General features: G+C 36.7%; 3 protein-coding genes across 4 annotated transcripts; all 3 read left to right on the forward strand.

The window, feature by feature from the left end:
- Window positions 1-22,169: 22,169 nt before the first annotated feature.
- On the forward strand, window positions 22,170-25,791 carry LOC145643216 (uncharacterized). The gene is made up of 7 exons (XM_081694371.1): window positions 22,170-22,282; window positions 22,382-22,468; window positions 22,544-22,603; window positions 22,705-22,774; window positions 22,838-22,919; window positions 23,017-23,898; window positions 24,005-25,791. Exons 1-7 carry the CDS (start codon window positions 22,170-22,172, stop codon window positions 25,789-25,791), a joined length of 3,081 nt encoding a protein of 1,026 aa, XP_081550497.1.
- Window positions 25,792-25,795: 4 nt separating this feature from the next.
- LOC145643217 (uncharacterized) lies at window positions 25,796-35,490 on the forward strand. Its single transcript, XM_081694372.1, has 2 exons — window positions 25,796-26,642; window positions 34,880-35,490. The coding sequence occupies exons 1-2, from the start codon at window positions 25,796-25,798 to the stop codon at window positions 35,488-35,490; spliced, it is 1,458 nt and encodes a 485-aa protein (XP_081550498.1).
- Window positions 35,491-50,239: 14,749 nt separating this feature from the next.
- On the forward strand, window positions 50,240-59,430 carry LOC145642008 (SUMO-activating enzyme subunit 1B-1-like). 2 transcript variants are annotated; one of them, XM_081693055.1, is made up of 11 exons: window positions 50,240-50,351; window positions 50,507-50,605; window positions 51,265-51,316; window positions 51,410-51,605; window positions 53,696-53,775; window positions 53,906-54,022; window positions 55,583-55,633; window positions 55,784-55,850; window positions 58,589-58,692; window positions 58,764-58,868; window positions 58,973-59,430. In XM_081693055.1, exons 2-11 carry the CDS (start codon window positions 50,523-50,525, stop codon window positions 59,087-59,089), a joined length of 972 nt encoding a protein of 323 aa, XP_081549181.1. In that variant the 5' UTR covers window positions 50,240-50,351; window positions 50,507-50,522; the 3' UTR covers window positions 59,090-59,430. The 2 variants fall into 2 exon arrangements, with proteins under 2 accessions (XP_081549181.1, XP_081549182.1); XM_081693056.1 differs by having other exon boundaries at window positions 50,304-50,351; window positions 50,520-50,605.
- The last annotated feature ends 12,659 nt before the right edge of the window (window positions 59,431-72,089 follow it).

Here is a 72,089-nt window from a genome sequence, read left to right on the forward strand (position 1 = left end):
TTAATGACTAATGGTGTTAACCTCCGTTGGTCATTAATGGCATGTTGTGACATTTCCATAAAACTGAAGGTTATATGGTGTATTAGAAAGTTTTTGGTGGTATACTGTGAATTAAGCTTAAACTCAGTGGTATTTGGTGAAAAATCCGTAAAAAAAATAAATAAAAAAATTAAAAATAAAAAACAAAAAATAAAAACCAACCACCCAAAAAACCCTAGCCCTCCCCGTCAGCCACCCTCCCCACTCCCCTTGCCGGCGGCCAGCGCCCAAAGATGCGGCGACCGGCGTCGGAATCGGACCCCTCCCCTTCCCCACCCAAAACCGACAACCCTAACCCTTATTTCCCTGCCCGAAACCACCCTAAACGAGTTTTAGGGTTTCGCTTAGGGTGGTTTTGGGTGGCTGGGAATTCCTTCGTCGCGGCCAGAAAAAGGGAACAGGGGACGAGGAGGGGCTGGGATGGGGTTTTCGAGGGGAGAGGGGCTGGGAACGAGGGGGTTTTCAAGGGGAAAAGGGCTGGGATCGAGGAGGTTTTCGAGGGAGGAGAGGGGGCTGGAAACGCGACGTCAGCGCCGACGGGGTGGATGGTTGGAGTCGCGGGTCGGGGCTGCGAGAACGGGGAAGGGGATGGGGGGTTCGTTGTGGTGGCTGGTCGGCAACAAGAAAGGGGTTCGATGGTGGTTGGTTTGGTCGGAGTGACGGGCAGGGAGTCACGGAGGAGTGGCTGGACAGTGAGTGGTGGTTGCGGTGGTTTGATGTTGAACAGCGACGGTGGATTGACAGCTGGTGAGTGAGAAGAAGTGGTGGGTGAGAAGGAGTGGTGGCTGGACGGTGGTTGGGTGGTGGTAACGGAAATAGTAACGGTGTCTGTCAAGTGGTAGTGATTTTTATAAAACTCTGATTTAGGTGGTAGCAATTTAAAATAAAATATTAAAGGGGTAGCAAATGTGAAATTTTCCGTAATTAAATTACCTTTATAAAACTTTTCTTGTTGTCTATTTATACAAAAATTGTATTATGTTTAAAGTTACCCAAAAAAAGAACAAAAAGTTACCCTAAAATTAGCTAACAGTTACCTTTATACTGCTTGATGTACACTAATATTAGTGTAAATCGGGTGTATACAAAAGTTTTTCAATGTCCTAAACCCGCACTTTATAAGTTGGATCCAGGTTCGGTTTCTTTGGATTCAAATGAAAATGTTTTTGTTTTTTTTTTCTGTCCAAATGAGTTATAAGGGCATTGCAAATTACTAGTAGGGTGAAGAGTCATGGGGAGATTATTTTAAAATGTGATTTATTGTAGAGAAACTCTCAATTTTTACCATTAAGTCAACAACTGGTTAGTAGATTCGAATATATATGTGGTTGTAATAGTTTGAGCATGACTTATTGAAATAAACTAGTCTTCTGGCCCGTGCAATGCACGATTTATTTATAGGTATACTATATAAATAATTATTTTTTAATATATTTATATTGGCAAATGAATAGTTTATAGAGGAGAAGAAGAGGTAAAAAATGAATGCAATTGTAGTAGAAATTAAACTGGAGGAAAGTGAACCAAACAACATTCAATAATTTATACATGTATTGAATTAAAGTTTTTATTTTCATATGAGAAAAGAGATTTTAAAAAGAAAGATTAAATGAAGTGACATGTGGCATTGGAGAAAAAAAAAATGAAATGTACATGTGGCATTATAGGGATGATGGTTTTTGTTTTTAAATACTAAAAAGTATAGAAGTATAGATATAGATATAGATGCATGGGTATATGAGAAAATTTAGTTATTAGTGTGTGAAGGTAATTTCAATACAGAAATTTATAATGTGGTCTGTAAAAAATATACTTCCTCCGTTAACTATTATTTGCAACAAAGGAGGTGTTTACGGACTCCTAGGCAAAATTTGTTTGTGAGTGTAAAATGAAGAGAGAAAAAGTTGAGTGCATGTGATGAGGAGAGAGATAGAGAGAAATGATAACCTTAAAAGGAAAGAAAACATTTGTTGCACATAATAGTTAGCATCCATTTATAGTATATGTTGCAAATAATAGTTAACGGAGGAAGTATATGCAATATATTTGAGAACAATGCTCTGATAAGAATACCTTTGTGAGAGGTTTAGACATGGAGATAAGGAATTTAAAATAAATTATGTGAAGGTTGTTGCAATTGCATGTATAATACAAAAATAACCATGAGAATTATGGTTCGAACTATCTACTTAATTGACCCGCCGTAGGTCATTCAAAACCTGCCTTGAGCATCATTAATAAAGGAGTACAAGACAAAATTCTTGAGTTTGAAAGTATGAAATTAAAAGTAAAATTGAATCAAATACATAAGAAGGTTTGCATCCACGATAGTAATAGGAACAATATTGAAAGTTGTTGGAGAAGGATAACTCACCCAGCTAGTAGATGGAGTTACAAATTTTGTAATAGATCTTTCAATTAACCAAATTACAGTCTACATCAATGAGTTTTAGGGAAGGTTATCGAGTAGACTTGATTCTTAGTCACATTTTTAAGACTTAAATTAGACGTATCTCCCTTATTCTTTACACACTTGTAGGAAATACAATTGTAAAAAACAATGGTGTCTTCATCACAATTCATTCTCAAATGCAAAGGTGTCTTACACTTTCAGCATTGATACACATTCTAACTCATGAAATCATGATTGAAATGACCCTTATTTCCAAATTTTGGCTTTTGAGTGTGCATAAATAATAAGATTATTTTTTGTGTTCGCACTTCTTCGTTAATCAAGTCGTGAAACTCTAAAAGCTATTTAAGTTGACTAATATAAAGAGAGACAATAGTAAACACTTTTAAAAAAAACATTGATTATCACGATTTGTTAGGGTAGCAAAGTGGAAGAGAAAGGGACGGAATGAAAGGAAGAGGTGGGAGTACGTAAAGCTACATTTCCCCTCAAAATCTTTTCAACATTAGACAAATATGTGTTATATAGAAAGAGAGAAAATGAATCCTTCATTCCCTTTCTATTCCATCCCTTTCATTTCTCTTCCCCTCTAAGTCCAAACATAGTGTTAAAACACAATTCATTATGTTTTGTTATCAAAGTTAGTTAGGATGAATTCAAGACCTGACTATGATTAGTCTCTTCACTTATTGTATTGAAAATATTGGCATTACTCTCTAGGGTGCAAGATAACCTATAATATCAATTATTTATCCACAAAAGTATACAACTTGGTATACTCGGAATAAACTAGTCAATCTACAAACCATATAAAAGTTCAACTCATAGCTACTGTAGCTTAGTAACAGTAGCTTCTTATGAACAGTGAAAACAGGTGGTATTATAACTTCACCCTCAACATTAATGCATTGCCGATTTTGCCCTTGCTTGCTTTGACTGTAATTGCTTGTACAGAAGGATTTCCTTTTTTGCTTGCAGTGGTGGGTTTCTGTGACACTGTAGTACTTGCTGCCAGCTAAGACGTCAGATTGGTCTGATGGGTGACAATCCATATCATAGTTGCTTATTCAGAGATAAAGAGGGGTGACATCTGTAAATTTGTGTACTTATTAGTTTTGTTGATTAGTTATTCATTCGTATGAAATTCTTCTTATTTGTGATTCTGAGTATTAATCTGGTTATGCTATTGTAATTTTGGAATTGGAGTAGGTGACTGAGGGTTGACCTGTGGTACGGCACACAGTACTTGTAACTGTTTGGTTACTTAGGTCGGTGTTTATGAGCTTCAGGAAATTTGCTTTTTTCTGAGGCAGTATATATAGAGACATACACATTCATTTACACGGAGTTTGTGCGATTTCCTCTGTGTAAGTGCATTTATGTTATTTTTTTATTATACTGTCATTGTTTTCTTTATTTCTCTTAGTTTAGTGTTGTTCCTTTTGGGGTTTTTTCCCTCGTGTGTATAGTCTGGATTTCATATGCTCTCTTTCTTACTTTGTTACATATCTTTTGGTAATTGGTTTTATTGTTCATTGAATTATTAAAGTTGCTTTCTGGGTTGTATGGTTTTAATGGATTTAATTGACGCATTTGTTTGTGTACATTTATTAACACCTACTGTTTAATTCTGTTGTAGTCAATTTTTTTCCTATTATTTGTGTTGTTCTGGGTGGTGTGCCAGTTAATAAGCTCGTGTGGGAATTTCAGGTGTTTTGCAAGCTTTGGGGTTCTTGTTACTGGTGATTGGCAGCTGTTTCGCAGGGGTTTTCCTTTTAAATGGTATGTAGTTTTATGATTCCTTCGTAAGTGTATTGCTTTGGGTTTGTACATTTAAAATATGTGTTGTTTTTTGATCGAAGGTTAAATAGTGTCGTTAGTCTACTAACCCTAATCAAATTAACAATTTATAATACCTAAACTACCCTAATACGAGTATAGGGGTAAGTAAAGGGTCGAACCCAAAAGGACTAAGTGTATCAATCTATGCTAATTAGACTACTAGGAAAGCTTGTGAGGTAAAGAGAGGTTCAATTAACACTACTAAGAGCAAATAACTAAAACTAGGGAAAGTGGAATCCAATTACATCAATGCATTCAACAACATCAAACAATTAGATGAAAATGACCTCAATTAGGACGATTTACACATTTAACTCACTCTCGCGCAATTAAACATGTTAATAATCCTACTAGACTAATTCACTCTCGTGCAACTAGCCTAGCAAAGGTATGGAAGAATTTAGGGCTCTCAACCAACTCACTCTCGCACAATTGATTGAAAACACAATTAAAAGCATAGAATCAATTAGCTAGAAAGATTCTAATCCATAAAAGCATCATCCATACACAATAATCAAGAAACAATTTCATACTAACCACAATCAATCATTAAATTAATTAACATAACCTTCATCCATTTCCCTAGAACAAAACCTAAACTAACATAATGAACAAAAATATGGAAAACAAGGTAAAATAATAATAAAAGCAAGAATCAACAACTAAACTAATTAATCTACTCAAATAAACAAATAAATAAGCAAAATCAATAATAAATGAAAGCAATAAAGGTGAGAGAAAGTTAGGAAGACTCATTGAATTTATGAGAGGGAAAATCCACAAATTTGCTTCTTCAAAATCCCAAAAACTCCATGAAAAATCCAAGCTTTCTCTCTCTAAACTACTCCTAAACTAGAGAGAGAAACTCCTAATCTAACCCTAAGAGAGAGAAGCTCTCCTAAACTAACTAAGAAAATAGCATAATAGATCCCCCTAAAATAACCCCAAAGGGGGTATATATATTACAAGCTAAAAATAATAAAGAAAATAAAAGAAAACAAAATAATTAAGTAACAAAACTAAAAAGAAAATAAAAAGGAAAAAGTTAACCAAAAATCCCCAATATTCTCCAACCCCACGAATTCCATCAGACCAATATCCCCTCTCCCTTTCATGACTTCTCAGCTCTTTGATCTTCACCATTCACGCATCATCACCGTTCATCGCAATCATCAGCATTATCATCATCGCATCTCATTGAGCATCGATCAAGGCCATTCGATTTTTTTAAACAACCACGTGAGAAGCTCGTGATTGACCCACGAATGCGCGCCCGCGAAGACATCGCGAAGAGGTCGCGCAAATGCTACTGCCTCGACTCTGTTTTGAACTCCAATTGCGTGCGCTTTCTGACAGGGTTGCGCGGCCGCGAGTTTCAGCTTTGTGAGTTTGGGTGTTGGGCGAAATGCGACTGTAATTGGTGAGTAATTGGGTTGGATATTTGGGTGGTTAATTGTGGGTGAAGGGCTGGTGGTTTAATTGGTGTTGCGGGGGTCCAATTGATGGGCGGTTGTTGATGGTGGTTTTGGCGGTGGCTGGTGCAAATTTAGGAGTGATATCGGTGCGATTGGAGGCGGTTTGGTGATGTTGGGTGGTTTCGGTGTGATGGCTGGTGTTGGTGGTTGCAGTGGATGCGGGGGAAGGTGATTGTGGTGGTTGTAATTGCGATTGGTTGCGTTGTTGGTGTTATTGGTGTTGCGTGAGTGATTGTGAGGAATTGCGGGGCTGATGGGTTGTTTGGTGGTGGTTCAGGGTGGTTTTGGTGTTGTTGACGGTTGTTGTCGCTGCTGTTGCTGTTGGTGTTGTGATGTGTGGTGGTTTGTGGTGAGCTGCGTGGTGTTGGTGGTGTTGTGTTGGTGGGTGGAGGTTGCTGTGAGGGCTGGTGGGAGCAAGGGATTGCGTGGTGTAGGTTTAGAAAGGGTGCGGTGTATGTTAAGCTGCTAGCAAGAGGGCAGCAGCTAGAACATTTGCTTCGAACCTTGACCTCCGAACACAAATTTGACTTTGAAACCCGATCGACCACGGACCCGAAAACACCTACAACCAAAAACATCACGAGGGTGAAATGGAAAATAAAATAAAATAAATAAAATAAAGTAAAATAAAATAAGATATATAAGTATAATAAAATGCTAAAACTAAAGAAATAATAAAATTAAATAAAATAAAATAAAATAAAATACGAAACTAAAATAAATAAGAAAACGAGATAAAAAGAGAAATTATTAAAAATATAAACTAACGACTTAAACTACAAACATTAAAAGAAAGAAAAATAAAATAAAACACGAAAATAAACTAAAAACTATAGAAAATTACAAAAATACTCAAAATAAAGAATAAAAGACAAGAATAATAAAATAATAGAAATAAAGGATAAAAAGGGTGAAATTATTGGAAAGTAAGCCGGAATACGACTCAATAAACACCCTAAAAATGACATAAAAGTCACTTATCAAACTCCCCCAAGCTTACCTTTTGCTCGTCCTCGAGCAAATTGACATGAAACACGGGAGAAGGAGAATGATTTATTCAAGCAAAGCTAGAACACTAAAAGAGACAAGAATGTACACTAACTCACTTTCGTAGGAATCACGGTCACTTTTAGCAACTAATGACAAGCCCTTTAAACCCCTAGATCGCCCTAGAGGACGAGTGTGCTCTCGTGAGGGTGTCCTAAGAGTTTAACCCACAACTCTAAATAAAAACCAAGGCACGGCAATAAAAAGAAAAGAAAAAGGAACATAAAACGAGAAAGAAAAACACAAGTTCATATTTGGACAAGAGATAGGAACAAACACCAATGAATGCGAACCTTTCTAAATAGACAAATGTATGCACGTTCTAAGATGTCAATGGTTGATTGAAACATAACATATGCTAAGCATAGAGAACTAATGAGGACTCAATCCACCCTAGCCCCAACCAATCGGGCCGCGTTCTCTCCACTAGCTTCAAATCAACCCTTAAGCTAGCTTCTCATGATTCCACGAAGGAATCGGAAAAAGATAAAGAAATGAAAAACTTTGAGAAGGTAATCCCGACATCTCAACTATGCATACTCTCTCCATAGGTTTGAAATCTATCTCCCTCCACCGTTCTTTGACCTAACCCCACTAAAGTCTAAGGGACTTTTATTAGGTTGTAACGTAAGGCTAAGGGTTAAGGCGGGGTAAAATTTTGAAAATTTTGGTGATATTTCCTAAGTGAAGCAAAAGAGTGGCCTACTCTCAAAAACAAACTCAAGAATTCACAAAATATCAAAAAAAAAATACCAATAATGCCATCTCCCACAAGCTTACTCAACACTAACACACAATATATACAAAAAGAATGAAGGAACGCTCCCCCCCCCCCCAAGCTTGAACGAAGCATTGTCCTCAATGCTTAAACAAGGGAAGAAAACGAAACCAAACTAAAATATATTTGTGTTTTTTGTTTCTTTTTTTTTTTTTTTTTTTTTTTTTTTTTTATATGTGTCCTTGCCTTTTTCTAACCATGGACGGCTTTTTCTTGAAACTTCATTTGATTTTCTTGAATTGCATCTTTCTTCTCGAACTTTTTGCATATTCTTTTCAAGCTCAACTTTCAAATACCGTACTTAAACCAATTCACAAAGTTTTCTTGCTCATGATCAACACTCTCAAAACTCAAACCTCACATGCCTATGCTTCACTAACTAAAATGGTTGGTACACATAGGCCATTGGGTTTGTAATGCGGTTTAAACAAGAGCGGGAAACATTAGGCTCAAATTGGTTAATAAGTAGGTTGATGCAAAATAGAAAATCAAATTTGTAACAAAATAAAAAGAAGATAAAGAAAAATGAGAAAAGGTGCCATTTTCCTCCCCTAGAGTGGCTCGGTCACGATCTTGGGAGCTAGAGGTCAAAACAAGGATTAAGACATGCATAGTCAAGGATCCTAAATAGCCGCTCAACAAGGTGATGAAGGCTAGAACAAATGAAGCTCACAAGGGATTATAACCAAACAAATACCAACCAAGGGTTTCAAATCCACTATAGAGAGCAACTCCATCTTACCACATTCCCGTGAACTAAGGCTTCATGGACCCCTAAAAGTTCTTAAACCGGCTACCTTAGCATATAGTATCCTAGAGTCAACCAATGACACTCTCAAACCGTGCATACATTTACCACTTAGGAAGAAAAACATTCAAGAATGCAATTCCAAAACAAAATGTCCAAAATAAGAACAAACAAAACACATTTTGCCAAAATTACCTTGAAAGTAAACAAAAATCTTTTTGGACTTTTCAAAATATAAGAAAAGACATGAAAATGCATATACTCAAGTGCATGGCATAAACGAATCAACATCCCACCAAACATGATAGGATACCCTCCCCCAAGCTTGAATGAGACAATATACTCAAACATAAACCATATATAACATGGGAGGGGAAAAGAAAGAAATCAACCCAACAAACCAACACAAGTCCAACGAGTCACCAACCATTAGAGAAAGATCTAGGAAAGATATTACCGGATATTGGTGAGTGTAATTACCCACAAATGAACCAATTTAACCTTTCAAAGCCGATTTCCTCTTGAATTGAATCTCGATTTCCTTATGCTAGCAAAAATAGGCGTCAAACTTCCTTGGTTCTTGATCCAAACCAATGCATAAGAGTATATCAAGCCATGTACCTAGCAAAAGGCACACAAACATTTCCATGAGAGAAAATCTAATCTAAAAAGAAAAGAAAATGAAAGCAATAAAAACCTCGGGTTACTTCCCGAGAAAGGCTTGTTTAACGTCCAAGCGAGACCGCTCTAGTAAATAATATTGCAACGAACGCAAGAGCTTATCAAATGCACTACTACACATCTCATATGATAACAAGTAGGCAAATGACGAGAGGAGGACGTGCAACAAGATTATTGCACGTAAATGAGGAGGAAGATGCCAAAAGAAAGAAGAAAAATCAAAAGAAAAATCAAAAAAAGAAGAAGAAAAATAAGGAAGAGAATAAAAAGGCAAAACCTCCTCAAAATTTTTTTGGGTGGCATAATCACCCATTTCCTCAATGATGGGAGGATGAGAAGGAAAAGTCTCATCAAACAAGAGAGGGTCCTCAATAGGCTCTTTGACAAAAGAAGGGAGGAACATGGGATAGTAGGAGATGTGGTCAAATTTCCTTGAGAAAGGGACATGAGGAAGGGGAGGAGAAACAATGGTCTCACAAAGCCTCACATCATCAACGAGGGCATGAAAATCAATCATAGAATCCTCAAAAGAACACTCATGACTCACATCTCCCTCAAACAAAAACTCTCCAATAGAAACAACCTCATCCTCCTCTCTATCACAACGATGAACAACAACTCCCTCAAGATCCTCAAAGCCTAGAGTCTCTAAACCATGCATGAAAGGATAAAGGTTTCTCTCAAATTCATCCCTTTCCCATGAAGCATTGCCAATGAACTCTTTCAAGAGGCTATAATGATTTGTTACACCTTCAATGAACATACTAGCCATAACCTCAAATAAGTCCAAAGACTCATGGATAGAAGGGTCACAAACATGCAAGGTAGACTCATCAAGATGGGGAAGGGGGTTGGAAACCTCAAAATCGATATTTTCTTCATTAAAAACTCTTCCACCATCACTCAAGGGACTTTCAATCTCTCTTGATTGCTCAAACTCATCATCATCATCCTCATGAAATCCCTCATTCAAAATTGAAGATGGCTCACTCACATCCTCACCAAGGGAAGCTCTCAAAGGGGGTGAATAAGGGGAAGGATGACATTCAAGCTCAAATGGGGAATGAAAAGGATCAAAATCCTCAAAAATCCTCTCATCACAAGAAAATCTCCCCTCACCTTCACACCCTTGGCCCACATCATTCTCAAAAACACTCTCACACTCCAAATGAGGTGCCTCACATCCATTTACATCAACCAAAGCACTCATCACTTGGGCAAGCCTCACTTCTCTCAATTTTTGTTCCTCTTGAAGCTCTTGGAGTTGTTGGGTGAGATATTGCATTTGAGAAAGAATTTGGGCTTCAATGTTATTGGGTTGAGGTTCATGATCAAATTCAAATTGCACATCATCAAAATTAGCACAAACCTCATCAAAATGAGCATAAGGGGGAAAGGTGTCAATTTGCATACTTGGATTATCACTAGGCACATAAGAAGTATCAAGAGAATTCATGCAAAAATTAAAAGAATCTTGGCATTGAGAATCAAAGTAAGAAACATGAGATTCTCTATCTAAAGAATCCTTAGCAAGCCATGTGAAGAAATCCCACGCATCATGCATAGACAAATGACAAAATCTACCATTATTCATGTCCTCAACCATTCCCCTAGTATACTCATTCATTCCCCAATAAGCTATATCACAAGCATCATTAAGAGAACACCCATGGTAACTAAGAAAACCATCTAGTCTTTCAAAGTAAGCATAGAAGGGTTCACCATCAAATTGAGGAAAAGATAAGCATGCCATTTTTATACAAAGAACAAAGAAAAGCAAACACAAATCAAATTATATACAAGAACCTAGCTAATCTAATCAACACAAACTAATGAACGCCTTAGTCCCCGGCAACGGCGCCAAAATTTGATCGAAGGTTAAATAGTGTCGTTAGTCTACTAACCCTAATCAAATTAACAATTTATAATACCTAAACTACCCTAATACGAGTATAGGGGTAAGTAAAGGGTCGAACCCAAAAGGACTAAGTGTATCAATCTATGCTAATTAGACTACTAGGAAAGCTTGTGAGGTAAAGAGAGGTTCAATTAACACTACTAAGAGCAAATAACTAAAACTAGGGAAAGTGGAATCCAATTACATCAATGCATTCAACAACATCAAACAATTAGATGAAAATGACCTCAATTAGGACGATTTACACATTTAACTCACTCTCGCGCAATTAAACATGTTAATAATCCTACTAGACTAATTCACTCTCGTGCAACTAGCCTAGCAAAGGTATGGAAGAATTTAGGGCTCTCAACCAACTCACTCTCGCACAATTGATTGAAAACACAATTAAAAGCATAGAATCAATTAGCTAGAAAGATTCTAATCCATAAAAGCATCATCCATACACAATAATCAAGAAACAATTTCATACTAACCACAATCAATCATTAAATTAATTAACATAACCTTCATCCATTTCCCTAGAACAAAACCTAAACTAACATAATGAACAAAAATATGGAAAACAAGGTAAAATAATAATAAAAGCAAGAATCAACAACTAAACTAATTAATCTACTCAAATAAACAAATAAATAAGCAAAATCAATAATAAATGAAAGCAATAAAGGTGAGAGAAAGTTAGGAAGACTCATTGAATTTATGAGAGGGAAAATCCACAAATTTGCTTCTTCAAAATCCCAAAAACTCCATGAAAAATCCAAGCTTTCTCTCTCTAAACTACTCCTAAACTAGAGAGAGAAACTCCTAATCTAACCCTAAGAGAGAGAAGCTCTCCTAAACTAACTAAGAAAATAGCATAATAGATCCCCCTAAAATAACCCCAAAGGGGGTATATATATTACAAGCTAAAAATAATAAAGAAAATAAAAGAAAACAAAATAATTAAGTAACAAAACTAAAAAGAAAATAAAAAGGAAAAAGTTAACCAAAAATCCCCAATATTCTCCAACCCCACGAATTCCATCAGACCAATATCCCCTCTCCCTTTCATGACTTCTCAGCTCTTTGATCTTCACCATTCACGCATCATCACCGTTCATCGCAATCATCAGCATTATCATCATCGCATCTCATTGAGCATCGATCAAGGCCATTCGATTTTTTTAAACAACCACGTGAGAAGCTCGTGATTGACCCACGAATGCGCGCCCGCGAAGACATCGCGAAGAGGTCGCGCAAATGCTACTGCCTCGACTCTGTTTTGAACTCCAATTGCGTGCGCTTTCTGACAGGGTTGCGCGGCCGCGAGTTTCAGCTTTGTGAGTTTGGGTGTTGGGCGAAATGCGACTGTAATTGGTGAGTAATTGGGTTGGATATTTGGGTGGTTAATTGTGGGTGAAGGGCTGGTGGTTTAATTGGTGTTGCGGGGGTCCAATTGATGGGCGGTTGTTGATGGTGGTTTTGGCGGTGGCTGGTGCAAATTTAGGAGTGATATCGGTGCGATTGGAGGCGGTTTGGTGATGTTGGGTGGTTTCGGTGTGATGGCTGGTGTTGGTGGTTGCAGTGGATGCGGGGGAAGGTGATTGTGGTGGTTGTAATTGCGATTGGTTGCGTTGTTGGTGTTATTGGTGTTGCGTGAGTGATTGTGAGGAATTGCGGGGCTGATGGGTTGTTTGGTGGTGGTTCAGGGTGGTTTTGGTGTTGTTGACGGTTGTTGTCGCTGCTGTTGCTGTTGGTGTTGTGATGTGTGGTGGTTTGTGGTGAGCTGCGTGGTGTTGGTGGTGTTGTGTTGGTGGGTGGAGGTTGCTGTGAGGGCTGGTGGGAGCAAGGGATTGCGTGGTGTAGGTTTAGAAAGGGTGCGGTGTATGTTAAGCTGCTAGCAAGAGGGCAGCAGCTAGAACATTTGCTTCGAACCTTGACCTCCGAACACAAATTTGACTTTGAAACCCGATCGACCACGGACCCGAAAACACCTACAACCAAAAACATCACGAGGGTGAAATGGAAAATAAAATAAAATAAATAAAATAAAGTAAAATAAAATAAGATATATAAGTATAATAAAATGCTAAAACTAAAGAAATAATAAAATTAAATGAAATAAAATAAAATAAAATACGAAACTAAAATAAATAAGAAAACGAGATAAAAAGAGAAATTATTAAAAATATAAACTAACGACTTAAACTACAAACATTAAAAGAAAGAAAAATAAAATAAAACACGAAAATAAACTAAAAACTATAGAAAATTACAAAAATACTCAAAATAAAGAATAAAAGACAAGAATAATAAAATAATAGAAATAAAGGATAAAAAGGGTGAAATTATTGGAAAGTAAGCCGGAATACGACTCAATAAACACCCTAAAAATGACATAAAAGTCACTTATCAAACTCCCCCAAGCTTACCTTTTGCTCGTCCTCGAGCAAATTGACATGAAACACGGGAGAAGGAGAATGATTTATTCAAGCAAAGCTAGAACACTAAAAGAGACAAGAATGTACACTAACTCACTTTCGTAGGAATCACGGTCACTTTTAGCAACTAATGACAAGCCCTTTAAACCCCTAGATCGCCCTAGAGGACGAGTGTGCTCTCGTGAGGGTGTCCTAAGAGTTTAACCCACAACTCTAAATAAAAACCAAGGCACGGCAATAAAAAGAAAAGAAAAAGGAACATAAAACGAGAAAGAAAAACACAAGTTCATATTTGGACAAGAGATAGGAACAAACACCAATGAATGCGAACCTTTCTAAATAGACAAATGTATGCACGTTCTAAGATGTCAATGGTTGATTGAAACATAACATATGCTAAGCATAGAGAACTAATGAGGACTCAATCCACCCTAGCCCCAACCAATCGGGCCGCGTTCTCTCCACTAGCTTCAAATCAACCCTTAAGCTAGCTTCTCATGATTCCACGAAGGAATCGGAAAAAGATAAAGAAATGAAAAACTTTGAGAAGGTAATCCCGACATCTCAACTATGCATACTCTCTCCATAGGTTTGAAATCTATCTCCCTCCACCGTTCTTTGACCTAACCCCACTAAAGTCTAAGGGACTTTTATTAGGTTGTAACGTAAGGCTAAGGGTTAAGGCGGGGTAAAATTTTGAAAATTTTGGTGATATTTCCTAAGTGAAGCAAAAGAGTGGCCTACTCTCAAAAACAAACTCAAGAATTCACAAAATATCAAAAAAAAAATACCAATAATGCCATCTCCCACAAGCTTACTCAACACTAACACACAATATATACAAAAAGAATGAAGGAACGCTCCCCCCCCCCCCCCAAGCTTGAACGAAGCATTGTCCTCAATGCTTAAACAAGGGAAGAAAACGAAACCAAACTAAAATATATTTGTGTTTTTTGTTTCTTTTTTTTTTTTTTTTTTTTTTTTTTTTTTTTTATATGTGTCCTTGCCTTTTTCTAACCATGGACGGCTTTTTCTTGAAACTTCATTTGATTTTCTTGAATTGCATCTTTCTTCTCGAACTTTTTGCATATTCTTTTCAAGCTCAACTTTCAAATACCGTACTTAAACCAATTCACAAAGTTTTCTTGCTCATGATCAACACTCTCAAAACTCAAACCTCACATGCCTATGCTTCACTAACTAAAATGGTTGGTACACATAGGCCATTGGGTTTGTAATGCGGTTTAAACAAGAGCGGGAAACATTAGGCTCAAATTGGTTAATAAGTAGGTTGATGCAAAATAGAAAATCAAATTTGTAACAAAATAAAAAGAAGATAAAGAAAAATGAGAAAAGGTGCCATTTTCCTCCCCTAGAGTGGCTCGGTCACGATCTTGGGAGCTAGAGGTCAAAACAAGGATTAAGACATGCATAGTCAAGGATCCTAAATAGCCGCTCAACAAGGTGATGAAGGCTAGAACAAATGAAGCTCACAAGGGATTATAACCAAACAAATACCAACCAAGGGTTTCAAATCCACTATAGAGAGCAACTCCATCTTACCACATTCCCGTGAACTAAGGCTTCATGGACCCCTAAAAGTTCTTAAACCGGCTACCTTAGCATATAGTATCCTAGAGTCAACCAATGACACTCTCAAACCGTGCATACATTTACCACTTAGGAAGAAAAACATTCAAGAATGCAATTCCAAAACAAAATGTCCAAAATAAGAACAAACAAAACACATTTTGCCAAAATTACCTTGAAAGTAAACAAAAATCTTTTTGGACTTTTCAAAATATAAGAAAAGACATGAAAATGCATATACTCAAGTGCATGGCATAAACGAATCAACATCCCACCAAACATGATAGGATACCCTCCCCCAAGCTTGAATGAGACAATATACTCAAACATAAACCATATATAACATGGGAGGGGAAAAGAAAGAAATCAACCCAACAAACCAACACAAGTCCAACGAGTCACCAACCATTAGAGAAAGATCTAGGAAAGATATTACCGGATATTGGTGAGTGTAATTACCCACAAATGAACCAATTTAACCTTTCAAAGCCGATTTCCTCTTGAATTGAATCTCGATTTCCTTATGCTAGCAAAAATAGGCGTCAAACTTCCTTGGTTCTTGATCCAAACCAATGCATAAGAGTATATCAAGCCATGTACCTAGCAAAAGGCACACAAACATTTCCATGAGAGAAAATCTAATCTAAAAAGAAAAGAAAATGAAAGCAATAAAAACCTCGGGTTACTTCCCGAGAAAGGCTTGTTTAACGTCCAAGCGAGACCGCTCTAGTAAATAATATTGCAACGAACGCAAGAGCTTATCAAATGCACTACTACACATCTCATATGATAACAAGTAGGCAAATGACGAGAGGAGGACGTGCAACAAGATTATTGCACGTAAATGAGGAGGAAGATGCCAAAAGAAAGAAGAAAAATCAAAAGAAAAATCAAAAAAAGAAGAAGAAAAATAAGGAAGAGAATAAAAAGGCAAAACCTCCTCAAAATTTTTTTGGGTGGCATAATCACCCATTTCCTCAATGATGGGAGGATGAGAAGGAAAAGTCTCATCAAACAAGAGAGGGTCCTCAATAGGCTCTTTGACAAAAGAAGGGAGGAACATGGGATAGTAGGAGATGTGGTCAAATTTCCTTGAGAAAGGGACATGAGGAAGGGGAGGAGAAACAATGGTCTCACAAAGCCTCACATCATCAACGAGGGCATGAAAATCAATCATAGAATCCTCAAAAGAACACTCATGACTCACATCTCCCTCAAACAAAAACTCTCCAATAGAAACAACCTCATCCTCCTCTCTATCACAACGATGAACAACAACTCCCTCAAGATCCTCAAAGCCTAGAGTCTCTAAACCATGCATGAAAGGATAAAGGTTTCTCTCAAATTCATCCCTTTCCCATGAAGCATTGCCAATGAACTCTTTCAAGAGGCTATAATGATTTGTTACACCTTCAATGAACATACTAGCCATAACCTCAAATAAGTCCAAAGACTCATGGATAGAAGGGTCACAAACATGCAAGGTAGACTCATCAAGATGGGGAAGGGGGTTGGAAACCTCAAAATCGATATTTTCTTCATTAAAAACTCTTCCACCATCACTCAAGGGACTTTCAATCTCTCTTGATTGCTCAAACTCATCATCATCATCCTCATGAAATCCCTCATTCAAAATTGAAGATGGCTCACTCACATCCTCACCAAGGGAAGCTCTCAAAGGGGGTGAATAAGGGGAAGGATGACATTCAAGCTCAAATGGGGAATGAAAAGGATCAAAATCCTCAAAAATCCTCTCATCACAAGAAAATCTCCCCTCACCTTCACACCCTTGGCCCACATCATTCTCAAAAACACTCTCACACTCCAAATGAGGTGCCTCACATCCATTTACATCAACCAAAGCACTCATCACTTGGGCAAGCCTCACTTCTCTCAATTTTTGTTCCTCTTGAAGCTCTTGGAGTTGTTGGGTGAGATATTGCATTTGAGAAAGAATTTGGGCTTCAATGTTATTGGGTTGAGGTTCATGATCAAATTCAAATTGCACATCATCAAAATTAGCACAAACCTCATCAAAATGAGCATAAGGGGGAAAGGTGTCAATTTGCATACTTGGATTATCACTAGGCACATAAGAAGTATCAAGAGAATTCATGCAAAAATTAAAAGAATCTTGGCATTGAGAATCAAAGTAAGAAACATGAGATTCTCTATCTAAAGAATCCTTAGCAAGCCATGTGAAGAAATCCCACGCATCATGCATAGACAAATGACAAAATCTACCATTATTCATGTCCTCAACCATTCCCCTAGTATACTCATTCATTCCCCAATAAGCTATATCACAAGCATCATTAAGAGAACACCCATGGTAACTAAGAAAACCATCTAGTCTTTCAAAGTAAGCATAGAAGGGTTCACCATCAAATTGAGGAAAAGATAAGCATGCCATTTTTATACAAAGAACAAAGAAAAGCAAACACAAATCAAATTATATACAAGAACCTAGCTAATCTAATCAACACAAACTAATGAACGCCTTAGTCCCCGGCAACGGCGCCAAAATTTGATCGAAGGTTAAATAGTGTCGTTAGTCTACTAACCCTAATCAAATTAACAATTTATAATACCTAAACTACCCTAATACGAGTATAGGGGTAAGTAAAGGGTCGAACCCAAAAGGACTAAGTGTATCAATCTATGCTAATTAGACTACTAGGAAAGCTTGTGAGGTAAAGAGAGGTTCAATTAACACTACTAAGAGCAAATAACTAAAACTAGGGAAAGTGGAATCCAATTACATCAATGCATTCAACAACATCAAACAATTAGATGAAAATGACCTCAATTAGGACGATTTACACATTTAACTCACTCTCGCGCAATTAAACATGTTAATAATCCTACTAGACTAATTCACTCTCGTGCAACTAGCCTAGCAAAGGTATGGAAGAATTTAGGGCTCTCAACCAACTCACTCTCGCACAATTGATTGAAAACACAATTAAAAGCATAGAATCAATTAGCTAGAAAGATTCTAATCCATAAAAGCATCATCCATACACAATAATCAAGAAACAATTTCATACTAACCACAATCAATCATTAAATTAATTAACATAACCTTCATCCATTTCCCTAGAACAAAACCTAAACTAACATAATGAACAAAAATATGGAAAACAAGGTAAAATAATAATAAAAGCAAGAATCAACAACTAAACTAATTAATCTACTCAAATAAACAAATAAATAAGCAAAATCAATAATAAATGAAAGCAATAAAGGTGAGAGAAAGTTAGGAAGACTCATTGAATTTATGAGAGGGAAAATCCACAAATTTGCTTCTTCAAAATCCCAAAAACTCCATGAAAAATCCAAGCTTTCTCTCTCTAAACTACTCCTAAACTAGAGAGAGAAACTCCTAATCTAACCCTAAGAGAGAGAAGCTCTCCTAAACTAACTAAGAAAATAGCATAATAGATCCCCCTAAAATAACCCCAAAGGGGGTATATATATTACAAGCTAAAAATAATAAAGAAAATAAAAGAAAACAAAATAATTAAGTAACAAAACTAAAAAGAAAATAAAAAGGAAAAAGTTAACCAAAAATCCCCAATATTCTCCAACCCCACGAATTCCATCAGACCAATATCCCCTCTCCCTTTCATGACTTCTCAGCTCTTTGATCTTCACCATTCACGCATCATCACCGTTCATCGCAATCATCAGCATTATCATCATCGCATCTCATTGAGCATCGATCAAGGCCATTCGATTTTTTTAAACAACCACGTGAGAAGCTCGTGATTGACCCACGAATGCGCGCCCGCGAAGACATCGCGAAGAGGTCGCGCAAATGCTACTGCCTCGACTCTGTTTTGAACTCCAATTGCGTGCGCTTTCTGACAGGGTTGCGCGGCCGCGAGTTTCAGCTTTGTGAGTTTGGGTGTTGGGCGAAATGCGACTGTAATTGGTGAGTAATTGGGTTGGATATTTGGGTGGTTAATTGTGGGTGAAGGGCTGGTGGTTTAATTGGTGTTGCGGGGGTCCAATTGATGGGCGGTTGTTGATGGTGGTTTTGGCGGTGGCTGGTGCAAATTTAGGAGTGATATCGGTGCGATTGGAGGCGGTTTGGTGATGTTGGGTGGTTTCGGTGTGATGGCTGGTGTTGGTGGTTGCAGTGGATGCGGGGGAAGGTGATTGTGGTGGTTGTAATTGCGATTGGTTGCGTTGTTGGTGTTATTGGTGTTGCGTGAGTGATTGTGAGGAATTGCGGGGCTGATGGGTTGTTTGGTGGTGGTTCAGGGTGGTTTTGGTGTTGTTGACGGTTGTTGTCGCTGCTGTTGCTGTTGGTGTTGTGATGTGTGGTGGTTTGTGGTGAGCTGCGTGGTGTTGGTGGTGTTGTGTTGGTGGGTGGAGGTTGCTGTGAGGGCTGGTGGGAGCAAGGGATTGCGTGGTGTAGGTTTAGAAAGGGTGCGGTGTATGTTAAGCTGCTAGCAAGAGGGCAGCAGCTAGAACATTTGCTTCGAACCTTGACCTCCGAACACAAATTTGACTTTGAAACCCGATCGACCACGGACCCGAAAACACCTACAACCAAAAACATCACGAGGGTGAAATGGAAAATAAAATAAAATAAATAAAATAAAGTAAAATAAAATAAGATATATAAGTATAATAAAATGCTAAAACTAAAGAAATAATAAAATTAAATGAAATAAAATAAAATAAAATACGAAACTAAAATAAATAAGAAAACGAGATAAAAAGAGAAATTATTAAAAATATAAACTAACGACTTAAACTACAAACATTAAAAGAAAGAAAAATAAAATAAAACACGAAAATAAACTAAAAACTATAGAAAATTACAAAAATACTCAAAATAAAGAATAAAAGACAAGAATAATAAAATAATAGAAATAAAGGATAAAAAGGGTGAAATTATTGGAAAGTAAGCCGGAATACGACTCAATAAACACCCTAAAAATGACATAAAAGTCACTTATCATTTTTCTTTTATTTTTTTTTTTGTACCACAGTGCTTATTTGTTAGTGGGAATACTATATGGTTGTTTAGATTCTATTTGGTCCATTCTGTTGTGTTTTTGGGAGGGCAGTGGGTACAGTGCTTATTTGTTGAAATTATGGTGTTTGCTGTTTAGGAGTGTCAGTGGGAATACTATATGGTTGCTTAGATTCTATTTGGTCCATTCTGTTGTGTTTTTGGGAGGGCAGTGGGGGGCCTTTTTGTTGTCTGGGTGTTTTATAACAATTCAAAAGTAGCTGGGTGTGGGCCTAGGTTCTGGTCAGATGAGGGGATATGAGGTATAAGAAAAAACAAACCAAAATATTAATAGTTTAGTTACTGGTAGTTTGTTCGAACATAGTTTCTACTATTTGCCCTACCTTCTTTAAAAGGGAGCTGAGCTGTTTAGTGGGATCGGTCTGCTTGGACCATCTGTTTTAGTTGTAGTGTATGTTATGGTTTCTGTTATTGTCCGACTTTTCCCGGGGAAATTTCCACTTTTGCCTTTGTGTAAGGGATTCCAATCTAAATGTGGTTCTTGCCATTACAGGTGATGGCTGCTCGATCTAACAAAGTTTTCATTCCTTTTGAACCTCTTTTGGAAAAGATCACTGCTTGGTTGCAGTTCCCAACACCAGTTTATGGATTCATAGATAGCGCTAGGAATAATGTTTGGGTGCAAGTTGCTCAGTCAAACAATCGAGCACGATTAACATTCTTTGGTGGTGATGCAAGCACAGTTCAAGAATCTCGAGAGAGGGCAGCTCAAAAGGCTGTGAAAAAACTGATATACCTGTTTGGTATTAAGGTGTCTGATTTTACATATGATCAGATTAAACTCCATGAATTATGCATGAAGTTGTTTAGGAATAAATGTGCTGAGTTATTGCAAGAGAAGGGGAAATCCCCTAGATCAGTTACAGGGGAGAGTTCTGGACATAGCCTGTTTGGTAATGGTGTTCATATTTCCATTGATTATGCACAAGTATTAGTGATTGTTGTGCGAAAGACTGGTGCATCTGTGACAGTTATAGAAACTACTTGGGTGGAAGGTCATGGCTTTGTTTCATGGGTTATGGTTAATTGTCCGCGTAGTAGTAATGGGATGGAGTGCATTTTCAGTGAGTTCTGTCCTTTGGCAAGTGTTGCCGAGCAAAGGGTTGCAAAGAAGGCTGTGTTTTACTTAGCTTGCAAATACAATCTGGAAATAGTTGATGCTAACTATGGGGCTACATCGAAGATGAGTAGAGAATGTTACTTGCTAAGGGAGAAGTATTTAATCTTAAAGGGGCATCTTGAACGGTTGGAGCAGACTCCTCAACTTCTTGTTGCTGTGAACTCTGAAGTTCGGGAGGAGAATGTATCTCGAAATGATGAGGAATTACATGTCCCTGGCAGCAGCCCTGTGTCTGTTACTCCTGCTAAGCGAAAAAAAAATATTACAGATTGCTCATGAGAAAGAATTGGGGGTAGGCACTTCAGAACAAGCAGCATCTGGTCTGCTAGAACTAGGACGGTTATTTGGTAGTGCTGAGCCTAATTAGTTAGTTCTTATAAGTTGTAAGGGATTGACTTGCTCTGTTTTCTTTAGTTGTGTAGAATGTCAATCAAAAGATGCTTCTTTTGTTTCTGTTTTAGTTTATGTATAGGAAGTAGTACTAGGTTATGGGATCTGGTTATTATGGTTGTAATGTCAGGGTACTAATTAGAGTGGCATTATAAGGTTGCCACCTCTTTTGTTGTAATGGTACCTTTAATGTAAATATTTATGGAATACTATTCTCTTGACAGGTGTTTGTTGCGATTTTAATGTCATTAGTAATCCTTTTAGTTTCCTGCTTAATTTTTGTTTTCCTTACGATGTTCTGGTACATAATAACATTTCATGTGTTTGTTGCAATTTGAATGTCATTACTAATCTTTTCAGTGTCCTGTTTAGTAATTGTATTTTCTTACAATGCTGTGGTACATAATAACATTCCAAATCAGCTGTGTATTCTAATATTAATAAGTGGATCATATATTGTACATGTTGCATATTGGCTGCCTTATAAATGCTAATTTATATTACTTTGGTTAGGCTGCAGCTCTGTAGCACATAAACTGAATTCTAAAATATTAGTGTTGTTTTGTTATATGTGGAATGTACTGCAACAACAAATGTGAAATGATTTGTGGGTAATATGGTTTCATATATATATTCTGTTGTGCAATATTCAGAAATGTCAAAAACCCACATGGTGGACTACCAATATGATATTCCTTATTTATCAAGTAGAAGTTGCTGCAGAGTTAATCAAGCTCAGCAACGATTGTCACAAACAGCAGTGCATGGGTAAATGCTTGTATAAAGTTGTTCCATAATCACTTAACCTTTGGTACCTAAGATGTGAATCAGTGTAGTTATTGGATTGTAATAATTCTTTATTAATAGGCAGCAGGAAAATGGACAATCTTCTTATGTACAAGTTTCAAGGAGAAATCGACTCTTGAGTGGATCGCCAGAGGTGCAACCAAATAGGTAAATGACTGTCTGCTCATGTGTTTTGGGGGTGAGGTTAATTAGCTTCTGTAATGTACATGACCATATGTGCAGAACTCAATTACCTCGTGTATCTCTTGTGTCTGGTAGCAATGCTGACCACAAATATGTAAGGTAAATACCCTTACATTTATAAGAATATATAATTTGAATATGTTGTGCAGTGACATGGTTGTTTTGTATTGTTATTGTTGACACACTCTCATTGTATTCAGTAGTGAGCCTAGAGCTAAAAAACTACCTCGACAACGTGCAAATAAGAAAAAGCGCAGTATTGATGATATGGTTGAATAAAAAAATAAGAGGTACTTGATCATGGTAACTGGTGTTACAGGTTGCTTGAGATAGACACATAGTGCTGATTTAGTTTTTGTATTTAGTGTTTCAGTACCGAGGAAGAAGAAATCTACATCAAATCCAAAGTTGCAACGTATGTTTTTGAGCAACTTATCCTAACATGAGTATTAGATTTTTAAAAAATCTATTTGTGGACTAAATTGTATCTGTTGGTTTTATATCGAGGACAGTTATTCCTGCTGCTATGTATGGCCAGCCACTGCCAACAGAACCTCTGAAATTGTCGTCTCCTACACAATGTTTAAAATGTGGTGCAAAGAAATTTGCTTTGGAGACGTTGAATTTTTGTTGTGGTGATGGAGAGATCAAGATAGCAACAAATGAATATCCTGCTCAACTGCGACGGTTGTTTACATCAAAAGATGAAGATGCAGTTCACTTCAGGACTTATGCTAGGTTATACAATAATTTGTTTTCCTTCAGTTCTATAGGAGGGAATTTTGTTGCAGGCACTTACAAGGGCATATATGTATTCAAAATGCATGGTCAGATGTATCATTTTGTTCCAGATTTATTGCCTGATAAAGGGACCCCAAAGTATTTGCAGCTTTATTTTTATGATGGACAGAATGAGGCTAGAAATAGAGTTAAATGCTTTCCAGAAGTCAGGCAAGAAGTGATTGATATTCTTATGCAAGTATCTGAGCAGAATCCATATGCAGTGTTCTTTCGATCTCTCAGAGACATGCATGTAACCATGGATACCAAAATCGTTCTCAATCAGAGTTCAGTACTAGATCAGCGTGTATACAATGCGCCTGCTGTAGATGATGTCGCAGTCATATGGCCAGAAAATGCTTCATCTAGCCAAAGTTTAAGTCCTCATATCTTAGTAGCTGGTAAATCTGCTACATCTCATAGAATTTATCATAACTATGGCTGTTATGATCCATTGCAGTATCCTTTATTGTTCCCTTCCGGAGAATGTGGTTGGACTCAAGGCTTAAAGAAACAGTCTCATAGTGGATTAAGAAGCATTATTCCGTTGCCAGATCCAATCATTTCGTGTGCTGTGCACAGTGCTGAGGACTTGCTGAGTGAAGAAGGCAGAAGTACATTTCCCAAACATATCTACACTGAAATATCTAACTTTTATATATTGTTGTTTGTTATCTATCTATCATATTATGAATATCTGTTAATGTTGTTGTTATGCAGGAGCATGTAAAAAGAACACTAGAGCTGATAAATTCATTTCTGCAAGAGAGTATTATGCATACAAGTTGCAAATTCGACCTGAAAACTTGTTGTTGCGTGCTGGCAGATGTTTTCAGCAATATATAGTTGACATGTATGTCAAAATTGAAAATACTCGGCTTGATTACTTTCGGAATAATCAACAAAGTATACGAGCTGATCTATATCAGGGTATTTTAGATTCATTAGACTATGGAGAAACTATTGCTCGCAATGTGGGACGTAGAGTAATTTTACCTCCAACATTTATTGGAGGACCTCGAGATATGAAGAAACGTTATCTAAATGCCATGGCCCTGGTTCAGAGATATGGGAAACCAGATTTATTTGTTACTATTACCTGCAATGCTAATTGGCCTGAAATAAAGGCTGAGTTAGCTCCAGGTGAAACAGCACAAGATCGACCTGATTTAGTAGCCAGGATTTTCAGAGCCAAGTTGCTGATGCTGAAGAAAGAAATATTGGGAAAGCAGATCTTTGGCGAAGTTGCTGCATTGGTGTATGTTGTCGAATTCCAAAAACGAGGATTACCACATGCTCATTTCTTGATCATCCTGAAATCAGACTGGAAAATGAAATGCCCCGCTGATTACGATAAATATGTGTGTGCTGAAATACCCCCTGCCAGTAATATTAGCTTACGCCGGACAGTGCTTGCACATATGATGCATGGTCCTTGTGGTGTGTTAAATCCAGAATGTCCTTGTATGCGTAACAAAGGTGGTATATTGTCCTGTAAAAATAAATATCCTAAACAATTTTCAAATGAGACAACTAATAATAAAGATGGTTATCCCATTTACCAAAGACGTGATACTGGGGAACAAGTGAAGATACGCAACACATACCTTAATAATCAGTGGGTTATCCCATATAATCCTTATCTTTGCTCACTGTTTGATTGCCATCTGAATGTTGAGGTCTGTTCCACAATTAAAGCTGTTAAATACCTATACAAGTACGTGTACAAGGGTCATGATAGGGTTTCATTCAATATAGTGCCTGGTGAGCCCGGCGCTGTTGATGAAATTAAACAATTTCAGTCAGGAAGATGGGTTTCTCCTTGTGAAGCAGCGTGGAGAATATTCAGTTTTGATCTATTTGAAATGCATCCTCCTGTTCTTCCTTTGCAGGTCCATTTGCCTAATGAACAAACTGTGCATCTACATTCTCATGAAAGATTACATGTTGTTGTTGCTAATTCTAAACGTTCACGTACTCAATTGACTGAATTCTTTTCAGTCAATGCAGCTATTGAAGGCGGGACAGGTTACTTATATGGTGAGTTTTGTGAACATTATAGATGGGACGCAAGTGCTAAGCAATGGAAAAAAAGAGTTCTCGATCTGTTTTCTGTTGGGTGTCTGGCATTTGTGTATCCTGCAGAAGGGGAACGTTTTTTCCTACGGTTGCTATTGTTGAATGTCAGAAGTCCAACTTCATTTGAAGGGCTTCGAACTGTAAATGGTCATGTATATCCAACTTTCTATGACGCAACACTGAAATTGGGATTAATAGAAAATGATGATATCGCAAATTTAACATTGTCTGAAGCCTCGGAGGTCCAGATGCCTGCTGCATTACGTCGTTTATTTGCAACAGTCCTCATTTTTTGTCAAGCAGCTGATCCATCTGCCTTATGGATGCAATTTTACCCATTTTTGTCTGAAGATTTCAGTTACAAACACCCTAACAATGCCCCTAAAATCCAGCTAGTTAACTGTTCGTTCTGTAGAAGGATACCTTGAGGCTATGGGGAAATCACTGGCAGCATTTGGCTTGGATCATTTAGTTTCTCACGTTGATGTTGAGATCAGAAGAACAAAGGATATTATAGATGCTCTTGATGCTCCTATCCCACCAAAAATTCTTACATGCCGTTCTAGATTAAATCATGAACAAAATGCTGCCTTTTTATCCATCATGCAGTATGTGATGGAGGGGAAACCAGGTGCTTTTTTTGTAGATGGCCCAGGAGGAACTGGGAAAACATTTTTATATAATGCGTTGTATGCAGAGGTTCGACTCATGAACAAGATTGTTTTGCCTACAGCAACATCAGGTATTGCTGCATCAAATATACCTTCGGGACGCACTGCTCATTCGAGATTTAAAATCCCACTTGATAGTGAGGCTTCTTTGGCTTGTGTTGTTCCAAAACAGGGCAGTTTAGCAGCATTACTTAAGGAAACGTCATTGATAATATGGGATGAGGCTTCAATGGCAAAGAAACATAATAGTGAATCCTTGGATTTACTCTTGCAGGATGTGTGTGATAACAAAATCTTGTTTGGAGGAAAAGTTGTTGTGTTTGGAGGTGATTTCAGGCAAGTTCTGCCAGTGGTTCCTCACAGATCCATGAAAGAAGCAGTAGAAACCAGTATCGTTACTTCATACTTATGGCCTAGATTCATAAAGTTCAGCTTGACAGAAAATATTAGAGCTCGGGAGGATTTACCATATTCCGAATTCTTGATTGCTTTAGGTAATGGTAAGCTACAAAATTCAGAAACAGCTTATATTCAGCTGCCACACCAAGTTGCTCAATTTTGTGAAACTGAAGAGAATTTAGTTTCTGATTTAATAGAAGCTGATTTGGGTATTTTTATACCCGGCCAGGTGGCCCAACCAGAAAGCGCCACGTGTCCTCCATATAGGTGCCATTTGGACCTATGGAGTGATGACACGTGGAGGGTGGACTCTTCTCCGTCCTACGTGGACTGAAGGTCCAGCAGGGACCATTCAGTCGGCGATACGTGTCACCCAAAAGGTGCTTCAGAATCCTTTTGGGCACAGTGACACGTGTCACTCAGGTATTGGCCCTGGGATGGCGGCCTACTAAGGCCCAAATCCCGAGGCGCCGCAAAACGGTGTGACCTAACTCCTAGGTCACCAGATCCTAGGAGGGCACACTTTTCCCTATAAATAGGGACGTTACGTCATTTATGACGGGAGACGAAAAAAGAGACACGAAAAAAGAGAGAGAATTTTTGACACACAATACGAGACAATACGTCACTTACCACAGAGCTGTCGTTTTCAAGGAACACACAACACTTTACCTGAGCTTGGAATCCAAGCAGATAACTTTACTTCCGCACGTTTTATCTCCGAATATTTACTGACTTAATCTTCGGAGGCGGACCACCGACCATCCGGCGGTCCGTTTGCTTTGCAGGTACAGGCATCCTCAGTTGAATCCAGTTTCAGTGTTGTAACTCTCCCGAGGGACAAAAACCCCCGAAACATTTGGCGCCGTCTGTGGGGAGAGTACCTCTGAAATGGCTTCACAAGAGCTTGTACCAAGTCCGGATGCCATTCGGCCTCCAAATGATGTACTGGTCCAAACGGACCATGACTCAGGTGACGACGCTGATGTCGAAACCTATGTGGATCCAAATGGATCCCTCATCTCTAAACGCATCCGCAGTAAGGAACGGCGAGAGCATCCCCATGTTCAGGCAGGACTAAGCAAAACTGCTGGCCAGCCAAAGAAGCCCTTGGGGCGGCCGGTTGATCCTTCCCAGGCGGCAGGATCAACTCCCGTCACTCGGGATGAGCTAATGTCACTCTTGAGCAGCCTTAGGGGTGAAATCAAGCAGCTCGCCTCAAAGAAGTCGCCTACTCCTAGAAAGGAGCAGTCGGCCAAGAAGCCAGCCCAAGCTGGCAAACAGAAGTCGGTCAGGGACCGTCAGCCGACTCCTCATCCTGCTCCTAAGGAGAAGGCCAGGACCCAATTTGACCTTAATCGGCTCCGTTTCCTAGAAACGGGCGCAAGAAAACCCATCCGGCATATACAGCCGGATGGTAGCAAGAAAACGTTCTGTGACGCTCGGCAATACATTGAGGAGAGGAGAACCCAGCAATCAGAGTCGGCTTCAACGTCGACTTATCATGATAGCTTTCGGAATACCTCTGTGAGGTGTTCCCAGTCTGTACATGAGACCCCAGCAAGCAGCCAAAGGGTTCAGTCTGGGCCGCATGTGATTCAGTCCGCCCAGTACATGGCACAGCCATTGTACCAGGCGCCAGTTGTACCTTACATGCAACCTACCCTCTATGGAGGACAGGCGGCATACGGCTATCAGCCGATGGACTGGCAGCTTAGGCTGCAACACCTTGGAGATCAACCCTCTGCTTTCTCCAGGGAAATAACTGAAGCCGTACAGCCGGCTAAAGTTAAAAACGTTCTGGTTGGAGCCTATGACGGGACCTCCAACCCAGAAGACCACCTGCTAGCATACACCCACCTCATGTATTTACAGGGGTTGGATGATGCCGCATGGTGTCGTTGCTTTCCAGCCACCCTGAAGGGCATAGCCCAGCAGTGGTTTGGCAACCTGCCGGCTGGCTGCATAAATAGCTTCAAGACGCTTGCGTTCTTGTTTGCATCAAACTTCTCTATGAACATCCCTGCCAAAAAGACAAGTCTTGACTTGGGCAATGTACAGCAGGGAGATAGAGAAGGTTTGCGATCCTACGTCAGGCGGTTCAATCTGGTCCAAATCCAGATTCATGGGCTGTCTGATGAGTTCGCCTTCACAGACTTCTTTAAGGGTCTGAAGGACGGGTCTACTTTTAAGTACGAACTCGTCCGCAAACAAATCTTTACCCTGCAAGGAGCCTTGCGAGAGGCGGAAGCCTACATACAGGCGACCGAACTCTGCTCCTCCAATAAGCAGTCGGACCATAAGAAGTTCGACCGGTAGAAAGAGACTCGGTCTGCTCAGCCGGCTCCTAAGCCAGAAGAGAGCAAAAAGAAAAAGCAAGTCTGGGCCATTGATAACTCTGATCAACCGGCCCAGAAGAAGAAAAAAGAGTGGAAGCCGTACGTTCCAAGGTACGAATTCCACAAGGACTGCTGCTCCATCCTTTTGGAAATTAAAGATCGGCTAACTCTTGAAAAGCCGACTGCTATGAAAGGTTCCGCTGAAAATCGGAACAAGAACAAGCATTGCCATTTCCATGAGGATGTTGGCCATGACACGAACGACTGCTTTAGTCTCAAGCGGGAGCTCGACCGTCTGGCCGACAAAGGACAGCTGAAGTCCTATGTGAAGTCCAAAGTGACTTCAAAAGAAAATCTGGGGCAGTCCAAGAAAAAGACTCCCCAGCCTGCTGTGAGTGCCGAAACTGATGAAGAACTGGTGTATACCATAGCAGGCGGATTTGCTGGTGGTGGCCCGACCATTCGGGGTACCAAGGACCATCTGAGAAAGATGGTCAATTCTGTTGAGGAGGGGGATACATCTAGCACATCCACCTTCCCTAAAGTTGTCATCACCGAACAGGACAGAGGCAAAGTCCATCGGCCGCATGATGACCCTGTTGTCATTGAGTGTAAAGTCGCCAACCAGCTGGTGGGCCGAATTCTGATTGACACAGGAAGTTCCTCTGACCTCATCAGCCTCAAATGCTTGTCCAATCTCAAGTACAAACCGGATAGCATGATGGAGGTCACCCACACCTTAGTTGGGTTTGGAGGAGGACTTGTGCACCCAGTCGGACGAATCGACCTACCTGTCCGCCTGGGAAGCAGGGGAGACGGTCGACACATGACCATCCGTCTCCTAGTGGTTGAAGAGCTCACGGCTTACAACCTCATCTTTGGCCGACCCACTCTTAATGAGTGTAAGACCGTCATCATCCCTGCTCTCATGCTACTCAAGTATGAGAAGGATGATGGAACAGTTGGTTCCCTTAATGGGGACCAAAAGACGGCTCGAGAGTGTTATCTCTCGGACGTCAAGCCTGCGGCCGCAGCATCCGGCCGGGGTAAGCAAATGATTGACCTCGACGATGTCGAGGAAGAACAGTCGGCCCCACCAGCCGGAAAGAAAAGAAAGACTGATCAGCTGGTGGTGGTCAAAAAAGAAAAGCAATAACAATCACTGACCAGGGAAAGGTCGGATGATCTTCGTCCCCAGCCTACTGGAGAGCACATTGATATCCCTCTGGATGATAGCCGTCCAGAGCGGACTGTTAAGGTGGGGACGATTGCCTTTGCAAAGTTGGGTGAAAACCTTCACCAGCTGCTCAAGGAATTCAAAGACATCTTTGCCTTTGAAGTGGAAGAAATGCCAGGCATCAGCCCGGATCTCGCCGTCCACAAACTCGCCGTGGATCCTAAAAAGAAGCCCATCCGGCAAAAGAAAAGAAACCACGGCGAAGAAAGAAGTCAGGCGGCAGCTGCCGAAGTAAAAAAGCTGTTAGATGCCAAGTTCATTCGGCCGTGCAACTTCCCTGAGTGGGTGGCTAACGTTGTGTTAGTAAAAAAGCCGAATGGAACTTGGCGGATGTGTGTTGATTACACAGACCTCAACAAGGCATGTCCAAAGGATAGTTATCCACTGCCTAAGATCGACAGTCTGGTCAACTCAACAGCCGGACATGCCCTGATGAGTTTCATGGACGCCTATTCAGGTTTCCATCAGATCCCCCTGTGGAAAAAAGATCAAGAAAAAACGGCATTCGTCACTGATCAGGGGTTGTTCTGTTATACTGTGATGCCGTTTGGTTTGAAGAATGCGCCTGCTACCTTCCAACGAATGATTAATACGGTCTTCATTAATCAAATCGGAAGGAATGTAGAGGCGTACATTGATGATATGATAGTCAAATCCAAACAGCAGGCGGATCACCTTGCTGATCTCCGAGAAACATTCGCCACACTCAGGCGGCACAAGGTCATGCTTAACCCAAAAAAGTGTGTCTTTGGTGTTGAGTCTGGGAAGTTTCTCGGATTTTTGATTGACCAAAGAGGAATAGAGGCCAACCCTGAGAAAATACAGGCGGTAATCGACATGCAGTCGCCCCGTACTATGAAGGAAGTGCAAAAACTAACAGGTTGTCTGGCGGCCCTGGGGAGATTCCTCAGCCGTTCAGGCGACAAGTGTCTCTACTTTTTCCAGGCAATAAAAAAGAAGACAAACTTTGAATGGGGGGATGATGCAGAGGCGGCCTTTCAAAGGCTAAAAACTCATCTGCACTCTTTGCCGAGGCTTGTCAGCCCTTTGCCTAAAGAGAAGCTCTTCATGTACTTAGCCGTCTCTGATCATGCCCTCAGTGCTGTCCTCTTAGCTGAAAGAGACGGCATCCAGCTCTCGGTGTATTTCATAAGCCATGTTTTGAGAAATGCGGAGCTTTGGTACCCCATGGTTGAGAAATTCGGCCTTGCCCTTTACATGGCCATCAAGAAGCTTAAACCTTACTTCTTGGCGCATGCGGTAGAGGTCTATACTGACCAACCGATCAAACGGCCACTCACCACCTTGGAGTCTTCTGGACGAATGCTCAAATGGGCAATCGAAATACAAGGATTAGAAATCACTTATGAATCAAGGAAGGCAATAAAGGGACAAGCATTCGCTGACTTTATTGTCGAAATGACAAGGCCGGTTGTTCCGGACAATACGGACCAGGTCTGGAAAGTGTATGTGGATGGGAGCTCCACTGTGAACGGCTGTGGTGCGGGGATTATCTGTCAATCTCCTGAAGGAGATAAGTACGAATACGCACTACGGTTCAAGTTTCAGGTCTCTAATAATGAGGCCGAGTATGAGGCCCTGCTGGCCGGCATCCGGTATTGCAAGGCGGCAGGGGCTAAGAAGGTATCCGCCTGCTCTGATTCTCAACTGGTCGTACTCCAGGTTAATGGAACGTACGAGGCCACTCATCCGGCCATGATAAAGTATTTGCAGGCGGTCAAGAGTGAAGTTGGGTCACTTGAAGAATTTCATCTAACTCAGGTGCCCAGGTCTTCAAACAATCAGGCGGATGCTCTGTCCAAGTTGGCATCATCCGCCTCCTGTGAAACGCCTCGGTCAGTCTTCTGGGAGGTCATGGAAAAAAGAAGTATATCAGAGGAAGATCCCATTGGAATTCTTGACCGAAGCTCAACCTGGATGGACAGCATCCGGACCTATCTTGCAGACGGCACGCTCCCTGACTCACCACGGGAGGCGGCTGTTCTGAAAAAACGAGCAGCTAACTTCGAGTTACGGCAAGGAGAGCTCTTCAGGGCTGGCTTTTTGAAACCCCTGTTGAAGTGTGTTACCCCTGAAAAGGGGAAGGAAGTTCTCGAAGAGTTGCATTCGGGATTCTGCGCCTCCCATATAGGCGGCAGATCCCTCGCGGCCAAGGCCAGGCGGCTTTACTTTTGGCCGACTCTGGAGTCGGATGCCATGGAAATGGTGAAAAAATGTGACAAGTGCCAAAAGTTTGGCAAGCTCAACCATCGTCCGGCTACAGACCTGACGGCCATCCACAGCCCAATACCCTTTGCCAAATGGGGCATGGACATTCTGGGGCCATATACAACTGCACCAGGCGGCAAGCGCTATATATTGGTGGCTGTGGATTACTTTACTAAGTGGGTAGAGGCTGAGGCAGTCAAAAACATCAAGACTAAAGACGTCATTTCCTTTATCTGGAGGAACATAATCACTCGTTTCGGGGTGCCCATGTCTATGGTTTTTGACAATGGTCCTCAATTTGAGACGCCTCAACTCAAGACATGGCTGGGAGACCAGGGGGTCTCAAGCTTCTTCGCATCAGTCGGCCGGCCACAAGCAAACGGCCAGGTCGAAGCCTTCAACAAGTTAATCTCAGACGGAATTAAAAAGAAGATTGAGCGGGCTGGTGGCCTTTGGGCGGATGAATTACCACACGTCCTTTGGTCCATCAGAACGACTGCTAAAGGGGCAACGGGAGAAACCCCATTCCTAATGGTGTATGGTGCAGAAGCTGTTCTGCCCATTGAGCACTATGAGCCTACCCTTCGAATCATGTTGTATGATGAAGAGGCAAATTGGGAGGCCATGCGCCTAGCATTGGACTCACTTCCAGAACGCAGGGGCAATGCTGCCTTGCGTCATGAGATATACCGTCTGAGAATGACTCGGGCTTATAACAAAAGAGTACACAAGCGTCCTCTCAAAGTGGGGGACTTTGTGCTACGGAAAATGGAGGCAGTCGGTAGGGCGAATGAACAGGGAAAGCTAACCCCAAATTGGGAAGGCCCCTACAAAATTTATGAGGAGATAAGAGATGGCACTCCGCCTGCCTGACGGAACATGCTGATAGTAGGGGGCTCTCTCCAAGCGCCTGGAAGCACTAGGCTCGGCCCAGCTTTCCCCTCTATCCACTGCCAGGGACTCTCTGGCAGAATCTATGTTTGATCTAGCCTCCTCTGAAGCTACGGAGGCTTTCTCTGAAGAAGATGACGAGGCCGACTCGTCATCAGAGCTCTCATCAGAGCTAGGGGACCGCCGACTGGTGCCAGCGGGGTCCTCCCCTAGACTCTCTTCCGGCGCCTGTCCAGAAGGCCCGGGTTGATATTCTTCATCCGCCTCCCCCAGGATTCCATCACTGGGAGTTCCACTAGATGTGGGCGAATGGTAATAAGTGGGGGTAGGAGGAAGATAGGAAGGGCTGTCAGGGTGTTCCGACAGCTCACTTCGAGGCACTCTTATTGAGCCGTCTGAAAAAACGGTCGACCCATCCGAATGGTAGAAAACTCCATCGGAGCTACACTGCCTTGCTGTTCTTTTGATTCTGGCCATAGTGTCCTGCACAGACACGGAAACGGTCGGATTCGGAGAAGTTCGCAAAGCAGGGTCTTTGGCCAAGCATTCGGCACTGCTAGTTCTAGACTCAGCCGTCCCCGGTGACCGGCTGATCACTATCCTACGCCGTGCCGCATGCAATTGGGGAACCATTTTTTCGAAAACAAAGAAAAAATGAAGAGTAAAAAGAAAATACAGGCGTTACCTTTAGAAGAAGGGAGAAAGACGCCTGGTTGACTAAAGAACAGTCGAACTGGTAGCCGAGTGTCGGATGCTTGAAAAACGCTTAGGGAATTTTGAGATTCTTTAAGTCAAAAAGTCCAAGATTCTCCAGAGATTCGCCAAGGTGTGAATCCAAGAGGGGGGTCAAACCTTACTATTTATAGGGGGGTAAAAACCCTAATTTTTCCCTCCAGTAATTTTTGAATCTGACCACTCAGATACTGACACCTGTCACAGGAGTCGCGTGCAATGCACGTGTCCCCTGTGAGGGGCAAATGATTTGGGTATTTTTATACCCGGCCAGGTGGCCCAACCAGAAAGCGCCACGTGTCCTCCATATAGGTGCCATTTGGACCTATGGAGTGATGACACGTGGAGGGTGGACTCTTCTCCGTCCTACGTGGACTGAAGGTCCAGCAGGGACCATTCAATCGGCGACACGTGTCACCCAAAAGGTGCTTCAGAATCCTTTTGGGCACAGTGACACGTGTCACTCAGGTATTGGCCCTGGGATGGCGGCCTACTAAGGCCCAAATCCCGAGGCGCCGCAAAACGGCGTGACCTAACTCCTAGGTCACCAGATCCTAGGAGGGCACACTTTTCCCTATAAATAGGGACGTTACGTCATTTATGACGGGAGACGAAAAAAGAGACACGAAAAAAGAGAGAGAATTTTTGACACACAATACGAGACAATACGTCACTTACCACAGAGCTGTCGTTTTCAAGGAACACACAGCACTTTACCTGAGCTTGGAATCCAAGCAGATAACTTTACTTCCGCACGTTTTATCTCCGAATATTTACTGACTTAATCTTCGGAGGCGGACCACCGACCATCTGGCGGTCCGTTTGCTTTGCAGGTACAGGCATCCTCAGTTGAATCCAGTTTCAGTGTTGTAACTCTCCCGAGGGACAAAAACCCCCGAAACAGAAGCAACATTCCCTGAAATGATGCAAACAAACCTGTGTTCTGAGACTTATATTAATCAAGCAATCTTGACACCGCTAAATGATCAAGTGGATTTGATTAATGCGCTCATGATAGAAAAATTTAAAGGCAGATCTGTTACATACAAGAGTTTTGATATCATGTTGAACGACTCATGCAACATATATCCTACAGAATTCATGAATAGCTTGTGCCCAGAAGGAATGAGCCCTCATGAACTTGTGCTAAAAGAAAATTGTCCAGTTATTCTTCAAAGGAATCTTTTGCCTTCATCCGGTTTATGCAATGGTACTCGTCTTACTTGTAAGCGTTTCTTCCCAAATGTTATCCAGTGTGTAATTGCTACAGGACAATACAAAGGAAATCATGTTTTCATTCACAGAATCAATTTAAGACCATCTGGTTCTATGAATTACCCTTTTCAGTTTGAAAGGAAACAATTCCCCATCAAGTTAAGTTTTGCAATGACAATAAACAAATCTCAAGGTCAGACCCTTAATCAGGTGTCTATACATCTTCCTCGCCCATGTTTTTCTCATGGTCAGTTGTACGTTGCTTTGTCAAGGGCTAAAAAAGCAACAGATGTTGCTGTATTTTACACCAAGCCTCCTGAACAACACCCACACAACACTGTAAAAAATGTAGTTGCTTTTGAAGTGTTGAAGTTGGCAGGTATTATGCATGATAGCACAGAAGAAGAAGCATGACTAGCTTCGTTGATCAGAGCACTAGAGTAGGACTTCAAGTATGTTTTTTTCTGTTTTGTTATATTGAATATGTATTATATGTTCATTCTCTTTGTGGCAGATTGGATTATTAAAGAGTAATGGCATTGTTAGATGTCTTGGTCCTTACTGAAAGTTGTTATAGTCTGTAAGCTTGCAGTTAGAATATTGTCCCTCTTACAAAAATAACTGGAAAACAAACCTAGATAATAATTGTAGCTTACATGGGACCTGTATACATATTGCACTCTTTCCATTAGTTACACAAAGGAACCTTACAAAGGCATGACCTTGGATAATTTAATACTGGCTGCCTAATTTATTTATTTGGCAAATAGCTTTTCTCCAAAACAGAATATTCATACAAGTTCATACATAGTTGCCTTTCCAATATTAATAATGAACTGTAACTAACCAAGTTCCCAGAGTTTGCAATTACCATCTAGGAGCTGTATTAACACACACCCACATACTTCAGATAATACATACTGATGCTGATACAACAGCTAAACATATAAACTGGAAAGCAGTTCTATATGTATGCCTATACTGGTCCAAGTATCACCTCAAATATAAGAGGAAAGCCTGGTTGATAGACAATTACAGCACCTAAGCCAACCACAACACATACGTGTTCAATGAACATATTAACACCGTTACATAGTACACATGATATGATGCTGTCTTCTTCTCGAACTACCTGTAAATCAACACACCATTGTTCTCTTTTGTAACGGAAAAGGACAGCTGTGCAAGGATCCGCTGTCCAGAAATGTGTTGTAGTAAATGGCACTGGAACATCCTTTTCAAAATAGATTCCGCATGCAACCATTAGTTAGATATTTGCTACTAATAAAATATTTTGCACATGTTCATATAATATACACACTACATAGCTTATTAACTCGAAAACTTACAATGATTCCTTGGAAAATAGACTGGGGATTAAAGACACATGTGAATGATGCCTCAGGACGTTGTTGTTGCATTAGCCTCAAGAAATTCTCCATTTCTGCAACAGACAATGGAAGCCTTCTTCGGGTAACTATGGTCCGTGTGACTGGTGTACCAACATCGGTTTTATCATGCCCATCACATGAGAAAATTTTAGTATGAAATATTATTCTACCTTTATAATAAATTATCAAAGTATCTCCAACTTCGATATTATTGTCTGAGAGGAACTCTTTCCAGCCTCCTTCAACATACATTCCGGTGATCATGTTTCTAGATTTTGTTCTTCTAATGACAATATCCCAAGCTGGCCCATCACAACCGCGCATTATTTGACCTGCTCCACACCGATTGAACAGGATATGATAAAAAAAAAACAGGTATTTCCTAAATCAAATCAACAATACAGTTAGTCAGTAACATGAATTTACATATCAAAGATGTCCAGGGGGGCACCTATGAAAGCCATATGTTTTGAATCATAAGAAAGCTGCAGGTATTTAGTAGGATTATATATATTCAGTGTTAATAGAGATAAATACAAATACATATTGCCATATCTTTGTGTTCCTCTTCGATTTTAAGTATCCATTTCATGAGAGCATTAGTTTCAGCCTAACAACATTGGAAGTTGAACAATTAGTTAAACGTAAACACAAACATACTTAAATTACAAATGCAAATAATAGACTTTACAAAGTCACATTAGACTGTACTTACCATTTTTAGCAAAGCTAGGTACCTAAACCAAATACTGGAAGTTGAGTTGCTACAATGCTTTAGACATTCCTGTTGTATAATACATGATACCTTATATGGATAAGAGCCCATATATAGCACTGGAAAGAATCTAATTGTTAACTGTGGCCATGTGAGACACACCACATTCTAATGTCTACTTAATCTGTTGTGTAGTTGATATGCTGTCGATCAATCAGTACATATTTAACATTACGTTACAGTAACCTATGTATGTATATGTGTGGCCACACTCTTTAGACAGTAAACTTAGGTGAGTACGTAGTTCATTATTCATTATCACATGGTATCATATAAAGAGCACAATATTCTTACAAAGTATTATAAAATGCCATCTTCTAAGAGTAAAAATCTTAATTAAACTATATATTAAACTACCCTTTGACAATCAAATCTCTAAAAATATACTCTTAACATATATGGGAATATGCTTTTACTAATTCATGGCAAACAACTGTGAACATATAATTTTGTACGCTCTACAAAAGCAAGTAGAGCGTCCAATTCCTGTGGAGTATTATATCAATCATATGTCACATTTGAGTATTTCGATTTTAAAGTAAACAAAAATATATACTTTAAATGTAAGCATTTGATCTCTACATATACAAGTTTATTTAAGCACAATAGATACATGCAAAAATAATGAAGATTCTGAAAATTATTACTTGTACACGTATTTTAGGCATGTACCTTCACTTATTATTGCCAACTATTGATTTTGCATTCTTTTTAGACATTTCTAGAAACATGTCCACTACTAATAGTTTAGTTCATCTAATTTAAATATCGAATGTATGAGTTCTCACTTCTTGTACTTGAATACATGTGAAAATTTGGTTTTATTAATCCATGGCAAACAACTATGCACATATAATTTTCCACATTCAACAAAACCAAGTACATGGTCAAATTTCAGATGAGTATTATATCAAACATATGTCACATATTAGTATTTCATTACAGGTTTATGTAAGCATAATAGATGCACCTAAAAATTATTATGATTCTAGAAATTAGTACTTGTACATGTATTTAAGGACACAAACCTTCACTTATTGTTAACTGCTATTGATTTTGTGTTATTGTAACGTTTGTACAAACACGTCCACTACTAATAATTTAGTTCACTCTCTAATAAACTATACACCATTTGATTGTAGTTGATCAAACTTATGAATCCAGTCTGATATAGTCAGCCTATACAACTTACAATTTGCAAATCACTACCTGCTTTATTTAAAATTGAAACAATTTACTTTCTTTTGAAGGAAGTAGTACATATGGTCAAAATGGTTATTTTAAAAAGTACTTAAATAACACTATATATTGTACTTGTTTGATTAAAACAACACACAAGTTTTTTTACACAAAATTCAAAGCTTTGATGACATTTTGTAGTACAATCATTTACAACCACTTAAAATTTCCACTCATATCACTTTTAATGTGTTTTATATTATTATATTATTTATATGTGTTACTATCCCTATAAACTAAGTACATAAAATCTTTGCAACCCATACTTTCAACTGTTTGATTTTGACAACACTTATAGAAAGTAGGTGACTATCATCCACTTTTAGAGTAGTTTTTTATAAATGAACAATAAACAACAGCACAAAGGGTAAGCAGAAAAGAGATTAATTAGCAAGCACTGCACAATCAACAATCAAAGCAAGACAGGGCACTGCAATGTTTGCCAAGCAAGTAAATTGTACTTTGCTACTGCTCAAGCCACACTTCGGTATGGGTTTGCTACTGTTTAGACATATGGTCATTCTTAAGCTTGCTTATTTGACTACTTATATCTTCTACTTGCTGTTCTTATCTATAAATAACATACTCACTTCTGCCCAAAAAACGCCTTTCCAAGCTTGAAATTTCATTTACCCTCTTAAGGTATCCTTACCTCTAATGCTTTTCAACCTAAAATTCGATTTTTAAGTACCATTGCTATACTGCATATTGAATTTGATTATTATCTACTTACTTCTGTATTGCAGTAATCAATAAAAGCAGAAAAGATCAACTAAGTCAAATGAACATAATTGTATGCTAAATTAAGGAAATAGGATAGCATCTATTGTAGTATCTGTTGTGTAATAAATGCAGTTGGCTGAATGGTTGTTGCTTTTATTGTTTATTTATAGTTCCTTGATTCATGTTTCATGTAAATGCTTTTCTGCTTTCTGAAAAAATGCCTAAGGAATATTTTCTGCACAACATACATTTCTTTAAATAGATTCTACTTATTAAATACCATAGCTTAAAGCCTTCAAAAGTTTTCCTCGAGAATGTATATGATTATGAATCATCTATGTAGAATATTCCATTCCTATGAATCTTCTATTTGAAATACATATCAGACTATATAAAGTTTTCCTGCAAGTGACAACTACCTGCATCAGACATTTTAAAACTGCTATTAAGAAGTTGTTCCCCTGAGATTCATAGTAGTTGATCTTATGAAATTAGAGTACATGTTTTTCTACCTCGCATATAATGTATTTTACAAGTGGCATACCGTTTTAATCACCTGTACAGTCTTTTTATGATACTGCTATAACGACAAGTGTACATGTACAATTGAGCAGAACGATTTATGATCATGAATATCAACATCTTAAAACCTCTGCTTACAATCTATCCAACTGACTATCAATACTGATCTTGTCTTGTTTCAGACTGCATGTGGAATACAATATGAAGCTTGAACCAGTTTATTTGGATGAACTCAATACTCAGAGCAAAGATTACAAGGTCATAGTTACAGTTGCTGAAAAGGGTCGTCCTCGAGAATCGCCAAAAAAACCTGGATTAGTCTTCCAAACTCTTATCATGGAAGATGAGAAGGTCAGTCCACATGTACTTATTATTTTATTCTTTAACTTCTCATTATACATAGCTATTTCTGAAATATCTTTTGTTTGGAACCTTGTTTCAGAAGTAATGATATGTTTAAAACAACTAAACAAGAAAATATGTAGCATTATGGTAGTTATATCCAGTTCCTATTAAAGTACTTATATGGATAATAAATAATAGGATTCTATAGTTGTAATTGTATATGAACACCTTATTGAAGTTCCCCTTTTCTGTTCAATTCTGAGCAAGAATTATATACCTGGAGTTGCTTCTATTAAATTCTAACCATATATTATTCTTTGAGATTAAAATATGTTGTTTCCCTTTCATATGACTTTCAGAAAAACAAGATGCGTTGCTCTCTTTTTGGAGAACAGATAAAAGCCTATGAAGATATTCTGAAACCCACTGGGAAATATGAAATATCCAGGGCTCCTATAGGTGTTGTGGATGATCAGTTCAAATTCAACCTTGAAGAACTTCCATACCAAATCACCATTGGACAGCAAACTGTTGTGCAGAGATTGAATTCTGAATCTGGCCCAATTGTTCCCAAATATCAGCCTCTGTCAACTATTCCAAGGACAGCTGAACCAGAAAACAGATTTGGTATACACTTGGATTCAACTTTAGCAAATTTTACAATATGATACCATGTAGCTTATTATCTACCTTAAAGCTAATTACATTCATTGCTTTCAGATGTTGTTGTAGTTGTCCTTTTTGTTGAAGAACAGCCACGCATTATTACTAATTCACGTGGACGTGAGAGCCAAGTTCGTGAGATAGTGGTCACTGATACAAGGTTATTTCACATTTGAACTACTGTTTTTTTACTTTTTACAAGGCTTATCACTTCTCAATCAATCGTTATACTCATATGTATTCCCAAAACCATATAACAGCCATGATCAATCTATTACTATCTCAGCATGGAATGATCTTGCTACGAATGACTGCAATGCACTCAATAACTGGGCTGACAGGTTCAATGTCATAGGACTCACTTCTCTTAGAGCTCAGAGTACACCAAGAGGTTAACTCATTTCATACCTTTAGAATTTTGTTTTACAATAACAAATATACAATCTGAATTCAAATGTTAACAGTTAGTGCAACTATAGGGTTCATTTTAAGTACTACTATGTCAACACGATTCATTCATGAACCTCAAGGAGATAGAGCAGATATGCTTCGTGAATGGTACGTTTTCCAGAATTCTAATTATCATGGTGTATTCCCTGTTACCCTAAAATTGATCATGATTACTTCTTTATTACAGGGCAAGAGTGTACCCTCAAGTCTTGCTTGATAGGCAGGCTAGGGTGCTTACTGTCAGATACCCCAGTGAAGAGAAAAAAATTTCCACAATTTCAGAACTAAGAAACAAACAGGTTCATCTTCTATTTCCAGTACTAACAACTTCATTCAACAATTAATAATTATCTATCTTTGGACAACAGCTGACAATATGTTCTTGCAAACAATACAACCATCTAATACCATGCAAGAAGAGGTAGCATGGATAAGGGTAACAATACCAGATGCTGACCTGAATAAGATTCATGTCTATGCTGGCTGTCATGAATGCTGTAAACGTACAAATCTTCCTGTGGGATCTCGCTATCGTTGCACTGTCTGCAAAAAAACAGATACTACTTCTACTCACAAGTAAATTACTGTTATGCTCTTGTAACTTATACACTATATATTCAGACATGCTTCTAACTTCGTTCTATTTATATTCAATAGAGTTACTTTCAAGTTTGAAGCAAAAGATGACACTGGAACTATGTCATTCACCACTTTCAATGATGACACAGAAAAACTCCTGAGGAAATCAGCAGCTGAAATTTCTAGCATGAAGAATACTGGAAGAGATCCTTTCATTTTCATCTTCCCATGTTTTACCCTTTTATCTATTTGAAAGTACACTATCCATATTTAGTATCATTCTGCTGAAATTAATGCATATTCTTGTGTTTAAACTGTGTTTTCCAATATTAGCATTAACATTATGAATTATTTGCTCTTAATATCAATCAATGTCATTACTCTGTTATTGAATTCAGACAATACTTTTATTCATTCCACTCCATACAGTATTTACACTCTGATTAAACTAATACTTTCACATATGTTTCAGGAGAACTTCGAAGCTTTTGCAACTGTAACGAAAATCCTTTCCACTGAACCATTTCTGATCAAGGTGGGACCTACAAAGGAGTTGTCAATGAATAATGTTCTCATATGGACTCTTAAATCTATTGAAATAATAGAACATGAAGCAGAACAAACTAAGTCTTCACCAGAGCCATCTACAATGGATACATACCAAAACAAATCTCCCATAATAGAACAAGAGAGGAAACTACAGAGAGATCTCATTCTTGAGGAACAAGCACATGGTAAAGAGCCTCTGGTGATTGAGCTAAGCTCACATCTTGCTGCAGCCCAAAATCCAGCAACCAAAAATGATGCCAGGGTTGCTGCACTTGCTCAGCTACACGAAATGAACTTAGCCTCTGAAGCATTTGATTCAGACATGTTCCTGCTATCTGAGCCACATTTGGACACCCTTGAGCTTCCTCAAATAAGCACCCCACCAAAGGAGGCACTTCCAAACTGGAGTCAGCTGTCTCGCAAGCGCAGTCCACCAAAGAGAAAAGAAACCACTACTTCTGATTCAGAGTCGGGCAAAGCTACTGATGATAACCCATCTAGGAAGAAAGTGAAAACAACACTATTTCAAAGCAGTCAAGCTGGAGAAAGTTCTGATGAATTCAGCTCTCCCACAACTCAGCCTAAAAACCCATAAAATTCTGAAGGTTTTATGATGCATAATCACCACCTTTTGCTTTTACTAATGGTGATAACTGCATTAGATAAATGTTCCTTTATATGTAACTTTTATGCTGCCTGATGTATACACAGGCATAAATCTTTTGGGGGTTTAAAAGGAACAGATGTGACCATATATTGTTCCCTATAAACACCAGCACTATAAGTAGTAATGGTACTAGGTATATTAGAATATAAGTGTAAGCTTAAGTGATAATATCAGTATTTTGGGAAAAAAGGCACCTATCATATATTAGAAGCTATGCATTGTACAAAGTAATGTTAGCATATTTTTCTTAATGAAGCAAAGCTTTTCTATGTATTCACATCCTTAAATCAGGATTCTTATATATAATATTAGTAGTTTTTATAATTTCCTTGCACTGATTATTTAAAATTTATGTTTTCCACGCAGATACCTATATGCATTTCATTGAAACAAACTTTTTATCATCTCATAAGATTGTTTTAGTTGTGTATGTTATCATCTTTAAACCCCATAGCTATCAAATTGTTTACCATTGTAACACATGTTTAGTAACTATACCCAGATTCATATTTGTAATGGCAACTTTAAAGATTTATGATTCGTTTTTACAAAAATGGCAACGAGCTGCAAATGAATAGCTCAGACAAAAGGAAGCTAAAGCAAGAAACTTTAGCAGAACTTAAACAACATTTACTTGAATTATAGGAATTCAGATGAAGCAATTACAAAGAGTTGATGAAAAAACAAACTGCTAAAGATAAACCTCCTCATTGCTTATCATATTCCTAATAACATGTACACCGATGCAAAAATAGCAAACAAGAACAGTTTTATAGTATTATCTTTTATGCCAACTGAAGGCCATGTAAGCTCAACTTGAATTATTATTGTAGCAAAGCAAATCCATTAATACTTCTTCCCCTGAAACCACGCCAAATGACTGCAAACTGTTTCTGAACTTTGTTCTGGTTCAGATTGGTTAGCCTCTGTATGAGTATGCTGCCCATTCATCCTAGCAGCATCAACAACACTCTGAATTTCTTCCATCTTCCTACCTGTCTGCAAGATATCCTCATCCACCTGCACCATCGATCTCTGCAATTTAATCATTTCTTGCTGGAACTCACTTTTCCGAGACTGCAAGTTCTTTAAACGGCGACGTAGCAAAGCTATCTGCATCCATTTAGCATGGCCAGTGACAGGAACACTTGTAGGTCCTTTGCATGAGGAAGATGAATCGTCAATCTTATTTTCCATTTTGAGATTCAACAAACTTTCAAGCATATCAGTATAAAGAAACACAAAGGGAAAAACATAAAACTTTCCAAGGAATTCAAAAGATTAAGACGATTGAACTGCAAGGAACTACACTTTTATAAACTTCTAATGATTCATTATTATGCACTTCAGACACATACAAATTCACTAAAGCATTATATGGAGAATATAAAAACAACCTTTTGCATTCTTGCTGCAATTAATATTTAATTCCATATTTAAACTGTACACCAGATGTAGCCTGCAAACGTACCCCTTGACAAGTAATAACACACTGTAATTCCTTCCCTCTGAAAACAAGCAGAGAAAGTACTTCTGGAACAAAGCACATGCACTTAGTCAACTAATTGCATAAGTGCATGAAGTACATAGCATGTGCCTTTTTAAAAAAACCAAATAAGATCAGTGCACTATATCCTAGAAAATACTCCCAATGCACATAAAACATGTCAAGTACCTATGTAAATCAACACAATAAGAAACCAAAAGCCAAAAAGAAACTCCAGTTAATCAGTTATGCATACACCATAAATATAGATAAAAATATGAAACATTTAATTGATTTAGGAACTTATTACAACATAGTATATATATTATACCATACTCCATTACTTTACCAATAGGATAATCATACCATGATAACATTGTTATAAATGTTAATCAATAAGAGTGACCTATTTGATTCGTAGTAATGATGCCTGCTTGTTTATACAACTATAAACAAACTACAGTCTGCTACCAAAGTTGAACACTAAAGTGTCCAACGCAATGGTGCTTCGATAACTAATATAATTTCCAACTAACTAACCAACAACACCTACAAACACTATATACTTAAAGTGTACAGTCTTATGTGCATTACCAGACATAACTTTCAAAGCACAAGATCCACTAACAAATCTATCATTTTCATACCAACTTTACAAAAACATTAAGATACCCAAGTTTATGTCCTATGCCTTTCAAATAATTGCAGGAATAATAAGAACAATAGCTAGAAAGTAACAACCGCAAGTCAACCACAGTTACATATGCATTAAAGCTTTAACAAAGATCAAAATAAGGAAAGTTCCTGTAACATAGATATATTACATAACTTGACAATTGTTCATATTCCATTCCAAACTTAGTTACTAGGGTTAATAAACAAAATAAACTTCAATCAACTTAATACATCTTATTATAAAACTTCCTAAACTCTGCTCACAGGCTAATCATACTAGCACTAAATCCACATCGAACACTAGAGGATCACCTTCCTTATATTTGAAAAGACCAGCTTCATCCACTTGCACATTGTAATAATCGATGAACTCTCTAACTCCATTCTTCAAGGAACAATGAATAATCTTATTGTTCTTCATCACAATCTTCAATTCAACTTCAAACTGTTTATCAAAATTCTGTAGGATTACAGCAGTTGTTGAAGGGAATCCCATGAAATGTGTCTTTGCAAAAGGCAACGGGATATTATGCCAATACAAAATTGAAGCATTATAGACAACAAACAACCATAATTGTAAAACTGTAAACACCACTAATATACACCTATAGATTAAGCTAAAAATAATCTACAAATCATGCTACTTTATTTCATAACAAACTCACAATTGTAGCCTGCTCAAAGTATTTTTTAGTGAAGATAAACTTGAAGAACTCTTCATCACAAGCATCTGCAAGTGCATTGAGCCAGGCATTTGTCTCCTTCATTTTTTCTGAATTACTTTCAATAGCTGGTTTGCGGCCACGCTTCTTCCCAGGATCACCACCTACATGAACTTCTCTTGTTCCCACACTCTGTGGAGCTCCAGTACGGTAAATGATTCTAACCATGAAGGAATTATTACCTATGTACTTAAACATTAAAACATCCCCAACATTTAAAGTATTGTCATCCATAAAATCGGACCACCCAATGTCAAGATACATTTGCCATCCACCATCAGATTCTTCATGCAACAAAGTGACAAACCAAGATTCATCGCTACCATCCAACCGCAGTTCAATGTTTAAAAATCCGTCTTCTAAAATCTCATTCAATCCATCAGGGACACGCTGTAACACATGAACATCTGCATAAGCAAGCAACAACATGCAAAACCAAACTAGAACTACAAACCTTACATCCTGTAATGCTGCATAGACCAATCAATGATTCCACTATCATTAAACTACTATACAACTAGAATACAGCACATGCTCAATAACAAACTAAGCATCAATTCAACATACAATTGAAAAACTCAGGTGCGTATAGGGAAATTATCACAAACAAATATCATGACATCAGATTACTCAGGTTTCAAAAAAGACCACTCAACCTATATATTCTCAGACTAAATTCCAAAGTTTATGTACCTGTCTACTATTCTTAGATCTCCTTCCTCCTCCACGAATTTCACATATACAGAACCAATCATTAAAATCATACTATATTAGACTCAGTTTTAAACATAAAGTTCAGAAGCAATATACCACGAACAACAACCCCAAATTTCACAATTCAAAAAGACAAAAAAGGGAAGAACCAAAACAAACAAAACAACCAGATCCCAGTGCACAACCTTTTAAAATTGCAAGAATTCAATGCAAAACATATCATAAATAAACACTCCCAAATCCAAACAAAACAAAGACGACAAAACAAAAAGTATGCAACATGCATAATTGAACAAACCCTCAATCGTCATATACAAATTTCAATATACCCTCAATTTTGACTTACCAGTTTTTCTCGAGTTTCTGGTTCCACACGAATAGTAAACGACAGTGTAAATTCAGCCATGGTGAATTAGATATCCAATGAATTTTTCTGTAACAGTTCTATGTGGAACAATACAAATAGATACGTTAACAAAGTTTATATACCCTCATGAACTCAAAAGACTCAATAGTCAATACACAATATCATTAAATGTAAAACAGCCTAATTAATAAAAAAAAAAAAAAAACAGCCTTTAGAATTTTAAAAACCTAATTAAGTAACTGACACATATCTCAATGTCTATGTTTGTACTACTAGCCTTACAAGAAGATCTTTTCTGAAAAAAAAATATCTGTGTTTTTAGAAAGTAAAATAATTAAAAAAAAAAAACAAAGAGAAGCTTACAATAGGACATTAATATTGTTTTTTGCTCAATGTTCAAATTACACATGATTAATATTCCTTTCTACCATATACAATAGCAGTACATACTTCCCAATAGAATACTCACAATTTTCAATGATGAAATGCATCTATCTTCTGCAATATTCCAGACTGGACTTCCTTTACAGATTACTCGTATTCCATCATAACATCCTTATCATGTTCCTAATCCCTCTATACTCAACAAAATACTAAAACGTTGTACAGTTTACAGAAATGATACACTAGAGCATCACATAACACATGGGCTGGACCTTAATCACATCTTTTCTAGACAGCAACATGTTGTCCAAACACATGATGCTCCACCAACATAAACTATAACATGATCTCGGTAATACAATAGCATCAACATGTTTTCAAATTTATCATTGTAACTACGATACCTTCAATTGACAATATATTGTGTAGATATGAACTCGATATCTGTATTGTTAGACTACATTGTATTGACATGCATATTGCAACATTTTTCCAAGGCACGACTTTCAGACATCATCCACATTATACATCACATAGTGTTGGGGGGGCGCGCGCACCAACAACTAGTTATTGTAAAAATTCAACCACAAATATAGGTGAATGTAGGGTGTGTTGAACAACAACTTTAGATAGCAATTTAGTTTTTGAAATAGTGTTGTTTCATTGTCGTTTTTTGGAGTAGTGATTGTCAAAAGCTACTAAATTTCCATTATTCAAATTACTTATTAGCAGGGATTTTTTTTTGTCGAATATTTTCACCAAAAATAAAACTATTTTGACCGTTATACTACCCGCGGTCCAATTTACTCGCAACAAATGACATGTTTACGGAAACCAAGGCAAAATATAGGAAGCATGATTATGGAAAAATAAGGGAATAACCCACCACCACCGACACCACCAAGCATTAGGGCTGGCAAAATCTGACCCGACCCGAAAACACGACCCGAACCCGACCTGAAAATAGCGGGTTAGGGTTGAGGTTTTCGACCCGAAAACTTAAATGGGTTGACACAAACCCGACCTGATTTTTAAATGGGTTAGGTTAAGGTTGGAAATCCTAACCCGAAAATGACCCATATAACCCGAAAAAAAAAAATTCAGATCATTATAGGTAACCCAAACTCATTTAAGTTAACAAAAATATCTATTTATATATAAAAAAAAGGCAAGCATCACCGAGACCACCCACCACCACCACACGACATCACCGAAACCACCCAGCATCGAACCCCACGAACCTTGCATCACCAGCACCACCGATACACCCAGCACGATCTACCATCGACGCACCTAGCACGATCTACCACCGACGCACCCACAAACTACCATCTACCACCCAATGCACCCACAATATCGAAACCAAACGACCAACATCGAAACCACCAACCCACCAAAGCCCTCGATCGGAAACCAGCCAATTTGAAACCACAAGGTCGCTGATTTGAAACCACGAGGAAGGAGGAGAGAGAAAACTCACTCTCTTCATTATTTACTAACGAACCCCGCCGCTCTTAAGACCACCAAGCCACCATGAAAATGGGGTTGGAGGAGGAAAGATAAAGTTAAAGGGGATGAGGGTTTAATTAATTAATTTTGAGGTTTAATCTAATGAAATCAGATTTGTAATTTAATAAGGTTATTTTTTTTAAAAAAAAGTAAGATTATATTGGTCAATTACAACCCAAAAACATCCTTTAAAAAAAAGGAAAGAAACAAGTTTGTTATGAGTAAATTGAACCATCCATTTTAGGAAATTGTTGCGAGTAAATTGGACTAGAGGTGGTATATAATATCCAAAAACTTTTGCATGCCCCCGGTTTACAATAATTATATTGTACATCGAATATTTTGCGAAAAATGGCCCTTGTGACCCATATTTTTTATTCACAAAAGTGACCCTTTTTTCTTACAAAAGTGACCTTTTTTTTTATTATATTTTTTTTTTTACAAAACTGATCCTTTTTTCATAAAAGTGATCCTTTTTTTTTTTTCACAAAAGGGACCTTTTTTTTTTCTTCACAAAAACAGAGTATCAAAATCAACAAAAATAAACACAAAATTAACAATAGTCATGAAAAAAGTACAATTACTCAAACAAATCAAAATAATAAAGATCGACATCACATAACAACAAAAATGAATTGCATGTGCATGTTACTACGCACGATAATGTTAATGTTGCCAAGACAGGCAAGATATTGCAACTAAGAAATACTTTTATTCTCACCTGTGTAGGCTGTATTACTCGAATAATATAATTATATAATTGATGACGGGAAGGTTTTATTTCTGAGTTGAAGAATCTGATGCATAAAAGCAACATATTATGTTTAAGCTTTGGTTCTTAAGCTCCGTCATTGATGACGGGAAGTTAATTCATTACTCCTACTGGACTGCCGTACCTGTAGTCTGGTAGCAACTGCTATGCCTTTGTTTGATTTGCAGGTTTTGAAGAGTTGTGTGGGTGTTTGAGGTGGTGGTGCAGCTGATTTCGGCGTTGACTTCATTGCTTAGAGTTGAGGTAAGTGAGAGAAAATTGAAGTTGCCCAACTCGATTTACACCAATTTAGTGTAAATCGGATGTTATTAAATACTTGTGTATAATATCTACCTGTTGGCATTCGATATCTACTAACATCTAACTCGACTCTTAGTAATTTTGTCGAACTTGTTAGTAGCGTAAATTCGGGTCTTTAGGTTGGATTTGGCCAAATCTATCTAGGTTAAGTATAGATCGAGTTTAATTCGCGTTAAATCATAGTGTTAATCCAGATCGAATCCCAAATCAAATTACTTCCAAATCAGGTTAAATTTACTTAGATCGAGTCAGTTTTTGACATCGCGCCAATACCAAAGACTAAAGTCACACTTGGAAAAGTAGTTGTTGACCTGTTGAAGTAGAACACAACAAAAGACGGAATAAACCCCAACCAAATAAACGTTTCCTCACTTTCACTTCCCGCTGCTTGGAATTTCATTCGTCACTCACCCATTAACACTTTCTCTCCATTTCTTAATCCTGTGAGTTCTTTATTCCATTTTTTTCCCCATAATTGTTACCTTTTTTTTTGTTCAGTTCTTCTGCAATTTTTAGTTTGATCTCGTTGATTGTTAAAATTATTTAAATTTTGTTACAATTTGTTGATTTTAGGGCTAATTTTAGTTGTAATTTTTAGGGTTGATTTTCAGAAAATGGATGGAGATGCGTTAACAGAGCAAGAAACTGCGCTTTATGATCGTCAAATTAGGGTATGGGGTGCTGATGCTCAACGAAGGTATACCCAAATTGATTATTATTAATATTAATGTTAATTTTGCTGTTATTTTATAAATTCATGATTATGATTGATTTTAATATGCTTAATTGTGTGCAATGTTTTGAACAAAATTTAACTCTGAATATTAGTGAATTGACTTAAATGTTTTGTAAGAAAATTGTTTGAACTGTGTCTAATATAACTCATGCTATACTTTTAGGAGATGCCCACATGAATATGCATAGTTTTCTGGTAATTCTAAGTAAAGTTGCTTGTTTTTGTGCAAAATTTGTTTGGTGTTAGCTATATTTGTTAGGAGTAGAAATATGCTTGTAAAGATCATTAATACATTGTTGGAGGGAGTGTGTTTGTTTTGTCGAAGTAGAATGTTTATCAGCAGTTTACACATGAAGGAGCTACTCATATGGTGTGATATGGATAATGCATTGTTTTTTGGTATTTTAAGTAAGATTGCGTGTTTTTGTGAAAAATTGCATGGTTTTATTCAAGTTTGTGAGGGATTGAAAGTTCTTACCAAAGGTCACAACTGCATTTTCATGATCTTCTAAAGATGGGTTCATTTTATTGGAGGAGGTAGTGTTTTTATTGATAATGATTATTGGCAGTTTACACATAAATGCTTGTAAGTTTGATGATTGATTGGTTTTGTGTTATAGGCTGAGTAAAGCCCATGTGCTGGTTGGTGGGATGAAGGGAACAGTTGCTGAGGTTTCTTTCTTATCCTTTGTGAATTTTTTCTTCATGCAAAAAATGAAGATCTTACAAATATTTTATATGCTGGTGTCTTTGAGTACATTGCAGGTCTGCAAGAACATTGTGTTAGCTGGTGTTGGAAGTCTTACATTAGTGGACGATAGTCCAGTGACGGAAGAAGCGCTGAATGCTAACTTTTTAATAACTCCAGATGAGAAGCTCTTTGCAGGGCGCTCTATTGCAGAGGTTTGTTGTGACTCTTTAAAGGATTTCAACCCAATGGTTCATGTCTCTGTGGAAAAAGGTATGCAATTTGGGAAATACCGTGTACCTTATTTATGCTCTTTCTTTTATTCTGTTCAAGTTCTATAATTTATCTGTTGTTGGTTACTGTATTGGGTTTCATGAAATTCAGAAAAGACACTTAGTTGTTAAGTTTTCAACTTTGATTTCTTTTGTAAAACAAGTGTTTGGGTTGTTGGCTAATCTTACTCCTTGCGACGGAGTTGTAGCCAAATATAGCTGTAGCTATGTAGCAGGGCCTTTCTAAAAGATTTAGGAATGTAATTAAAGCAGAACCGTGTAAATTATCAGTTTTAGTTTGATTATTTAATGTGTGAAAAGTAATAATATACATATCCTTCTATTATTAGGTTGTAAAAGAGAATAACAAGTTTAATGAAGAACTAAAAAGTTTTTTTTTAAAATTTTTTTATTTTAGATTAATTCCATCAGTTTTGAAGGGAAAACTAAATAGTCCAAATATAACTTGAATATTTCCTTACTCGTATAAAACATAGTATAACTTAGACATCTAAAGCTTTCTGCACTTTAACAGAGTTTACCTCTTGACATCCAAGTTCTCAAGACACACTGTTGATCAATAATGTCAAGTTTTTATTCCATAAGAGAGCCATAGCTTGCTGATTAGCCATATTGACAAAAGGGAGAAGCTGTTTTATTTGGACTCTCCGTTTCATTAACAGTTTTCATGATGGAAAGTTTACCTTTATTTCGGTTATCTATTATTTTTAAGGATTATAGTCAAGCTTATACATCCAACTGTCCAAGCAAACTGTTGGACATGCGTATGAGAAGATCTTGTCATCATAAAATGGATAGTGTAGTGTATAGAGACACTTAGACTTTTAGTTAAAGTTATCTGCTTTTGACTAAGCCATGGCATGGACTGTTTTGTAACTTTCTTCAGCCAGAAAGCCTGACACTATTTTCAAGGTTGCTTCACTTGGTCCTTGACCTCAAGTCTATCAGTCTATGACATTTTACTCTGAGTAACAGATCACGACAACATTTTGGCACGTGTTATTGCTTGTAAAAAATTGCTAATGTGGCCACGGTATCTTGGTTTGACAGAATGATGTTGTGGTGATGACAACAAGAATGTTGCTCATAACTTTGACTTGTTCATTATGGAAGGTATTGTGAGAGAAATGAGGGTTGCATGTTTCTCAGGAAGGAGGTGAGTAATGACAAGAGCAAGGTTGGTCATACCTTCGACTTGTTGATTAAGAGGAAGGAGGTTTACATGTTTCTCTGGAAGGAGGGGAATTTATAGTGCATGGCAATACAGGTTGAGTTGTGAGGCATAAAGGTGGAACCTTTGCCGACTATAATTACTCCCTTTGTTTTTATTAATTTGGCTTTCACCTTTACCAATACACAACTTTAACCATTACTTTCTTTTGTCGATTTATAATTAAAATTATAAAGTTGATGTTTTGAAAATATATGTTGGGACAAATTCAATAATATTTGTTTTTATATATTTGTGGAAAATTCTAGTCAATGCAAGACATATGAGTAGTTTAAATGTTAAAGTGGAACAATTAATTAACAACAAAGGGAGTGTTCTACTATTTTTGTGATGTTGCTGAACATTAAAGGAAGGGTTTAGTCATCTAATGGATAATTTAGCAGGTGGACAGGTATCTGTTTTACTTTTCAGTATTGATTTCGCTTGGCATTTTGGAATCAAGACTCCACCTCAAAATATTGGATTTAATTAGATAAGAAAGAATGTCCTCTTTTAAAGTTACAGTATCGAAGAGTTGCATCAATGGTCATTGCTAATTCTGCCGGGAGTCAAGGAAGTTAAAGAAGCTGTCAAGGACACAAGATAGGGTTCTCTTTAGCTCTTGTTAGTATTTAGGGAATTGGATAATATGACTCTTTGAGAACAAGGTTTTGCTGATTTCTGCCTTCATTTTCAGAAATTACTAAAAGCAAGCTACACTAACTATCCAACTAATTTATTTGTATCAAACTATCATTTATCCAAGTGATAAGTTTCTCTTCGGAGTTCCAAACTTTCAATTGATATAACCCATATAGGTTTTCTGGTGAGAAGGTTTATAATAAAGTTTATACTTGCAGGTGACTTGTCAAGTCTCAGTACAGATTTTTTTGAGAAGTTTGATGTTATTATAGTCAGCAATTCCTCTCTAAGCACAAAGGTAGACTAGACATATTTCATTGCATATTTTTCTGTGTAGTTTGTAGCACCCCAAGATGTTCTGCATCTTCATGTAATATTGATGGCACTTGACATACATTCTTCTTCCTGTTGGTGCTCTCTAATTTCAGAAAGCAATCAATGAGAAATGCCGGAAGTTGTCGAAGCGCATTGCATTTTATTCAGTTGATTGCCGTGACTCTTGTGGTGAGATATTTGTTGATCTGCAGGACCATTCTTGTACAAAGGTTAGCTCTTGCTTTTTGGATTGCAAATGTTAATTTTAGGCTATGTTCTGTTCAGCTTATTTTTTCTGTACTGGTCAGAAATGTTTTGATTAAGTCTGAACTTCTTTTGTTTTAACTTATCTTGAATTATTAGAGCTTATTTAGTCAATAAAAAGACAAACATGTCAAACAAAACAGGGATTTAATGATAGTGATATTGTTGTTCTTGAGGAAGGGATCTTCTTCTACTTTCTTTATGTTGTGATTTCCACTGTCTTTAATAGGTATCAATATTAACAGGTTTGATTATTTTTCTCAGTATTAATTTTTTTTTTAAAAAATAATTTTTAGTTATTGATGATTAAAGAAAATTTTGATTTAAATAATACATTAGCAAGCGTGAAATCAGAAATGTTGCAAGTAAAAAAAAAAAGAAGTATAATACCACCTCCACCTGTAATCTATAATCTATCTATAATATTATTAAAACTCAATGGGATAATATGGTGTCGCCACGTGTCATCCTTATTTTAATAAATTTGGCGCCACATGAGCAATGACATGTCATGACCTATTCATCTCTAAATACCAAAATTCAATGCAAATTTATTATTGAAATATAATTTGAACCACAAACTTAAGGAATGACATTTACCAGCACATTATAAATGCCTTTTACAGAGTAATACTTATTGTGCTTAATAGAATGATTTAAACTACATGTTGTAACTTTCTAATTTGAATGTGATGCTCTTTATTTCACAACTTTTAACTTTCTCCGTTCTATTAATATTACAACAAGGATGAAATCACGCATCCCAAAGCACATTTTATATGTTAAATATTTACAATTGTGTAAGAGTAAAATTTATAAAAAGTTGATATTATAAAAGTATTTTATGAGACGAATCCAACAAGATCCCACATGACTATATTTTGTTAACGTATTAATCATATTATATGGTCAAACAAGAGTGATGAATAGTGCAAAAAGTCCATTGTTGCAATATTAATAGAACGGAGGAAGTATTAACTACTCAATATATTATTGTTTTATTAATTATTATTCAATTAATAAGCAAACTTAAATTCATTTTTTAATTTCAACTTCAATTCAGTATTGAAATTTTATAACCGTTGATGGGCATCAAATATTCCCACCATATATTTTTTTGTTTACTCCCTTTAATGTCTAATCAAATTGACGAATTAAAATATTCAATGTTGATTTTTTAAAAAATAACTATAAAACAATAAAAGTAATGACCCAAAAACTAGTTTTTTATTTTATATTATTATTATTTTTTTTTAAAGGTCAGTACAGTTATATTAAGAAACTAGGTCAAATTTGATTGTAACAAACTATTCATTTAACTTTTTTTTTTCCTTTCTATTTCTTTAAGTAGTTAATGACTATTACATTATTAATTTATGTTCTCATAGCTAAGAAAGGTATAAAATATTCGTACAAAATTTTGACATTTTTAAAGGAACAATAAGCAAATATATATATATTTTGGTATCTGTATCTTTTTTCCATCAATTATTTGCTGTAAGTGGTGTTATTCTTTATCCTTGCAGAAACAGGTCAATGAGACTGTTGAATGCCACCTGCAGTATCCTAGTTTTGCGGTATGCTTCAATAACCATTCAGCTAATAAGTACTAGAAAACATGGAATTGGGTTTCTTACCATCTCTTCCCTGCTCCAGCTCCAGGGGTCAAAAATTTGGGTGTCATGAAATAATGTTGTAACTCATTATTAAGATGTCTCTTATGGCAGGAAGCGATTGCAGTACCATGGAAGAATCTTCCTAAGCGAGTCTCCAAACTTTTCTTTGCCATGAGGGGTATGTAATTGTTTTTCTGTTTGGCTTCTACTTTGTGTTTTTATAGATACTGTTGCTGTTGAAGCCATTCTTCTTCATCATACACTCCAAATACTTAGATCTGTTACTGTTCATTGCTGTGATGTGTGGATTGGCTTTTTTGGCTGCCAATCTGTCATTGACCAATTATGGACTGATATAGGCTTGCTGGTTTTGTTATTAGTGTTTAATTGCTTTTAGAATTTAACTTTTTCCAGCATGCAACTTCTATTCGTTAAAGAATATCTTTTTTTTTGTCAATGATATCTGGATTAGTACACGTTAAGTGTGATTTCGTTAGGCATTTGCTTTTTTGGAAGATCGTAGTATATGTTTGTTTGGAAAATTTCATTTGTATCATCTTCAAACACAAAACATTTTTCCCGCTGAATTTTCTCTATTTTGGGTGAAAAAATTAGTAAATTTTTAATTTCTTACCTGGCATCAGCTCGGGCACAGCCTTTTTTCTGGTGGAAAGGGGGGCTGGGGCTTGGCTTTCTCTTTTCTTGTTGGCCTTTTTTTGTATTGTATACAAGTGTAAGTAGATTAATCTTTAACACTATGTTTGGATAGAGAGAATTAGAGAAATGAAGGGAAGGGAAGAAAAGAGAAAGGGAAGGATGCATCATCCTTTTTTTGGATACCTAATGCAAGGAGGGAAGGAGAGGGAAGTGGAAGGATCCATTTTCCTTCTAATAAATCAAATCTCTCCATTGTTGGAGAGATTTGGAAGCAAAATGGATGTTCACCTTTCCCCTCCCCTCATCTCCCTTTCCCTTTCCTCTTTTTCCTTCCTCTCCCTTTCCCTTCACTATTGTTATCCAAACATAGTGTAAATATATTTGAATGGCCTTCATTTTGGGTTCAAAGGCCAATTTAGAATAGCTCTCACTTTGGCAGGATGAGGATAAAAAAGTCAAATTTACTATTTATACTTTTTAGGGCCATCTGTTCTTTACTTTACATTAGCAAAGGAACATATTATTTTTGAATTCTGACCTCCATTATCCAATAGAGCTGTTTGACTTATAAATGACAATACTAGCAGATCCCGTTACACCTAATACACTGCCTGAACTCAGGTTGCCTGAATATATGAAAATATTCACTGACAATATTATTGGGTTGCCAAGCAAGTAGCAGATTGCCAGCTATCTTTTAGCCACTTGTGTTACTGCTTAAGTGCTTGTGTATAAAACACTTAATGGTCTGAAAAACCTATGTACAAGACACTTGCATATTTGGTGTACAACTAGATACTTTCAATGACTGCCATTGTTTGACACCTGATGAACGTCTGTTTCACCCGGAGTTCAGCAAGAGGATGTTTAAAGAAAATAAAGATTATGAACGAAGGGGATTTTGTTGTCCTGGAACAAGGGAAATAGCTTGTTTGTCCGAGCTCCTTCCCTCTGAACTGGTCTTGAATCCTTAAATTTTGATGTGAGAATATCCAGAAAGTGGGTGGTTACAGAGAATATTGGCGCTTTCTGGTGATGATAAGTTGCAGTTTAGCTATTGATGACTGGCATGGGTAGAGAGGGAGGCTAAGGATTGAAGAGGAGAGAGAAAATGGTATGGTTTATTTGAGGTTTCCTTGGAAACCATAATATTGGTTGTGCTTGAAGCCTTGAACTTTTCATTCTATTTTTATAGGTTTCACGCCAAGCAATTTTTTTATTCAACAACCCAGTAATAGAATGCCAAATAAGTAGTTAATAGGCTTAACTTTCATTTGTTTGGCAGCTATTCCAATCAATATTAGCTGCATGTGTTTTAACCCCCCCCCCCCTCCTGGATAAAGACCACTCTTTAGCTCCCTCGTACCCTTCTTTGCTGACAAGGTTGATATTGGAGATGTACACCTGGAGATGTGTACTTTCATCTGAGGTCGGCTTATCTTGTCAAATGTACTTAAATATGGAATCATGACATCAAAATGTGGGATTTTGACTGCGAGACAGCATCTATGAGACAGAAGAGGCTGGGAAACCCTTGACAGGAGATAAGTAAGTAGACTACACTTGGAGCCAACCATATACAGGGGTACATTGTGTTAAGTGAAAAAAGAACTAAAAGTTGTGAAGTCATCCTTTTCTTTATTTTCTTTTTGGGTACGGGTGATTAGTATTAGGCGTCTGTAGCTGAAAGTGAATATACCTGGACTCGGAGACAGGCCAAAACTGGGCTGCCATTTCTGAAAAAGTACTCAACACTTTGTGGCTGTGTGCAAGTGTTGGTTTGTTATTGTCATATGTATGTCCATGAATTGTTTGAGACTATTGAGTGTTTTAATTGACATGATACAAAAATAGATAAAGGCTTTGAGGTGTTTGAGCTATTTTGATTTTTTTTGAAATATTTTGTCAATTATTTTTTTTTAAAGGTGGGAATACATAAGGTCTTTTCTCAAGCAAAATTATGAATTGTTTGAGTGTTGTTTTCATTGCCAAGAAAAAAAAATTAATCTGAAGGCCTTCAGCCTTTTTGCTTTCTCCGTAAGATTTACATAAATTGCTCTTGTCAAAAAACGAAAAAAGATATATATAAAGTGAGATATTAAAGAGCTTCTTTGATCCCAACACATCCTCAGCGACTTTCTACTATTACTCCCATCTTTATCTGCCAAACGAAGATTGTAGCTTATTTACTCTTTGCCACTTTGAGATGTTGAGGTTTGCTGATGTCTATATCTTTTTCCATCTTTATCTAATGGTCAGTCATAGAAAAGTTTGAGGAGTCAGAGGCACGTACTTCCGGTGAAATCTCACTTGCTGATCTTCCTAATGTTCTGAAGTTAAGGAAGGAACTCTGTGAAGCGCAGGTATGCTAGAAGTCTCAATTACTTGTAATGATCTGCCAATTTGTAATATTAACTTCTTCTATCTGTTACAGTTGTTCAATGAATCTCAAATTCCCGACTCCCTCCTTGAGAGATTGCTGCTGGGTAAATTGGAGTTCCCTCCAGTTTGTGCCATTATTGGTGGGATTCTTGGACAGGTAACTAAAACAACCATTCTTCTTTTGACTGTTTTAGTTGTTTGTTCATCAGTTATTATTATAGTTTCTAATTTTTCTTCTACAATTTGGCATTCGAATCTTAGGAAGTCATTAAAGCTATATCATGCAAAGGAGAGCCAATCAAGAATTTCTTCTACTTTGATGCCATGGATGGTAAAGGTGTAATCGAGGATATATCGAATCCCAATTCTGCTAGTTGAGTAGTTCACTGTAACTTAAAGCACATCATAAGGTATTAGGGTGGTTTTGTTTTCCTTCAACTTTAGTTAGATTGAATGATGCTTTAGGGAAATAGCACAAATTAGCGGAGAAAATGCAGCTTCATTTGTTGCTCTGATTATCAGCTGGAAAACTTTCCACGCTTTGATGTTGAAGTGGCTGAAAATGAGCCTCGCATTTCTCGTAGGATCTAACTGTGATTATTCTCTCTGAGGATGTTAAGGTGTTCTACCGGGTGAAGAAGGGAAGTGGTTTTTGCGCAATTGTTTCTCCTAATACTTACCAATGTGATTAATGTGATTTAGGCAATTTGATTAACTTATATTCCTTTAACTTAATTTTTGCCGAACTTTTGCATAACTGGATTCATGTTTTGTTGAACTTAATCTTGTTGAAAGTGTGCTAAATCTATGTTTTTGTTAAAATTAAACTAATTTTTTTTGCTCAAATACATATAAATTTCCTTAAAGGAGAACAAAGCCTTAACAATCTAATGTAGATCTTTCTGATATAAATATTAGCCACTATTATTTTAAATTAATCTATTGCTGTAAAATGTTAATGAAATTACTCGTTAATCTATCAAAGTTGTCTAATCTTATGTAGAAGGACAACGAGGACAACATATTAGAGCATCGTTAATGGTTAGCTCCTAATTGGCTCATCAAATAGGTTTCATTGGTCAAGGGCTTTTAATGCTTTATTTAGGGTGCGTCTATTCAATGATTTTAACTTATCTGAACTTATCAACCCTTATTAGAACTTATTTTAGTTGTAAATTAAATTTGGGTAACCCTGGTTACCCCTTATCACAACTTATTTTTTCTGAACTTATCTTATTTGAACTTATCAACTCTGAAATAAGTAGAAATAATATGAACAAATCAGGACCTTAAACACTAATGATTAAACCAGTAGCTTGGAACCTCGGCAAATTACAAGTAAATTTTTATCTACATCATTGTGATACTCTTAGCAAGTCTAATTTGGTTATTTTTAAGTTAAAATTATAACTTAATTTTGTTTAATTAGTGGTGGTTATTATATTAGAATTGATGATTTCCTTAACTGTAAGTTTGAAATGATAGTTTACCTCATAGCAAATTACGAGTTCATATGTTACATTATCAAATTTCACCAACAATCTATAAAAGGATTATCACACTTGAAATAGTCACCGGCTAGGGCAGCCACCTTAGCTTATATGGAGTACTCCGTATGAAGTATGTGAATAATTATACTTACTGATTATTTCAGCAATTTTTGAACATTCCTGCAGAGTAGCCTTAGCAAACAAAATACTATCATCGGCAAAAAACAAGTGAGATACTCTCGGGGCATTATTGCAAATCTTCGCACCACTAATCTTCCTTTCGGAAGCTGCTTTTGCTAAGAGAGAGGAAAAAGCATCAGCACACAGGAGAAATAAATATGGAGAGATAGGATCACCCTGTCGTAGACCCCTAGTTGGCACTACAGAGACCGAAATTTCACCATTCACCTTAAATGAAAACGAGACACTAGAAAGACAATCCAACACCCGTCTAATCCAATTCTCGCAGAAACCCGTCCGAGCCATAACTCTCTCCAAAAAACCCCATTCCACCCTATCATATGCCTTACTCATGTCAAGTTTCAAAGCCACCGTACCATCCTTCCCTTCACCTCGTCTTTTCATAGAATGAAAAATTTCAAAAGCAATCAACGCATTGTCAGTGATAAGCATATAAAATATTACTTATAGCATGATAAAATCACGCGTCGATTGTTGTAATTAATGTTAATTTTAATTTAATTTTTCTACTTTTAGCTTGCTTATCCAACGTCCTCGGGACATTCGTTATTAGCTTTTTCCTTATATAATTTCAAAAGAAAAAGGGAGAAATAATTACTCTATCATTGAACAGTTGTATAATAAATCCAACAAATTTGACTACCTTGGACGTTAAAGATCTTATAGCTAGGAGCATGCCGTTGGACATTTAAAGAGAAGTAATCACAACAAATTTTTGAAAATCAAACTTCTTAACAATATGATAAGATTACATTCAAATAAATCCCTTTTTTTTTAAAAAAAAAAAGTATAAATTAAGAACGTGGGAGGTTAATTATAAATTCATAAATCACCAAATTATTAATCCCATGATAATGGGAGAAAATACAAGTGAAAAAGAAGAGAAAAAATCCATAAAATCATCCGCAAAACTCATGCAAAAGTTGAAAACCCTTGAAGAAGAATTTCAAAAATTCATACAAACATCCTCAATAACAAAAAAATGTAACACTTTTGATAACCTAGTAGAATTTGATAGTTCTCCAAGAAATCTTATGACTGCCCTTCAACAACACCCTACCACAACAACAAAAGATACATTTTCATATTGTTCCCCTTCAACTATAATTTCAGGAAGTAGTGGTGAAGTTTGGAGGGTTAGGGACAATGAATTGGCTATAGAGGAGGTCATTAGAAGGGATCGAAAACTCGGGTTTGAGACCGGGAGGCTTCGAGGGAGGCGGCTTTTCGAGGATGATAGTGATGTAAGTTATGATGGTGAAGATGTTCATAGTGTTTGTGATGAGATTAGTGAAGTGAAGGAAGTGAATGAGGAGTTTAGGGAAGTTGGTGATGTTAAAAGTCATGGAATTGGTAAGTTAGTGTTGAATATTGTTGTTTTTTTGGTGTTTGTTTTAGTTTGTTTTGTAATTTTTGGTAGATTTGATGAACTTGTTAGTGAAGTGAAGATGGTTGTAATCCCAACTTGATTTTTATACTCGTATTATTGTTTCTTAGAGTAGAGTAAATTAGATCTTGTATTTTTGCCTAATTTTCATCATATTTAATTTATGATTGTTTTCCATTAAAAAAAAAAATAAAAATAAAAAAAATAAAAAATAAGGTTTGAACCCTTTTGAACTTATTAGGGTTTGTGTTTGTAAACTAGGGATTGTTGAGAGCTACTAGCACGTTTATATGTTGTGAATAATTTCATTTTGATCCATTATTCATTTATTTTAATACGTTGTAGGCTAGTTGATTATTTGGCCTATTTTTGGACTATATACTTGGCTGTGTTGTGCACTAAGAAAAGACGTCTTTCCTCTATAAAGCGGCGGGTAAATTTGGACTAGATTAACTCGTAAGACATCAAGACTAGTAGAATTGATCATTTGATCATAGTTTATTCGAGATGCAATTGAATCATTTTCAAGAATTTAGAAGATCGAGTTTTAGATTTAGGTTTTATGTTTGACATCAATCTAAAGTACACAGTTGATTATATGACTCATTTGGTAAAATCAGCTAAATTAACTTTGTTTATAAATTAAAAATAAAGATTATTTAAATATAAAAATCTCAGCCTTTTATGTCCTTATTTTGAACTAATATTTTAAAGTAACTTCTCAATACAAGTCATCATTTTCATGACTTGTAATTTATAGTTTAAATGAGAGTGAGGGATAACTCAAGTGGTTAGAGATCTCCTCCCGGTTCCAAGAGATCTTGGGATCGATTCTCATCATCCGCCCTTGTGTTCTCTAAACACCAAAAAAAAAAAAAAAAAAAAAAAAAATTATAGTTTAAATGTTCGCCAAATAAATTTCATCAAAGAAAATGTTATATGTAATCTTTAGAAGCTAATAAAAGGAGATATTGAGAGTAAGACATGTATTTTTTGTCATACATTTTCAATTTTATACCATTTAAAAAATGTATCTAAATTTTTTAAGTCTACATATAGCATTATCATTTAATTATATATCAGGCATGAGATTTTCATCGCTTTATACATTGTATTTCGTATAAGAGAGAACCTTTTATGTACACCTTATGTATATAGAGGTAGGTGCAAAATTAAGTATACGATACAGTCGGGTGTATATAAAAAATTCCACCTGAAAACGTGTTAATGTTTTAAAAGAAATTTTTTTTATATACTTTTCTGAAACACATTTTATAGGACTATAGGAATGCCCTTCTTAACGTAAGGTTATCTCACATCTCTTCACTCTTCCTTATATGGTATGCCCGTATGAGTAACTACTGCCGAATTTAGTGGGTGCATGCCCGACTCACTAAAATCACGGCCAATAAATCGAACTTTATTTATTTATTTATTTTTAAAGGAAGAACTTTCTTTTTTTTTTTTTTTTTTTTGAAGGAAAGAACTTTCTAATAATTAGTGTTGAGTATATAAATTTTTTGTTAAAAAAAAAAAGTGTTGAATAAGTTTTTCATATGAAACATATTTTATACTTTGAGACAAATCATACAAGTACATTATTAATTTATTATCACTAACTAGCTACAAGTTTGTATAATAGTACGATATTAATCATTTAGAGATAATTAACTTATCAATACATGTGCTATGTTAGCAATAATATCCTCATATCCATGAAAATTAAAAAGAATTATGCTCCCTTTGTTCCAGAATAATTGACATAATTATTCACTTTTTAATTGCTGAATAACAAGAATTACATGTTAATTCTTTTGCCCATGATGAATACTAAACCTTTTCCATCCCAAGGGTAATAGGGATGGTACGGTGTTGTTAAATGTTAACAAGAGTGCGATGGAATTTTGTTTGTTCAACTATTGAAAAAATCGAAAAATTAATAGGATATTGAGAAAAAGGGAGAAAGATTATGTCAAATGAGGGTTAGGGTTTGTCACGGTTAGGGAAATTCCGAAATTGTGTTATGCTTTCTCGTTGATTAATGATTATGTTCGGTCAACAATCATACGAAGTATATCAAGTGTACAAGAGTAACTTAAGGCTACGAATAAGACTACAATTTAGGCTAGAATTATGTAACTATCTTAGATATATATTAGATAATTTACATGCTAAAAACTAAAGATATAGATTAATATTTTACACAACATATCACTAAGAAACGAAGGGAGTATAATTAGGTAAATCAACATTCAATAAGAATCATCTTCATTTTTTTTACGGTCATATATAAGCTCTCATAATTGCATGAAGCTTAGGGAGGGGGGGTCTTATCTTGATAACTTATTCTAATTAAGTGATATCACTAGTTAGATCCCTTCTCAAAATTGAGTACGAATGAATCTTCGTCAATTTCTTTTCATAGATTATTTATTTTTACAAAAACTTTTGTATGCCCTCTTTTTACAATAATTTTATTGTACATCGAACAATTTGCGGAATTTGACCATTTTTTCTTATAAAAGAGACCCTTTTTTCTTATAAAAATGACCCTTTTTTCTTACAAAAGTGACCCCTTTTTTCACAATAGTGTTTTTTTTTTCACCAAAAATGGCCCTTTTTCGCAAGAGTACGTGGTCTTTTTTTTTTTTTTTTTTCACAAAAGTGACCCTTTTTTTCACAAAGGTGACCCATATTTTACAAAAACGCACTATTGTCCGCCGACCTTCAAAAATAAAAATTAGGTCACAAAATTCAAAAAATGTATCTTCAATTTTTTCGTTTGAACTAGTAGTAGGAGGAGCAATTGTCTCCTTCTTTGAAAGCTTAACATTCGACATTATATTCGAAAACTAAAATCAAAATAGAATTAACATGAACATACCTTAAAATTACCAAAAATACAAAAAAATATGAACATACATACCTCAAAATTGGATGTAAAAGAAGAATTAACAAAAGAAACTACAAAATTAAGTTGAAAACCAAGATTAGATAGAAAAACGAGAGTGAAAATAAAGAACAAAGGAGATAGAAACTAGAAAGAGAGGTAAAGAAGATGAGAGAGAAAAAGAAGAGTAGAGGAAAGAGAAGAAATAGAAATAAAAGAAAATAAAGCAGGAGAGAGAAAACATGAGAGTGATAATAAATTTTAAATTTCACACGTGTAGATTGGGCCATAACCACCGTCATTCAATAACTTATTGTAAACCCGTTTTTTTTTTTTAAATTTTGTGTTATTTTTAAATTATAGAATGGATATGAAGCAAAAGAAATAGAAAGAGGATGTATTATTATACAGCCTTATCAATTTCAATCATTTTAGGGCCTGTTCATATTTACTGAGCTGAACTAAACTGAACTAATCTGAACTGATTGGAGCTGAACTGAACTGAACTGAACTAAAAAATTAAAATTCATAAAAATATATGAAAATGTTTATGAAAATTAATGATAATATATATAGTGGATTGTGAAAAATATAAAAGTGTTTTAAAAATGACTCTGTATTTTAAATTATTATATTTTAAATTATTAAATTTTTGTGTATTATATTTTAAATATATATATAAAAATAAAAAGTATTCTTCAATATTTTACTGTAGTCAATCGTTGCTTGTTGTACTCTACACAATTTTGTTCGTTTACATGAACTAGGGATTCCATTCACGCACCAAGTTGAAGTCATGGGACCAATAGAAGATCATACTATGTACGATGATAACACTGGTCAGATATGGGAGTCAATTCAGAGGAATGCCGAGGTAATGGAGCAACTTAATGAAGAAGAAGACGACGAAGAACTAACCAATTATGAAAGCTAGTAACTGTTGTGTAGTACTCTCATTTTGTCAATGAGTTCAACTATAAAAAAAACATGTGACCATTTTGAACGACGAATATAATTTAAAATAATAATAATAATAATTATTATTATTATTTTTATTTTTATTATTTTTATTTTATTATTATTATTGTTGTTGTTGTTGTTGTTGTTGTTGTTGTTGTTAGAGTTGAACTGAACTGATTGGAGCTGAACTGAACTGAACTGAAAATAAGTAAATATGAACAGGCCCTTAGTTGTAATTAATTTGACAATTATTACTTATTATCTTAGTTACTTATTGATCATGCATGGAGTTAGATTTGAGTAAATAGAAATTAGCTTTCAAAAAATATACTCCCTCCGTTTCATAATATTAGTCTCATATAGAATCAATCACATAAAATAAGAAAACTAATATATTTGGAATCTAACATTAAAGTACAACATAATTCATAATTAGTTTTCCTTATTTAACTTTTTTAATTTTTTATTAGGAAAACACAAGTCATAATTGCATAATTTAAGGTAAAAATTTCTTTAATTAGAGTCACGTCATCAATCCACAATCAATTAATAGTAACTAGAAATGATTTGAATCTCTAGCTTAATTTGTCGAGTAACTACTAAGGCCCTGTTCTCTTCACCTTAATTTTGCTAAACTGAAATTATTTTTACTGAACTGAAATTATTTTTGCTGAACTTAAATTATTTTTATTGAACTTAAATTAATTTTACCGAACTGAAACTATTTTGCTGAACTGAAATTATTTTTACTGATTTTCTATTATAATTATTCTTTAAGAAAACTGAATTTTACTAAACTTAACTTATTTTTACTGAACTGAATTTATTTTTATTGAGATGAATTTATTTTTACTGAGCTGAAATTAATTTTACTGAGCTGAACTTATTTTTACTGAACTGAAATTATTTTTACTTAATATTATTTTTTTAAGGTGAATAGAACAGGACCTGTATGAAACATTTTGTGTTTAGCCTTTAAGAATTGTTTTGGTGGGAACAATAGCCTTTCATAAAGTGTGTCTAATAAAACCCTAACACAAAAGTAGTAATTATCCTCCTTTAGTTGCTTTTTGGACTTGAACTTTCCTTAAAATTGTGGGTTATCAATCAATCACAGACAAGTTAATTCATAAATGTGCCCTATTTTTTTTATTTTTTTTTCTTGCTAGCTTTTTGTTCCTTAATCATTTTGCTCCTTTTATTTGTACTAGCTCGATCTAATCCAAAAGCTTTGGTTATTTCTTTGCCTCTTTGGAGTTTTACACTATTTTCATTACTAAACTTTATATAGTATAGAAAATCAATCATAACCATTAGTCCATTACTAACGAATTTTCAGCAACGAAGAAATATTTATCTAAATGGTGAGAAGAAAAAGCTTTGATTGGGCAACCTTTGAATGTATTTATACAAACCTTAGCATGATTTGATATATTGAAAAAAAAAAAAATACTCCCTCCGTCATAATATAGTTCTTGTTTTTCTATTTTGGAATACCAAAATTTTGTTCTTGTTTCTATTTTTGGATAGTATGTAAATACCATTATACCCTCACTTTTTTTTAACTTTATTCATTGTACTTCCTAATTTACCCTTAAATTTTACACATGTTAGGTACTTTTTCACTTTCTGTCTAAATTTTGTCTATAATTGTACTTTTCACTTTTATTAATGCATTTTATCCACTTTCTTTTGCTATTTCTTAAATACCACGAAAGAACACAAACAAAAACTATATTATAGGACGGAGAGAGTATATAATTAGAGTATTTTTGGAATATATAATTAGGGTATTGGAGGATTTTTATTATTGGAAGATTTGGAGGAGTAACTTAATGACCTTGTATGATTCTAAGCTAGGTTTTTTGTAGGCTTATTACTTGCCCCGCTTTTTTCATAAAAAAGTTGATCAAGTATATATGTTGTTGAAGTTCATAATATGAACTTCATTTCTGCATAATTTGCAGAGAATTGCTGAAAATTCCAGAGAGAGAAAGAGAGAGGAAACTTGGGGAAGAAGAAGAGAAGTAGAAATTTTATTATGTGAATTATGAATTAAAGCAAAGCAAAAATAGTATATATACAAGAGTTTGTTAGAGTTAGTTATTCTCTAACAGAATTTATTAAGCATGCTAAATGCGTGAAATTGCATAAGCTGCTGACTTGGCATTACTCTGCTATATTGCCCTGTTGCTGATTTAGTATTCCAACACCCCCCTTCAAACTTGGGGTTGGTGATTGAACCAAACCAAGTTTGGATAGTAAGAACTGTTGTTGTTGGACAGAAAGTTGCTTTGTTAGAACATAAGCTAATTGATCTGATGTAGGAATATAACAAAGCTCAAGTAACCCATCTAAGACCTTATCTCTTGTGAAGTGGCAGTCCACTTCTATATGTTTGGTCCTCTCATGAAAAACTGGGTTTTTAGCAAGATGAATGGCTGACTGATTATCACAATACAAAGTTACAGGCTTGAGATTCTGAACACCAATTTCCTCAAGTAATCTCACCAGCCAACAAACCTCACTTGTTGCTTTTGAGACAGCCCTGTACTCAGCCTCTGAAGAACTCTTAGAGGTTGTACTTTGTTTCTTCGATTTCCAAGAAATAGGAGATCGTCCAAGGAGCATAACATAACCAGTTACTGATTTCCTTGAAAAGGGATAGGCAACCCAGTCAGAGTCACTGTAAGCTTGGAGAACTAATTCATCAGTAGCCCTTAGGAGAATTCCTTGACCAACAGTGCTTGCAATATACCTTAGAGTATGCGGTAAAGCAATCACATGAGGTACTCTAGGAGAGTGCATAAACTGACTCAATGTTTGGACTGCAAAAGCTATATCAGGCCTTGTATTGGTTAAGAAGTTCAGCTTTCCAACCAAGCTTCTGTAAAGAGCTGGATTATCATAGATATCATCCTGATCTGAGTGTAGTTTAACTGTTGAGGCAAAGGAGCATTAGCAGGCTTTGAGAGATCAAAAACACATTCTTCTAATAATTCTTTGGTGAACTTGTTCTGAGACAGGACATAACCATTGGCAAATTTACTAACTTCAATGCCAAGGAAGTAATGAAGCAAACCAAGATCCTTTATGCTAAAGACCTTGTGTAAATGAGATTTCATGGCAGCAATAAAGGCTTCATTTGAACCAGTGATGATAATATCATCAACATAAACAGCAATGATGGTGATATCAAAATCAGTCTTCCTCAAGAAAAGAGAATAGTCATTCTTAGATTGACAAAACCCTTGAAATTTGAGTTCTTCAACCAATCTTGCAAACCATCGTCTTGAAGCTTGCTTCAGACCATATAATGATTTTTTGAGCTTGCAAACAGAACCTTTAGGAGCAGAAATTCCTTCTGGAACCTTCATATAAACCTCTTCATTTAAAGAGCCATGAAGAAAGGCATTGTTAATGTCCAATTGAAACAAATTCCAATTATTCCTTGCTGCAACAGAAATCAAGCATCTGATAGTTGACATTTTAACAACTGGAGAGAAAGTCTCCTCATAATCAACACCATACTTTTGAGTGAAACCTTTGGCAACCAGTCTAGCTTTGTATCTTTCAATGCTACCATCTGCATTTTTCTTGATTATGTAGACCCATTTACAGCCAATAGCCTTCTTTCCTTTGGGAAGTTGAACAATATCCCAAGTATTGTTCTGTTCCAGAGCAGTAAGCTCTTTTTGCATAGCTGAGATCCAATTAGAATCAAAAGCAGCCTCTGAATAAGTAGTAGGCTCAATAAGAGACTGAGATGACTGTATAGCATCTTGCTGATGTTGAGGAAGAGAATCAAATGAGACCAAATTACACCAAGAATAAGTGCTAATATTACAGTGATAGTCTGAAAAATGAGAAGGAGGTTTAGTAGGTCTAGTTGAGTGTCTTATAGGCTGAGCAACATGTTCAATGACAGACTGATTTGGAACTGAAATGACAGGTTCAGTGTGAATATCAGAAGCTGAACCATCATGTTCTGCTGTAAAATGATTGACAGGAGAAGAAGAATTAGAGAAATCAGAAGAATTTTCTTGAGTTTGAGAATGAGAATTAGGGGAATCGGAAGAATGAGAATGAGATTGATCTTGAGTTTGAGTAAAAAAATCTGGAACATCTTGAGGATGAGAAGTAATTGGAGTGATAATAGGAAGAAAAAACTTGTTTGTATAAGCTGAAGCAGGAGAAGATGAGAAATGAAGAGGGAAATGTTTTTCATAAAAAACAACATCTCTTGAAATTAGAATTTTATTTGTGGCTAAATTCAAAACCCTATAAGCTTTTTGATTAGGGGGATACCCTAGAAAAATGCAAGGAACAGCTCTTGGATCAAATTTTGATCTATGAATTTTTGAAGTAGAAACATAGCAAAGGCAACCAAACACCTTAAGATGAGCAAGATCAGGAGCAGAACCATAAAGCTTCTCATATGGTGTTAGATTATTGATTGATTTTAGGGGCATTCTATTAATCAGATAAGCTGCTGGCAGTACACAGTCTCCCCAAAAACGAGCTGGCACCTTAGATTGAATAAAAAGAGCTCTTCCAGTTTCAAGAAGATGCTTGTGTTTTCTCTCCACAACACCATTTTGTTGTGGAGTATCACTGCAAGATTTCTGATTCAAAATACCATGCTGAATGAACAATTTCTTCATATCACCCTCAGTAAGGTCAGGAGCATTGTCTGACCTAACAGACATAACTTTTGAAGAAAACTGAGTACTCACATAAGATAGAAACTGAGTCATGACATAAATTGAATCAGTTTTATTCTTTAAAAGATGAATCCAAGTCATTCTGGTATAATCATCAACAATTGTTAGGAACTGATTACAGCCACTATGAGTTACATGACTATATGGTCCCCATACATTTAGATGAAGAAGTTCAAAAGGTCTAGTAGTCTTAATACTACTGACTGGAAAATAAAATCTGGTTTGTTTAGCTAAAGGGCATACTTGACATAGACTCTCAGCTAAACAACCTTGTACATCTGTTCCTTTTACAGATTTTATTTTATCAAAAGAAATGTGACCTAAACGAAGATGCCAAAGTTTAGCTTCTTCAATTGCAGTACAACAATAACCAGTGAGGTTAACTGCATTATTACTGGAGCTTAAAAGATCTTCAGTGAGACTGTATAAACCTTTGTCCATTTTACCAAGCACAATTGGTTTGATCAAGGAAGGGCCCTGAATTAGACATGTATCATCAGTAAATGATACAAAACAAGAAGTGTATTTACACAATTTAGACACAGAAATCAGATTGAAGTGAAATCCTGGGACATGCAAAACATTCTGTAAAATTATTCCAGGATTTATAATAACTGTTCCATTGTTTTCAACCTTTAATTTCTTTCCATCTGGTATAGTGATAAAACGATCAATTTGTTCCATTTTAGCGTGTGATTTGAACAATGTAATATCAGCACACATGTGATCAGATGCTCCACTGTCAAGGATCCATTTAGCAGATAAAGAATAAGCTAGGCAAAATGTACCTGCTAGTTGAGAAGTTGCTGCTAAACCAAGGGAACTTGAACCTCCAGTGAGTTCACCTTGTTCAGTAGCTTGTTGCCTCTCAAGATATTGCATCACTTTCTTATGTTGCTCCTTGATAATGGCCATATTCACCATATCACCAGAATCAGAGTCAATGCCAGCATCATCCATTTGTACAGAAGCTGCAACTCTCTTGCCTTTAGCCTTTTGATCAGAAGGATAACCATGAATCTTAACACACTTATCTCTAGTATGATTTCTCATTTTGCAGTAGTCACAGAACAATTTGTTTCTGGTATAGACAAAATTTCTTGGACCTGCATTTGTAGAACCAGAAGAAGTATGCTCTGCTGACTGTCTAGAGTATTGTTGAGGTTTATTGATGCTGAATTGTCTAGCAGAGAAGGCAGCATTATCAAGATTATTGTACTGATTTTTGATGTTGCTGAGTTTAACATGAGTTTCTTCTTGTAAAAGCAATCCATAAGCCTTTGAGACTGTTGGCAAAGGATTCATCATCAGAATTGTGCTCTTAGTGTGAGCATATTTGTCTGTAACCTTCATTAGAAAATGAATCAACCTCTGATTCTGTTGAGACTTGAAGAGTTTCTGAGTCAATGTACAACTGCATCCTGTACAAATGCAAGCAGGTAGAGGATCCAGACCATCCAGCTGATCCCATAACATTTTAATTCTAGTAAAAAATTCAGCAATTCCTTCATTCTCAGATTGAGAGATGTCAGATAATTGTTGTTGAACAGAAAATAGCTGAGGTCCTGATGATTGACTAAAACGTTCTTCAAGATCTAACCATATTTGTCTAGCAGTTTTCAAATACAAAACACTACGAGCAATAGAAGCATCGAGAGAGTTCAAGATCCAGGAGATTACCAGATCATTGCATCTGTTCCAGATTCTGAAATTTTGAGCATTAGGA

This window comes from Chenopodium album, chromosome 8 (genome assembly GCF_948465745.1).
Source record: "Chenopodium album chromosome 8, dcCheAlbu1.1, whole genome shotgun sequence".
Taxonomy (NCBI): Eukaryota; Viridiplantae; Streptophyta; class Magnoliopsida; order Caryophyllales; family Amaranthaceae; genus Chenopodium; species Chenopodium album.

What these genes read in the sequence shown, in the direction of transcription:
- LOC145643216 (XM_081694371.1), top strand. Translation starts at nt 22,170, where the DNA reads ATGTCAAAAACCCACATGGTGGACTACCAATATGATATTCCTTATTTA. An exon ending in TCACAAACAGCAGTGCATGG is followed by an intron (nt 22,283 to 22,381) that starts GTAAATGCTTGT and finishes CTTTATTAATAG; the next exon opens with GCAGCAGGAAAATGGACAAT. An exon ending in AGCGCAGTATTGATGATATG is followed by an intron (nt 22,775 to 22,837) that starts GTTGAATAAAAA and finishes TGCTTGAGATAG; the next exon opens with ACACATAGTGCTGATTTAGT.
- LOC145643217 (XM_081694372.1), top strand. Translation starts at nt 25,796, where the DNA reads ATGGGGAAATCACTGGCAGCATTTGGCTTGGATCATTTAGTTTCTCAC. An exon ending in TTTAATAGAAGCTGATTTGG is followed by an intron (nt 26,643 to 34,879) that starts GTATTTTTATAC and finishes CGCTCATGATAG; the next exon opens with AAAAATTTAAAGGCAGATCT.
- LOC145642008 (XM_081693055.1), top strand. Translation starts at nt 50,523, where the DNA reads ATGGATGGAGATGCGTTAACAGAGCAAGAAACTGCGCTTTATGATCGT. An exon ending in TGAAGGGAACAGTTGCTGAG is followed by an intron (nt 51,317 to 51,409) that starts GTTTCTTTCTTA and finishes AGTACATTGCAG; the next exon opens with GTCTGCAAGAACATTGTGTT. An exon ending in ATTCCTCTCTAAGCACAAAG is followed by an intron (nt 53,776 to 53,905) that starts GTAGACTAGACA and finishes CTCTAATTTCAG; the next exon opens with AAAGCAATCAATGAGAAATG.